This window comes from Fringilla coelebs (assembly GCF_963513975.1).
Source record: "Fringilla coelebs genome assembly, chromosome: 9".
Taxonomy (NCBI): domain Eukaryota; kingdom Metazoa; phylum Chordata; class Aves; order Passeriformes; family Fringillidae; genus Fringilla; species Fringilla coelebs.
In genome coordinates, this window is record NC_140067.1 from 15703567 (window position 1) to 15771934 (window position 68368).

General features: G+C 52.9%; 1 protein-coding gene across 5 annotated transcripts; it reads left to right on the top strand.

Annotated features, from left to right (window-relative positions):
* The first annotated feature begins 1039 nt into the window (after positions 1–1039).
* LRRC8C (leucine rich repeat containing 8 VRAC subunit C) lies at positions 1040–24015 on the top strand. 5 transcript variants are annotated; one of them, XM_084211866.1, is made up of 4 exons: positions 1040–1157; positions 13617–13753; positions 15420–15561; positions 17957–24015. In XM_084211866.1, the coding sequence occupies exons 3-4, from the start codon at positions 15424–15426 to the stop codon at positions 20246–20248; spliced, it is 2430 nt and encodes an 809-aa protein (XP_084067992.1). In that variant the 5' UTR covers positions 1040–1157; positions 13617–13753; positions 15420–15423; the 3' UTR covers positions 20249–24015. The 5 variants fall into 5 exon arrangements, with proteins under 5 accessions (XP_084067992.1, XP_084067990.1, XP_084067991.1 ...); XM_084211864.1 differs by lacking the exon at positions 13617–13753 and having other exon boundaries at positions 1075–1157; XM_084211865.1 differs by lacking the exon at positions 1040–1157 and having other exon boundaries at positions 12954–13753.
* Positions 24016–68368: the final 44353 nt, after the last annotated feature.

Sequence of the window (68368 nt, forward strand, 5' to 3'; positions counted from 1 at the left end):
CAGGCAAATGATGAACAGAACTCCCACAGCTATAAATCACATCCATGTTTCCCAAATGAGGAACCTGAGTCTGCTCTCAGCAGTCTCTGTAGCAGACGGTCACAAAATACACTAAGTCAAAATTCCCCACAGCTATCCCTGGCAGACCTTTGGTTCACATCCTAAAGTAGTTAATATTTTTGCAGCAAAACAGCTGTGCGGCATCATGTTGTGTTTGTTTTCATTAACTCCTCCCCAGTGGGCTTATATATTTGTATTTCCTTGTTTACATATTTGTAGCGTCCCTAGAAGGATACACACACTACCCCGAAGGTTAGGGGCAAGTTATTGGAGGGCAAGTACCTCCCTCTGATGCAGAATTTGTCCTGTCTCTTTGCTCTGCCAGAGATGTAAATCTTTCTGGAAATATTAGTCCCTTTAAACATGTGGTTTCTTTCAGCAGCAGTTTTCAGACTGCGCGTTTTGAATTGCTGGGCCAGAAGTTTGTGTTTCCAATTGTCACTCTCCGAGACACTTTTCCATTGTTAATGCAGTCCCAGGCGCTTTACAGCCTGGTTTCTTTAGAGTCGTTCCACGGCCCTGCGTGTTGAGGTCCAGATCTTTCCATCGCAATTTGTGCTGTCATTCTCCCGACGCGGCGCGAAGCCGCCCGCCCGCGCGGGGACGGCGACTCGCGGCTCCCCCCGCCCGTCGCTGCTTCCCACGGCACCGACCGCGCTCCGTGCGGGCCACGGAGCAGCCCCCGCCCAGCCCGTCCGTGCTGCGGCGGCTCCTCCAGCCCCTGCCTCGCCGCTCCTCCGGCCGGGGATGCCGCGGGCGCGCCCTGAGGTCGCGGTTCCCGGGTACCGTTACCGGCGGCTCCGGGGCAGCTGGCGGAGCGCGGCCGTGCCGCCCACCGCCGCCGCCGGGCCCGCGGGGGCTGCCTGGCACGGCCCGACCGGCGCCCCCCGGCACCCGCCGCGTGCGTCAGACCGGAGACGTGGCCCCGCGGCGGCGGGGGCGGAGCGGCGGCGGGCGGAGCGCGGCTGCGGGCGGCCTCCCGGCCCAGCCCGGCCCTGCCCGCCGCACTGAGCCCAGCACCGCGCCGCGGGATGTTCGCGGTGCCGCCCGGCCGCTGCCGCCCGTGACCCCGAGCCGCACGCCCGGCCGAGCACCAGGTAAGCGCTGCCACGCCCGGCTGCCTCTCCCGGGGCGCTCCGCTGTCCGCGCCGTGGACGGGGCATCGCCACGGGGAAGGGGCCCCGGGGGGCCGCGCGGGAACGGAGCCGCCCCGCAGGGCCCGGCGCTGCGCCCCCGCGGGGAGAACTGACGGGGCCCGGCCCGGCCCGGCCCGGCCCGGCCCGCGACCGCCGGGGCCCCCCTTTCCCCGTCGGCGGCACCAGCGGGGCCGCTTCCGAACCGGGGCAGTGCCGGGGGAGCCAAACTTTACCTGGGCTCGCCGCCGCCTCCTCTTCCGCGGGGGACCGCCGGGAAGCGGCCGCGACAGCCCCCAACGCCCCATCCGTCCCACCGCATCCCCTACCGGGCGGGGCAGCCCCGGGGGTTCCCGGCACGGCAACGGCCCGGAGCCAAGCGGGGCTTCCCGGGAGCGGGGCCGCCGAGGGGCCACTGGTGGGAAACAGTCGCCGTGGAAACGGGCGGCTTGGGAGAGCCTTTGGGGAAGAGGGCTTGGGGAAAGCCCATGGCCTTATTTTGCCCGATAATGAGCCACAGACCAGCCCGCATTACGGGGAGGATGCGAGCAGGACTGAGAGGCGGCGGTCCAGCCGCCCTGCCACCGCGCCCGCCGGTCCCTTCCCCGGGGGCTGCTCCGGCGTCCATATCTCGGTTTCTGAAGAGATTAAAAAAAAAAAAAAAAAGAGCCCGATTTTATATCGGTTTAAAACCAGCTCTGCCTTGTTACCTTGTCGCAGAGTGATGGGCAATTTTGCCGATTATTCACCAAGTGCAGTTTGTCCAGTTCATTAGAAAAAGTTGACCAAGCAAAATAAGACGCTTATGAAAGACCACCGAATGTATCCTACCAGAATTTCATGAGGGTTAAAGTGTTTAAAAGTAAGGACTTTTATTGCTCAGATAAATATGTCAGTTATGGTTTGGCTTTTTAATTATTTCTTTTTTTTTTTTTTTTTACTTTTGGAGTTAGTACTTCCTGTGACAAGAGATTCAGTATTATTAGCACCACTGTTTGAAGACAACAACGTAATGTTTGCTCACACAAAGCACTGTAGGTTTGAATGATGCTGGAAAAGATTGTACAGGCAGAAAAGTGCTTTGCAAGATAGTGGAGAAAAACATAACAACATTGGAAATAAATAATAATTTTAAAATCTCCCTTTCCAATTCAACCAATTACTCATCTTACCTTCTCCCCACCCATCACTCGGGTGTATTAGAGCTGCTTTTACTTTTCTTTTTGGTATGATGAAAGCAGTCAAGGGGGTAGCACTCCCCTGGGCTCACTCTTCTTCTGGAAAAACCTGTTTGCTCCTATTGTGCAGATCAGCGTGGAGAGCTGGGCCAAGCACAGTTCTGAGATGATCCCTAATTTTAACCTGGCCTTGTATTCCTGCTGTCTCACAAGTGCCTGTGTCCCAGGGCTTCCAGCAAGGCACAGCAGCCTGGTGCTGAGCACCTGTGGTTTCTGAATCATTTCCTTTTCCAGTTACTTTCTGAGTTTGCTAAATTTGTGGCATCCGTGCTGCTGTTTTCTTCCAGTCTGAATACTGACAGGCCCTACTAGAGGTTTTGCCATAGTATAACATTCTGTGTGTTTTATTTGTTATTATTTACTCTGGTAGGCTGTTTTAGAAATATGCTTTCTGATGGAAAGGCTAAAAATTATTTGCTTTGTATGCCCAGTATTGGAAAAGGCTAGTGGTGGATTTCAGTGAAAAATGAAATCAGAGACTGCTAAATTCTCCTTACAAGCACTCACTCGGTGCTTCGTGCTATCTTGCAATCAGTTCCTGTACCGGCTGAAGTCGATTTCCTGAGGCAGCCTCATCCCACCTCGGTATCTGCCTTTTGGGGCCCACAGCAAGGAACTCTGACGGGGTGGGGGGGGCAGCATCCGGGCTGGGCAGGCCGGAGCCATGAACAATACTCAGGTGGCCTCAGCACCCGAGGGACAGCGCTGGGAGACCCAGAATAATGGACTGGGTCAGAGTGCTGGGAGGAGCAGTTCCCCTGATTGTCCACTGACCTCAGCTGCAACTGGTTGAAGTGGGCCATATTCACTGCCAGAAAGGCACTTCCCAACCCGAGGCTTTTTGAGAGCTGTGGGAAGTAAAAAAAAAAACTGTTACCATCCAAACAATTCACAATAACAGGAGCTAGAGTTTAATTTTATAGTTTTTTCCTCTTTAAGGAAACTTGGTAGAAAGATGCTGTCCCCATTGTCAGAGTTGTGAAGGGCAGGAGAGGGCTGGCTGTATAGTAAAGAAAACACTGAAAATGAAACAATTGACCTCAGGAAAAAGAAACCTTCTAAATACTTTAAAGCCTTTCTTAATAAGTCAGAGAAGCCATTCTCCTTCCAAAATAATTTGTCAAAGCACTGTTAAGCAGTGTTGGATTTCACATGCTCAACATAATGGAAACTTTACTCTCTTCTTCATCCTTGATCTGTTCACCTAGGGATTTTGTGCAACAAAACTCTGTTGCAGATTAAAGCTATAGTGCAGTGACTTTTGTTGGGCTTGTGTTTCTAGGACCTCTTTCTGGTTAGGAAGATACTAGGTTTGATTCAGCCTCTTGGCCAGGTGTGATTATGTCATTTGTTCCATTGCTGTCATTCATAACACAGGGCAGGCCCCTCTGCCTTCCCATCCCCAGGCCGGCAAAGTGTGTTAGAGCTGTCTTTCAACCTGTCAGACCCTAGATGAACTTTCTGTCACTGTATTCATTTTACATCTTTGTGCCTGGCACATGCAGCAAATCAGACACAGCATAACCTTTACAACTGTATCATTCAGAGAGTCGTAGGTTTGAACCAGGATGAGGATTTATTTGGAATTTTTCCAGTACAGAGTTTCTGTACAGTATCCTTCTCCCTTGAAGGACTGATTTACAATCTGGTGCTTGATGTGGTCAGATTTCCCACTTGTTTGGGAGAATCCTGCCTTAAGATACAGTGCATGTTTTTTCTTGGTTTTAAAATAAAAGAAAGGCCTCCCCTGCAGCACAGGATGGCACCGTTCTGCAGGGCAATTGCTAACACCACTGTTACGACAAGCATATAAAGTTCCACTGAATTTCAACCAGAACATGTAAAAACATTTGGTTCTGTACCACAGTATTAAAAATCCATTTCTCTCTGTTAAAGTAAACCTCAACTTTTCCATTGACTTCCAGTAGAGCAGAATACAGCCTTTTATACCAACTTCTAATCCTGGGTTGACCTACCATCTGCTGAAAATGGAGATGCTCCCTCTCACCTCCCTTTGGTGGCAATAGTACATAGTCACTTTTTATTGATGAAATAACCTGAATTCCTAAATTCAACAACCCAGCAATAAGACTGCCAACATGCTGAGAACATTTCCAATTTTATTTACTTATTGCTGAAAGGAAGGTGGGAGTCTGGACTAATTGCTTGCTCTGGAGCATATGGTGAGGCAGAGCACAGGTCAAGCCCTGCCCTGAGCGTGCAGCAGTGTAAGATCCTGATACACGTGCAGTTTACAGCAGAATGCAACAGCTCAAAAGTGCAGGTTGCTGTCACAGGGTTTGGTACTCTGAGCAAGGACCATTACAGATCACATTTTCCATTGATGTGAATGTTTGATGAGCTGTCTCAGTGGTGGGTAGTTTTCAGCAGTGTTCACAGACAGTAATATTGGAAAAGCCCCTTTTTAAATGTAATGTGACTAAAAAGAGTATTTGCTCTTTGCAGTCATTTAACCATGATGACATAATTTCAAAGACTTGCACACCTGCTATAGTGTTGTCAGAATCCCCTCTAGCAACTGCTTTTATCTCACAGTTTAGGCTTGATGGAAACTGCATTTTTTTTCTGTTTTATGCAGCAGCAGACGTTTTGGTGGAATGAGGTTACAGCTAATCCCTCTTTGGTGGTCCTGAAAAAGTGCAGTAGAGAAGGTAGTCCTGGTTTTCCAGTTCATGATCTTTAAAAGTCATCCTATGTGAATACCAATTCTGATAGTTCTGAAATTTCTGATAATTCTGAAATACTAGTGTATCTCTTTGAGTGTGTATAGATCACGTGCAATTTACATGCTTTTATCTATTTTAGTCTTTCTTATTCTTTCAGGGATATGGATGGGACCATAAGTTTATTTTTATTGTCAGGGATTTTTGTAACAAAGGATGGTTTGGGGGAAGAAAATCCACCAACTGCTTCAGGTTAGAATACCTGTATGTTTATCAAGGTGTTTTGGGATCCGTGTTTTATGAGACTATCATGAAGTTTTATAAAGTTCTTTTGTGTTGCATGCAAGTAGGAGCAAAAAAGATTCTTTATATGAAAAAGTCTCCCAAATCATGAAAACAGGAATTCTTTAATGTTTTTGGCTCACTCTCTGCATAAAATGTTTTTAACTAACTTGTCAGATGACTGAGCTGCTTGGGACTCAGAATGGTCCTTTTGTGCTTCCTGTCCCAATTAGGAATTAATTTTTAATTATATCAGCTGAACATTTTTAAATATGAGCACTTGTATTAGCCTCAGGCACCTATTTCTTTGATGAGGAATGGCACTGATTTGTGTAATATTGTCTGTTCTGAGACATTTTAACAGCATTGTTTCTGTCTTCATTATCTGAGTACGTTAGGTAATGTGGAAAACCTGGTATAACTTTGATTAAAACTTGTTGTGATTTTATTGCTTAGATTGGTCTCAATTGTTTAGATTTATTGCAGAATACTAAAATATCACTTACTGGATTGTTACTTGCTTGGTGCTTTGGTTTGCTGTTAAAGGCTTTTACTCACATTAAAACCATTTTGCAGCTCTGGAAAGAGGGCAGGCATCTTGAGTGATAGCCCTGATAAACAAAGAATGTTACTCCCAGAGCTGAAAAATGGTAAGTATTGCCTTTGAAGTAGTCTTTGACATGGAAATGCATGGAGTGTACTTCTCTTTAGATTTGGAGAAATAGCTCAGCAAAGCCAAGGCTCCACACAGGCCCATGTGCTTGGTATGGAAAGAACTCCTATTGATTTCACTGAGACTTTATCTGGCAGAATCTTGCACTGAACATTTTTTTGTCTGTAGTCCAACCAAGCTGAAGTCAAAGAGCTGCTGACAATAGGAAGTCTTTTTGGTGTGTAATACATGAAAAAGTGCTATGACTCAGTTGGAACTAACAACAAGGTTATTGTCTGGGATTCATTGCCAAAGCAGCACTTACTGTATAAGTAGGTGGAAATTGCAACATATCTTTTGAGATGCAGTTTATTAAAGTCACTTCCTCTTTATGTCCTTCATGTTTTTTCTTTACAACCCTTCTGTCTCCTCTGAGTTCTGGGTTCAGGTCTTTGAGCTTCCACTGCCACAGCAGATGGTACCGAGAGCAGAGCAGGGGCATTCGCTGATGCTTCTGAATGCCCCACACGCTCTCTCCTGGCTGTTAGGCAGGTGGGCAGCTGAAACCTAACTGGATGGGCCTCAGGGGCTTGGAGGGAAAGGAGTGGATGAGGTATTCAGCATGTTTCTGGAAGTTACACCCTTTCCAGTTCTCTCCAGCACTAAATCCCCCGTTGGCGTCTTGCCCACGGTCGTGGTCCTGCAGAGCTGCAGCTCTGGGGAGGCTTGGTTCTGGCAGCTGACATAATGGAGCACAGCTTTCCAGCTGTTGGCTGGGACCTTGCTGGAGTTCAGGTGGCACAGCCTAGCTGTCCCCAGTCAGTGCACCTGAACATGAAATGCCTTCCCTACTCTGAACAGCTGTCACACAGGGGACATACGTTTTGTAGAACCGCCAAACTATGGTACTGGAATAATGTCTTCTGTGGGCTAATTGTATTTTGTCTGTTCTCCAGATTGGTAAGCTAATACCAACTGTGGCCTTTAATTTTGGTAATGTGTAGTATGAAATCAAATTCACTTCAGTGGCTTTTTAGGGGAGTTCCAACATGCTATCAGTTTGGATTTAGGCATTGCAGAAAACTGGAAAAAAGCTATGTTATGATTTTGTAGTACTATTCATTCATATTTCCCACCAAAGGTACTAAAGAAAGTGGATACCTTTCTGTTTTGCAGCTAGAGAAGTGGTGGCATGGGAGGTTGATCTGGCATGCATGGGCTGTCCATGTCCCATGGGGACTCCTGACTCACTCTCTGTTGTTCCTCCAGGTCCCATTTCCTCACCAGCTTCAGCCACAAGGACATTAATTTGTTTGAAAATACTGTAAACTCATGGACTGTTAAAAATAACTGTTTGGATGCAAATGGTTTGTTTTTAAATGGTTTGTCTTTCCAGTTCCTTTACATGGGATTTATGTTCAAGAAACGGCATCATTTGTTTGTATTTCTTACTTCAGAGTGATGGTATTTCTTCCTCTGAAAATCTCCATTGCAGTCAACGGAACAAAATGGGAGCCATCATGATTTAAACAGTGGCAACACAAGCCAGCATTCAAAGTAGTGTTTCCAGGCAAAAAGTTTGTGCCTTTTTAAAATTTTTTTTTTTAATTGAATTTTATATTACAGGAAACACCAATGGCAGTAAAACCTAGCAAGGAAACCAGTCTCCTGAAATGCTGCAAATACAATTAGTCAGTTGCAGGGGTTTTATCGTATGTTACATGGGAACTGACCAAGCACCTACACTTACCAAAATGCTGGATATTTTGGTCAGTGCAAACATGTAGCAAAATAATTACCAAAACTGAACGTCAGGGGAGTTCAGATATTATTTCACTACGTGTACAATGTGTGTGAGAATACACAGATAAGAATGGAACATAAGCCTCTTGGGAATTAGGAGTTACTAATTCCAGTTCTTATCATCATATTTCCCCCTTAATCTAATCTTAGTTTCCCTGGCTTGGTGTCTTGTCCCTGCATCTACTTTTAGTCCTTTCCTGGATAGGTGATGAAATTAAGCAGGTCCATAATCTGTCATCTGTGGTGCCAGCAAGGGCAGTGCCAGGAGCTGTGAGGGGTTTCTGGGCACATGCTGAAAATAAAGTGTTCATCTACTAACATCAAAGGACACAAACCAACAGTTTCCAAAGGTTTATAAATTAGCCAGCTGTAGGCAGCTGTTCACACTGCAGTAAAAAACTGTGTTCCCCATAGACAGGTCAAATTTTGGGGCGTGGGTGATCTGAAAAGTTTTAAATAAAAAGACCACCATTTTTGTAGGGTTCACATCCAATTTGTTTTCCTAAGCTTATTTCTAGAATGGTTTTAACAATTGCTGGCTAGATTTTTGTTCAGATTTTGTGTTAAATTACACAGGCTTTCCCTTATGGTTGTTTTGGGCACCCAGTCCCACTGAAAAATACAGATTTAGCAAAGTTATATTCGACAGAATATATGACTGATGATAGCACCAAGCCATTTTCATGCCAGGCTACCTGTCAGCTGTCTAGAGGAGATTGTTGCCCTAAGCCCTGGGGCTCTGCACAGCCAAGTGATTTTGTTTAAATATCCTCTTTGAGAATACATCACCATCAACCTGATGCAAAACTCCCTTACTTGTGCTTATTTAACTGTCTCAGTGTGCAGTTCCAAAGCAGGTAAAATAGGAGTGCAAAATTCTGCTTTTCAGTGCAGCCTCAGGCCCTGTGCTGAGAAACACTCCAACTTAACTTCACCTCCTGGCCCACGGCAACAGAGGCCAAACAGCACAGAACACTTGAAATGTGACTTTATGGTATTTGTGCAGAGTAACAAATGTTTACAATGAAGGATGATGGGGTTTGGAGTGTGCAATGCCTTGTCCTGTGTAAAAACTCTCCAGTGTGCAGCCCCTGCACACGTGGCCCACAGCCCTTGGGCTCTGCTGGGTCCCTGCTGCCAGGTCACAAGTTTGTTTTGTGTTAAATATGAGCTGTGCTCTGTTCCTCTGATGAAGATGGATGTGCAGTAAATCATGTATGGGAACCAACGCAGAGACCTTCTTGCAGCACTATTCCCAAAAGGCATTTCATCATTTACCCTAACATGAAGTATGTTTAAAATAGCCAGGAGAGCAGCGCTGGCCTAGCATTTTCTCCTTTCAGTTGATCTCTGATGTGAAAGACCGAGCAGTGCCAGTCTGAACTGGCTCTTGAGGACATCTGAGCTTTGACCCTTCTGTTATACTCAGCTGGGCTGCAGTTATGGTCCTGCAGCCTCCAGCCCAAGGCTCCTCATGCCAAGAAGAAAGCTCCTTCTCTAGTGGGGATGAGGACTGTTCCCCTACCATCTGGGGCTTGACTGAACTCTGTGCCACTCTTGGGAGGTGGTGATGCTGATCCTGCATCTGAGGATTGATGGGATGTCAGGGAAATGAGGTTAAATGTCAGCGGGCTAACCATTTAAACATCTTTTCTAATCAGCTTAAGAAATCTCACCAACTTTTTGTGCTTCCCAGCTGCCAATATCACTATTTCTTTCTCCTCCAGTTATGTTCCTTCTCCCTTTTCCCTCTGGTGTATAATTCATACCCTGCCCTTACCATACCAGCACTTTCTGGATGATAGTTGCCTGTCTGACATCCAGGGGCCCCAGTTCTGGTGCACAGCTTTGCTTGTTCCCCCAAAACAAGCAATGGATGACGCTGATTGCTTCAACACATGTGACATGATGGAGTAACCACTAGTGGAAAGACAAAATAGCCAAGGGCTTGACTTCTGGTGAGTAACACCTGTAGCAAGGCGAACACAACTCTGGCAAGTCCTGGTCTCCTGCTTGAGCACACGAGGCAGCAGTGACTCCACTTCTCTGTCACACGAGGGTCAGCAGGGCACAGAGACGGGCTCTTGGGCTTTGCTGGGCAGGGAGGCCATGGCCAGGGCATGGGGTGGCTGCTGTCTGTCCCCCAGAGGGTGACACGGAGGGAGGGGTGCGGAGCAGCTGGCAGCTCTGACAGCACGGTGCTGGCAGGCCGGAGCCTGTCATGGTGGGGAGCGGTGGCGGGAGCTGCTGGGGCTCTGCCTCAGTGAGGAACACATGCTGTCAGACCTGCCTGGCTGAGACAAAGGCAGAGCCTCCCAGTTACTCGCTTTGTTTTGCTCACTGTGCTGCTCTGAATTGCCGTGTCTCTGCAGGCTGTGCCTTGAGAGCCTGGGTGGGGCAGTGGGAGTGGCAGTCCTGGTGCCACGTCCTGGTGTCGCTGGTGGTGCGGCTCTCCTCAGCAGCGTGACCCTCGAATTCTCCTGAGGGCTGCTGCAAACCGCTCCGTGAAATCAATGGAGTGACTCTGTGAGAATCCGCTTAAAAATAGCAACTGTCACCTAGCGAGAGCTCGGGCCCGGGGCCTGCAAGGTGCTGCAAGCCAAAGGCAGCTTTGTTCAGGGTTGTCCCAGAGGGGCTGTTTTCCGTGCATTAATGTTTTTGCTTTTGAAGAGTCTCTCAAGACACAAGCTGAATGCAGCTTAATGAGGGGGCGTGTCAACTTCCATCTCCCCATGTGTTCGTCCTGGCCCTGACCGGGTCCCTTGAGTGCCGCTGCAAGGCTGGGCGCAGCACCTCGGTGCGCACGAAGCCGTGCCGAGCGGCTCACAGTGCCGACCTGAAGCGCTAAGCCAAGGCCAGGGCTTGTCCCCAGGGCTTGTCCCCCGTGCTGTGACCGCGAGCCGTGCCAGCCGGGGCACCGCGGTCCCTTGGGCTGCTGGGGCTGGTGGCAGTCGGGCCCACAGAGCCCCGGGCTGCCCGCCCGAGCCGGGCCTCGGTGGGCAGGAGGTTCGTGCATTGATTTCCTTTATTCTGCAGCGCACATCACGTGCATTGCCCGGTGCCCCGGTTTTCTCTTTAGCCGCGCTGGCAGGAGCCCTCCTCACTTCCAAACTGTCCTCGCTGCTTTCCTTTATTCCCTCTGATATAAACCAACTGCTGAGAGGCTGGTTTGCTCCGCGCTGCAGCGCTTCACAATCAGCCTTTGATTCAATCTGTTGATTTATTAAGTCTAATTTGGTTCCAATACTTTTGTCTCTGACTTGGATCTGTTTGTTCTCCTTGGCTCTTTTAGGTCACATTAATTTGTTGTGTCTTGCCCCCAATCTCTGCATTAGCTGATTCCTGTAGTTGGGTTTTCTGATAGAGTAGGTATCACACTAGTACCTGGATTCAAGTATTTAATCTTATTATGACATACTCATTTTCACACACCAAGTTTTCTACATTTCTTCGAAATTTTAAAATAAAAATCACTATTGATTTCCCTCCGCTCCCCTCCAGTGTTCTTGTGGGGTTTTTTTTGTTTGTTTTGGGATTTTTGTTACTTTTTTTTCTTGTTTAATTTTTTATTTTTATTTAATCTGGCAAACCCACAGGTCTGTTCTACAACACTGCTTAACAGCCAGTACAACTGTTTTTTAATCCAAGTTCCTTTTTAATTTCCTTCTGGTAGCTGAATAGCAGATGATTTATCTCATGTACCATTTTATTTTCTCTAGGGTCTGAGGATTATTTAAAATGCAAGAGAAAAAAAAGAACACTTTCTGGTTTTAATTGAAAAGAATTTCCAATATTTAGAGCTCTAGTATTTACTAAACTAGGTTAGAATAATACTTTATGATAAGTCAGATGCCACATTTCAGCTACAATGTACTGTGCAATTAAATAACATTCTGAATGTGAGTGAACACGAATTAGTAATGCAGTCTTGGTCTGAAATGTTCAACCAGCTGAAATGTTGAACTCCTTGTCTTTTATCTCCTTGTTACAAGGAGAGATGAGAAACTGCAGTGCATGGTGTGCAGTCCCAGAGTAAATGGTGTGCTGTGACTTAGGCTGCAGTGTGACTTTTTAGCATCCCTTGATTTCTTCAAATTGATGATTGATTAAATCCTTTTATTTTGTGCAGACCTGGTTTGTGTGTGATTATAAAGGAGTCTGGCAGTGGTGCACCTTTGGGTGTAACAGTGGGAAAGAGCTGGGCTTTGGACATGGCCAGGAGGGATTTTGCAGGATTGCTCTGAGCCACAGGGATCTGCTGTGTCTTTTCTGAGGTCTCAGTTGCTGCTGATAGTTGTCCTTTCCATCCCTGGAGAAGCCAGAATGGAAAAAAAAGCTAGAGGGAAGTGAGAGATAAATGAAAAGTGATTTAGTGTCATTTTGTTCTGCATGCAGATGTCAGCAGTGCTGGGTAGCCTAGGCTGCTTTGCAATTCTTTCCAGCATTTTCCTTGATTCTTAATACAGCAAGGGGAGAAGCAATGGGGTTCTTCCAGTGAGTGTTGGAAAATGGTTTTCCTACTTTGTCACATTCAATTGCCATTTAAAGTTTCTGCAAATATCTTTTTTCCCCAAAGCTAAAAAATCGTCTGTCAGTAGACGTTGTTGGTTTTTTACTGTTATTTTATGTGCAGTACTACTATCATCATTCAGTAATGTTTGTTTTCTTTTTTTAGCAATATAGGAAAACATGAGTGGCAGACAGGGTTTGATGGCTGGTCCTGGACAGCAAACCTTCCACCCCCAGAGACAGGTTTTCTAAGATGGCTCAGAGGGCCTTTCTGTGTGCAGCTCTGCCTGTGCTTGGCCCATTAATCGGGGTAACAGTATGTGCACTCTGCTAATGAGGAGTCATGCTATGCAAACAACAGCCTCTGAAGGGAACAAGGGATCAGGGCAGCATGTGCTTGTGGTATCAGAACCTGTCTGCCTTCATCTAAATTCCCCACACATCACTTAGGAGAAATAAAGCAAATATATGATACAACAAAGACTCCTAAAAATACATAGTGAAACCTGTAAAAAACAACAGCCAAAGGATTCTTTGGTCTGAAAGCTGTCCCTGCACAGTAATTTGAAAGATAGTTTCCAGTCCCATCTGCTGTCAGGCACTGCCCCTGATTCAGTGCTGCCACCTTTCATAACACAGTGGCTCAGACCCACAGTTGCTTGGGTGTCTAACCAGCGACTCCTGGGTCTCCCCACGTTTCTGTGCATGTGAGCACTTGTGTTTTGTCAAGAATCTCCACTGCAGGAAACAAATTTCTGTCTTTACCTGACACTCAAATTGTTTATAATTTTGAAAAAAAAAAGCCTTACAAATAGGATTTCTAGAGGCTGTGCCATCAGAATATGAAAAAGCACTCCTAAGCCATTATTGCAGGGGTGGGAAGAAAATGTGGTGATTTTAAAGCAATCTGTTGATAGGTATTCTTGGGTATACTGATGCCATTCCACTCAGTCAGCCAGCTGGCCTCAAAACCTGAGCCAACAGTACTATATGTGTTACAAAACTCTGAGCAGGACTGTTGCATGGCAACTGCTTCGCTAACATTTGTATTAGTGGATTCCTTTGAGAATTTTCTAAGTTTTTCAGTGTCTGATTGAAAAAAAAAAACCAACCAAAACAAACCAGCAGCTACTCAAGTCACCTGCATTTTATGTGTAAATGAAAAAGAGAGGGGTAATTCCTTGCCAATGGCAGTGAAATGAATATGGGAATGGAAGACAGATTAATTGTATGTGTATGGTGTTCTTCACTTCAGGTGCCACTGGGAGCTGGCAGCAGAGATTTAGCTGAAGGAGAGCTGGGCATGTACTTAAAGCTACATGGTGCACTTCTAACTGATGAGATCCACTTTTCCCACCAGTATTTTTAAAAGAAGAGTTAAAGACAACAAAGGTTTGTCCCACCCCAGCTTTTCTCTGCTGTAGAGGTATATCTTCCCTGATATGTCTGCTAAGATTTCAAGCACACAAAAACCAGAATTGTAGTCCCTGACTGCCTGCCATTTGATAACAAATGCTGCATTCCTCTTCCAGCACTGCAGCAATTCAGGCCTGTTGGCAAGGATGCTGTCAAGCCTCTGGCGTGACTGTGTGATGTCAGGCTTGCATTGCCATCATTTTCACTTCTGGTCTATTAATTTGAAAGTGGTATGGAGGACAGCCTGCCTTCATCTTGGGGATTGCCAGTTGTGCAAGAGGTCATCTGGCATTGGAGCCTGCGTCCTGGGGACAGACTTCAGAAGGACAGGAGGCTGAGAGAGGATTCTCCTGTCTGGCCAAGTAGTGCTTAAAGCAACATGGAAGGGTTGCAAGAGGAGAGCAGGGCAAGAAACAAAAGTTTTTATGCTACTCAGCTGTGCTACTACCACGGGTTCATTTACAGACTTCACCTTATGCCTTTGGGGACTGAAGTACTTTCTGAGGATCAGATGGGCAGGCAGAGACAGAGCAGTCCCTGAGAAGGTGCCAAGGGGAATATCCTTCCACACGTGTATGGCCAGTTAGTGGGGGTCAGTGCTTAATCCTTAGGATGGCTGTACACTTGCAATGAGTTGCAGCCATTAGGGCTTGAATCATTCCTGTCCTGTTCCCTGGCTCTGAATGAACTGAATCCCTAAGTTCCTGAGCAGCCTCTCAGCAAGTGTGTGCTTTTCACTAAGCCTGCACAGAAATGGATGTCACCAAACCCACATTAATGAGTCCCAGTGTGCATCTGAATCGGGATTATAGACTTCTAGTGTTGCTGTGATATGAACTGATTGTGATGAGTATTTATGATGTTAGTTAATGGACAAATTTCGTTAATTGCCCTTGGGAGTATTTTTGTTACATTCCCATCTGAATTTATCTTTTCACTGTAACTTACTAAGGGGTTTCAGTAGTGGTTTGATCTCAGGGATTCAGTTACACAGCCTTTAATATCAGTTGCTCTGCCTGTACATGCTCATGTGTTAGCTGATTTTTCAGAGGATATGATGATGTAAGCCTACACATCTGAGGTGAAGATAAAGCCCTTGATCTGGCTGTAGTTTTGGTTACCTAAACCACTTTAGGAATTTGCATTCAAAACATAGTAGATTTAAAATTGCAGTGAGTATGCACAAAAATATTTCAAAGCATTCCTGAAACCACTATGAATAAAATGGAAATGAACGAAACATGATAGCTAAAACGGTGTGTGAAGTTTGAATGCGGGACAAGCATTTCAGCCAGACCTTTGAGATCAAGGCTAATGTTTGTGATGCTGAACATCTCTATCTACAGAATGGGCTGATTTTCAAGGATGCAGGAGGCCTCACTGACCCATCAGAGATGGCAGGAGTCAACAGAAGGAGGGATTTGCCTGCCTGAATGGATAGCATTGCAGGCTCTTCCTTCCTCCCTTCCAGGAGCTGTGGAGTGACAGCACGAGCATCCCTCTTCTGAGGTGTGGTGTCAGTAGCTGGGAACTTCTCTGCCATGTCTGGGAGTTCCATTTACAGAGGAGGTTTTTTTCACTTGCTCGCACGGGGTGAGGGGTGGGAGCTGCAGGAGGCTGAGCTGGCCGTGCTGTTTTGCAGGAGGATGATTCCCGTGACCGAGTTCCGGCAGTTCTCGGAGCAGCAGCCAGCGTTCCGCGTGCTGAAGCCCTGGTGGGATGTGTTCACTGACTACCTGTCGGTGGCCATGCTGATGATCGGGGTGTTTGGATGCACCTTACAGGTAAATCACAGTGACAGAGCACTCCTGGGTGCTTCTGGTGCTGCTGAAAGAGCACCACGAATGAGGAAGGGCCTTGGAAGGATGCTGTCCTATCTTGTTTTATCTCTTGGCCTCACCATGAACAAAGCAAAAATGTGCTGGTCCCAGGATTAAAGCTGTTTAAGTAGCAACATCAAATAACACAGGCCAGACTTTTAGCAGCTGTGAATCAGCAGACTTGCATAGAGTCAATGGAACTGTGCCAACTAAGATAAGAGCTGTTGGTTTTGCTGGTGTCTGCATCACTGTTTTCACCTCAGTTTGGCATAACAAATTGGTTCTTTTTTGTTACCATTTTGCTCTTAGAAAGTTTAAAAAATGGAATTTTGTAATTCCTGTTTTTCTTTTTTTGGCAGATGTTAATACTATTTCTGTCATTATGCTTTTAAGAGATTTGAAATTAATGTGCTGATTTTATTAATGAAACCCACAGCTAATATTATGTCTCTTCCATTCCAAAATGTCTCTGAGGATGCTTACACATAAACAATTGACATTACTGTCAGTCACTGTTAGTTACATTTTGCTGAGGAGCCAAAAGCAGAAAAGAAATTAAAAATACTTTGGAATGACTCTACAAAAATATAAAGTTACAGTATGAGTTCAAACATGGATCTCACATTTCTTGGCATGACTTTGAAATAGAGCTAAAGGGACACATCGACAGAGCTCTTATTTCAGAGGAATTTGCTCATTTACATGGCCTAGGATTTAGGTATACTGTGTCTCAAATTTCACATGAAATCCACTGTAGTTTTGCCTGTGTTCTCCATTCTCAAGTATTTTCTGTTGATACAACATTCATGTTTAAAAATGTCTTTATATAGAGCTAAATTTTGCATTAGTAGCTGTTTGCTTAACCACACAAAGTAAATAATCTGTTATATCTGTTATCTGTTTTATGTTTACCTGCTGGATTGGGGAAAGCACACTGGAAAATAATGTGTGGAAAGACTGAAATAATAGACAAATTGTTTTTTATTCCAACTTATTTTGAGATACATAAATCCAGGACATAACTAAGGGTGTATATCACAGTAGCAGACACTTTACAGACCTAGATTAACTACAGAAGTTTTTGATGGGTCAACAGTTGTGGCACTGATACTGTTCAAAACACGTGTGGTCTTATCTCAGCATCTCCCTACACCAGGGTGGATCATCAAGGATCATCTGATTTTGGTAGCTCTTGTTGCATACCTTATATTTAGTGCTTTCAACAGCCATGATGTCAAAGAGTAAATCCACACTACACACATGTTCTTAGTTTGGGCTAATGACAGGTAGTCATTCAGGGCAAGTAAGAGAGCTCCTTGGTTTATCACATGGATTAGCATTTTAATTCAGACCTGAAGGGAGCCTTGCATTGAACTCAGAACTGTTATCCCAAATTAAACCAAAGGTGATTGGTCCCTAGAGGCACTTTGGTCTCAGTTTGACAACATGGGTGACCATCCCAGATTAAGAAAACTTCTTGTTTGTTTTTTTTTATAGACAGACTCAAGAACAGAGATAGATTATTTTTCCCAGGTGTGTAGTCCATCCTACAGAAGCCCCCCCATAGACAGGGGCTTTGGACAAGGGTATGTAGTGATAGGACAAGGAGTAAGGGCTTTTAACTGAAAGAGGGTAGGTTTAGATTAGCTATTAGGAAGAAATTCTTCACTGTGAGGATGTTGACGCAGTGAAACAGGTTGAAGTTCCAGAGAAATTGTGGATGCCCCATCCCTGGAATAGTATATGATCTTTAAGGTCCCTTCCAGCCCAGATAATTTTATGATTCTATGAGACTCTATGTATATGTGTGAGAAACTAAATAAAATTTATGTCTGTTCTCACACAAATGCCATCAAAGAACTTCCCTTATCTGTCTTAATAAAGACTGAAGATTATGTCCCTGCATAGATAAGCTCACATTAGCCCTTTGTCAGCAATTTTTGGCGTGATAAGACATCACAGTGTGAGAGTATAGCCACATGAACGCAGTTGTGCTGCTGTCAAGCCTAAGCTATCTCTGAACATCATGTAGCCAGGGTGAATATACCTGGCAGTAACAGTCTGTCTCTGGGGAGAGCAGAGCAGGAGATCCCTGGTCTTTTCTGGAAGCATTCTCCACATTTCTCCTTTTCCTGGATTGTGTCAATGCCCTCTTATTCAAATTATGGAAAGCTAGCCGTAGATAGAAAGGGGTGGCCTAGTTCTTGGCATACAGAACAAGTGTCTTGTTGAGAATAATAATAGAGCAGCCTGTGGGGACAAGTAGCAGGCTGTGTGGAGGAATGACTGGCAGCTGGAGGTACTCCAAGGACAGCTACCCATTGGTGCTGCCACCATTGTTTGTACATCAGTTCAAAAGATATCTTTTTGTGTGTTCCAGGTCATGCAAGACAAGATAATATGCCTTCCAAAGCGCATCCAGCCTTGCCAGAACCAATCTAATAGTTCAAATGTGTTTAACACAATGCCAGATACCACCCCCCTTCCCCCACCGAAGCCATCCACCCCTCCAGCTACAGTTGAAATGAAAGGACTCAAGACTGACTTGGACCTTCAGCAGTACAGCTTTATAAATCAGGTGTGCTATGAACGGGCTCTGCACTGGTATGCCAAGTACTTCCCTTACCTTGTCCTTATACACACACTGGTCTTCATGCTGTGTAGTAACTTTTGGTTCAAATTCCCTGGATCAAGCTCCAAAATTGAACACTTCATTTCAATACTTGGGAAATGTTTTGATTCTCCCTGGACAACAAGAGCTTTATCCGAAGTGTCAGGGGAAGACTCTGAAGAGAAGGATAACAGGAAGAACAACATTAACAAGTCTAATACTACTCAGCCAAGCACTGAAGGCACTTTGGTCAAGACACAGTCTTTAAAATCAATCCCTGAGAAGTTAGTTGTGGATAAGGGAACACCTGGGGCATTAGATAAAAAAGAAGGTGAACAGGCCAAAGCACTGTTTGAGAAGGTGAAGAAATTTCGACTGCATGTTGAGGAGGGTGATATACTCTATGTCATGTACGTTCGCCAGACTGTACTTAAGGTAATTAAATTCCTTATTATTATTGCTTACAACACAGCACTTGTCTCAGAAGTGAATTTTACAGTAGTCTGTAATGTTGATATTGAAGACATGACAGGATACAAGAACTTTTGCTGTAATCACACGATGGCACATCTGTTCTCTAAACTTTCTTACTGCTACCTGTGCTTTGTAAGCATCTATGGCCTGACATGCCTTTATACCCTGTACTGGTTGTTCTACCGTTCACTGAAGGAATATTCTTTTGAGTATGTTCGGCAGGAGACAGGAATCGATGATATCCCAGATGTCAAGAATGACTTTGCTTTTATGCTTCATATGATCGATCAGTATGATCCTCTCTACTCCAAGCGCTTTGCTGTCTTCCTGTCTGAAGTCAGTGAAAATAAGCTGAAACAGCTGAACCTAAACAATGAGTGGACTGCAGATAAACTGCGACAGAGGCTGCAGACAAACTCCCACAGCCATTTGGAGCTACAGCTTTTCATGCTTTCTGGACTACCAGACACAGTGTTTGAAATTACTGAGCTGCAGTCTTTAAAACTTGAAATAATTAATAATGTAATGATACCAGCAACCATTGCACAGTTGGACAATCTCCAGGAACTCTCACTGCACCAGTGCTCTGTGAAGATCCACAGTGCCGCCTTGGCTTTTCTGAAGGAGAATCTCAAGATCTTGAGCGTCAAGTTTGATGACATCAGAGAACTTCCACATTGGATGTATGGCCTCAGAAATTTGGAAGAGCTCTATTTAATTGGCTCCCTAAGTCATGATATTTCTAAAAACATTACACTGGAGTCTTTTCGGGAGCTTAAAAGCCTAAAAGTTCTACACATAAAAAGTAATTTGTCCAAAATCCCACAATCTGCCGTTGATGTTTCAAGTCACCTGCAGAAATTGTGTATCCATAATGATGGCACTAAGTTAGTGATGCTCAACAACCTGAAGAAAATGGTCAACCTGACACAGCTGGAATTGGTTCATTGTGATTTAGAGCGCATACCTCATGCAGTCTTCAGCCTTCTCAGTCTTCAGGAGTTGGATCTAAAGGAAAACAACCTCAAATCCATTGAAGAAATAGTAAGTTTTCAACATCTGCGAAAGCTGACAATTCTAAAGCTGTGGTATAACAGTATAACCTACATCCCAGAGCATATAAAGAAACTCACAAGTCTAGAGCGGCTTTCCTTCAGCCATAACAAAATAGAGGTTCTTCCGTCCCACCTATTCCTATGCAACAAAATCAGATACTTGGATTTGTCTTACAATGACATTCGCTTTATCCCACCTGAAATAGGAGTTCTTCAGAGTTTACAGTACTTTTCCATTACTTGCAACAAAGTGGAGAGTGTGCCAGATGAACTGTACTTTTGCAAAAAACTTAAGACTCTGAAAATTGGGAAAAATAACTTGTCAGTCCTTTCACCTAAAATTGGTAATTTGACATTGCTTTCCTACTTGGATATAAAAGGCAATCACTTTGAAATCCTCCCGCCTGAGCTCGGTGAGTGCAGAGCTCTGAAGAGGACTGGTTTCACTGTAGAGGACAACTTGTTTGAAACTTTGCCTTCTGATGTCAGGGAGCAAATGAAAGCTGAATAACTTCTTCTTGCTCAGTTTTACAGAAATAACACTTCTACCAAAAACGCTCTAGAGAATGCATACTGTGATTATGCATTTAATTTGTTGTTATTTTTTTCTTTTTCAAATCCTTTCTGTACAAACAAATTTGGAGTAAGGAGTACATATATTTTTAAATAAAATTTTCTCATATTTTTTCACTGTTTTAAGATATTTTTAGTTTGTTTTGCCCTGAGAACAAGGGCATTTGTAACTTAATTTTTACTGGTAAAAGTAAATGATTTTGTCTGTTAGTTTTTATTTCCATTTCCTAATCCCACCAGGGAAACTGTGCTTAAGATGTATGCTTTGGGTTGCATAGTTTGTAAGAGATTATTATTGTCTTCCTAGCTATTGTTAATCCCTTAGGACATGGTCTTCAACAGGTGGTGCTGCAGGTGTTGAATGCCTTTATTTCCTCTTTTCTTCAGTGGCAGTTGAAGGTGTTCAACATCGAACAAGATCAAACCTAGGCTGACAATCCTCTACTTACAACAGGGTTTTCTCAGATGGTCAAAGCAAGTAGAAAAGGTTCTTTATGTATTTTAACAGGTGAGAGGGAGCATGCAGAACTCCTTCAGGGCCTGTTGGCCATTCACACAGTGGACTGAGCAGGAGGCACTCACTGTGATTTCCTCTCTGGTGCAGGAAGAGTAAGGTCACAGTTCACAGTGGAATCAGGACCAAAGTGACTCAAGTAAAGGTTTTCTTAACAGTGCAAAGGGATGTGGCTGTCCATTTCCTACTAAGATAAGTGGAAGGGGTGCAATGAACTCACTGTATTGGAAATGTCAACTCAGCAAGATGAAATGCTGTCTTGAAAAACCCCATCCTCCCTTAAACACCAGTGCTGCAAGAGAAAAAGAGCCCTCTGCCCCCTCAGCCCACTTCCCACAAAATTGCTTGGCACCTTCTAGGAATGGGATCCAGAAAAAGTGCAATCATATTTAGTTTGTAAAGCTTCTGACAGAGAAATAGCCTCTAATATGCTCCTTGATTTAGCCTGGGTAGGATAAAACCAAGCTCAGCGCAGGAACATTTGCAGATTTGCAAAAATGAGGTTAAATGAATACATTAATTTCTCACAAGTCTCAGCCTACCCAGCATGCCCAAGGACAGTGATGAAGGCTGTGTTTTCATCTCCCTGAGAGTAATTAAATTGGAAATCCTGCAGTTGGATGTTTGCTTTGTAAAATTAAGTAATCTCTGATGATTGTGCATCAGGTTGGGAACTTTATCCTCTGAAGCCATGTTCAGCTGTTTATTTAATCCAGCCATTTGATTTCTTTTAGTCAGGCTTTAAAGAGATGTGCTGCTCACAAGCTAATTTAAGCTAATCGAAAGTAGTAAAATATTTTGCTGGGAGGAGATCTCTTCGTCATATCCAACAACACATATTTGAGTCAGATGCAGGCATTCGATAGATGTTTTGCAAGAATATCTAGGAACATGTCCTTATTTCTCTAGGAGGCAATGCTGTTCATAAATTGCAGAGGTTAAATTGCTGTTTGCTCAAATTTATGTAAAATATTTGACAGTTGTCAGATTCGTTGCTCTTAAATGTTTTCTGACTGCCATTGTGTGTCTTGAGCTACAGTTAATCTGAGTTCTTGAGCTTGGTACAAGAGCATACAGCTGGTTTAAGAGCATGACTTACAAAGGTGGGGAGACAAACTACAGTGAGAACTTCCTTGTTAAATCCAGGGTGTGCTATGCAATTTGGTGTGTGAGCTTGCCACAGAACCAGGTCAGACTTATTTTTTGCGCTTGGCTATGTTCTGGAGAAGATCCAGATTAATCAAAAATGGGTCAGGCATGAAGGAATCAAATCAAACTTTTTTAAAGGAGTTTGATTTAGTTCTATTTAAGACCTGTAATTGATGTACCTATTGTAAGAGCTACCCTTACTTTTGTGTGGAATGCACTTACTGGAACAGCTTGGCAGTATATATATTCTAAATGTATTTCACTTTGATGTTATGTGAGGAAGAGAAACATTTCCTTGGTCATATTAACCAAAGTGCTGTTGTCCCTGATGAATGTAAACTGTTTGAAATGTCCAGGTAATTGGTGGAGCTGTATAGTTCTCTTACTTAGATTTTAAATACGGGATTACATTTAAAGTTTTTTTAAAAGTCTTTATATTCCTAGATGTAGCATTTTAAACCCCTAATTTATTTTGTGTGTAATATTGTTTCATGTGTAGTTTGTGGTCTTGTTTCTGAATGGAAGTTATGCACATCTCATAACTGAAGGTTGGAGACATGTTTTATGCCATTTTTGTAAATACATCACTTAGGGGATGTGGGGTTTTGTTTGTAACTGATTATACCGGTGCAACCCCACATGCGGACACAGTTACACGAGTATAAAGTGCCTTGTGCTGGCATATCTTTATTCACTGTGCTAGGAATAAATTATACCAGTCTAAGCACTTTCACACTAATAACTGTATCTTCTCCAAGGGTTTGGTGAGCTGAGACAGCATCCTCAGTCTGACAGCTCACTGTCACCAAAAAGGGGCAGCTTCCTCCTCCTTCCATGCTCCTTATTCCTGCCAACACGTTCCAGCTGCTTCTCATGTACCTTTACAGGTCTGGTGCTGGTCTGATCCCTCCACAGGATAAATGAGCTTTTTAAGCCAGTAGAAAACTATGCTAGTCTAAAAAAGGGACTTATTTTCTGCTGGATCAGCTCTCTAAAGGACTGGATGAACACTAGGATGGGAGTAACAAGGGAACAGGACTCTTAGGTGGGCTCTGTGCAAGAAGAAGGCAGGGCAAGTCCCTTTGGAGATGCTAGGCCAGTTCATCATCTTGCCGAGCCATGTGCTTGGAGAACTGTGCTGTTGTATGTATAGCAGGGTGAGGCAGCTTGGCTTTTGGGAGTAGACAACCCTCAGGCTCACAGTGGATGATAAAATATCACATTACTGTTAATTTCATAATGAAACAAACTCAGGTAGCTGCACTGTTGACTTTTCTAAACCTCTTACTGTCTATTCTGGGGTGTATTTTCCAAACCCATGTAACAGTAACTTAGGAATGAGTCACGTGAGGGAAGATTGTTTCCTAATTGTCTATAACATCCAGGAAAATATGTAAAAGTGCCATATTTACTCAGTGAATCATGTACTGCTCATATGTATATTCACATGCAATTCATACTAAACTTTTCTGTGACCAATAGTATTTGACTTAGAGTGGATGGACATTTTGTGGACAGTACTTTAGCATGGTTTGTATATATACAAAGAGTTTCTATAACTACTTATATTAATCAGGTGCCTAACAAGTATGACAGTTCCAGAATTTAACCAAGGCATTCTTTCATTATTGTTCCAAAATAATAAAAATATTCCTTGGTAACAGAATTAGAGATGACAAAGATTGCATCAAAAGTAAGAAGACAACCCTCTTAGCACATTGAGCCTGACAAGCAAATCTACTTTGTGATCAAAATTTGCAGATGTTCATCTCCCCCTTTGTCAAAATTAGAATGGATATTTGTGCTGACCTCGTGCATCCAGCCAGCTGAACAACTTTTACAAATTCTGGTTTGAAAACGCCTGCTCCAAGTCTTATATCACTTTTCTGGCACGTCAGTAATTCATGTGCTTAAGTGGTGACAAGTCCTGCAGGAATGCCAAGAAAAATCTTTGAAATTTGACCAAATGGAGAAACTTAATTCTGTAGCAAGAATCTTAATGTCATAATAGACCTGCATAGTGTTACATTGCAATATAGTACACCCAGAAAAAACAGAAATAAAATGCTTTTTTGTAATAATGACCATTGTCAGACTGCAATGTGATTATTTGTTTGGGAAATACTTTGTTTCTGGGTTACCTAAAGATCAAACCATCTTTTGGGTTTGGTCCCTTGGGAACGAAATCAAGAAAATGTGCTTAAAAAACCATCGTTATACTTGACAGGATTTACAGCTGCATGGTCTCCATTCCTGTGCACCTCCTTCCATTGCCTGACTCCAGCAGCCAGCAAAATGGTCAGGAAAAAAGCCATTCCCACTGGAGCAACTCCTCCACTCTGGTTTCTGTGCTCTCTCAGGGCTTGGGGGGTATTTTGGGAGCCCTGCCAGCCCGCAGCCAGGGGTGTGAGGGCTGCTTCCTCCCCCCTGTCATGTGCCTCTGCTGCCAGGGAAATGGTGCTGTTAGTCCTTGCATCTACACACTCCCCTATAAATCTGAAGAGGTTTGGAGATTGGTCCAAAGGCAATTGAGCTGCCTGCATTTGGTATAGGATGTTTTCCTAATTTCTGGTTTTTTAAGTTGTAAGGAGTAATGTGTTTCAGTTTTGGGGTTTCATACCAAGACACCACTGTCCTGCCAGGATGGAGCAGGAATTACTTCTCTCCAGTGCTTGTGGTCCCAGTGGAGGGAGGAGAGTGGTAAACACAGCAGCCTGAGTCGGCTTTGCCTTTGGGTAAGCCCTGGCAGGGAGCTGGCATGGGGCCATGCTGCCGCTGGGGCATGGTGGGCCTCACTGAAGAGTCAAAGGAGACTTCCTGACAGTGCTTTTACTTCCATGCTGTTCCTTTTGAAAATGTGGAGGGCTGGGAAAGCTGGTCCACTCCTCGCAGCATTGCTTCTTCCCACCAACCTGGAGATACCATCTCAGGGCCACATCCAATGGGATGGGAGCCATGGCACAGATGTAACTGCCAAGGGGATCCTGTGGCAGTCAGCTGCTGGTGAAGATGTCACCCTGTTTATGGAGTGTGATGGTAGTAGGAGATGTTCATGGCCTGAGATAGCTGAGCCCTGAAAATCTCTTCTTGCACTTCCCTGATATGTGTGCTTGGGAGTGGGCTTTAATTGGAGCAGATACTGTGCCCAGGGCACTGCGAGAACACAGCCCCACCAGCAGCTATGTCCTCTCCTTGCCAGCAAGCAGCAGTGCTAGGGGCAGTGTGTTGTACACTTCATGCCAAACAGCTACTGGAGATTCCCTGTAGCCACGAGTCTGTTTGTACACCTTCATATATTACATTTGAGAAATGCACTATATGCTTTGGTAAAAAAATGGCATGTCTGTCTTTTTTTTTTCCCTTTGGGTTGTACATGAAGCCCTGGAGATTCAGAGGAAAAACAGTTTCTGGTGTTCTTATTTTCCCTCTGTGATTGCCTCAGAAATGCCCCTCCTACAAAGGGTACAGGTCTCCCCCACTGCTGCCTCCATCCCCATGAGGAGCAGGTGCTTGGAAGCAGTGGCACAGACAAAGGCGGGGAACACTGCAGGAGTATGGAAACAGGAGAGCGTCGGACAAGAGGGTGAGGACATGCCCCTCAATGGCTTCCCTGCTGGGAACCCTAACCCTAGGCAGGAAAAGGAGGCCTGGCCTAGGGTTGCTCCCAAGGAAAAAGCAGTGGAGGCAGGCATGTTGTGGCAGTTTTGCGCTCCCCTTGGGTGTGGAGAGATGGAGTGTAAGAAAATAGTGTAGAAAGTAATCTTATTCCCCAATGAGCTGCAGCTGAATCAATTACTAAAGATTAGAAGCAGGCCCGGATCTTAACAAGCCACACCTGTATCCAATAAGAGTAAGTGCCACAAAAGAGTGGGTTAGCTAGCTGAGGAGAGAGCTGGCATTTGTTGGCTGTCTTGTGAAGAGAGAGGGATTTGTGGGCTGTGAAGAAGAGGAGTCAGATGACTGCTGCAAGGACCAGGGAAAGGCAGTGCATAGAGCAGCTGCATTATGAATAAGCTTCAAGGAGGTATGAGGCCCAGGAGATATGAAATCCCTCGCATTCTAATGATGCTAGAATTGGTGTTAGGAAAACACTTGGGATGCCTTTCGCAGCTGCAGTGTGCCTGGAGCTGGGGGCTTTGTGGTTTCCGAGATGCTAACCCTAGGCGTAACCCTAACCCTAACCCTAGGAAGGAAAAGCAGGCCTGGCCTAGGGCTGCTGCCAAGGAAAAAGCCGTGGAGGCAGGGATGTTGTGGCAGTTTTGCGCTCCCCTTGGGATGCCTTTCGCAGCTGCAGTGTGCCTGGAGCTGGGGGCTTTGTGGTTTCCGAGATGCTAACCCTAGGCGTAACCCTAACCCTAACCCTAGGCAGGAAAAGCAGGCCTGGCCTAGGGCTGCTGCCAAGGAAAAAGCCGTGGAGGCAGGGATGTTGTGGCAGTTTTGCGCTCCCCTTGGGATGCCTTTCGCAGCTGCAGTGTGCCTGGAGCTGGGGGCTTTGTGGTTTCCGAGATGCTAACCCTAGGCGTAACCCTAACCCTAACCCTAGGCAGGAAAAGCAGGCCTGGCCTAGGGCTTTTGCCAAGGAAAAAGCCGTGGAGGCAGGGATGTTGTGGCAGTTTTGCGCTCCCCTTGGGATGCCTTTCGCAGCTGCAGTGTGCCTGGAGCTGGGGGCTTTGTGGTTTCCGAGATGCTAACCCTAGGCGTAACCCTAACCCTAAACCTAGGCAGGAAAAGCAGGCCTGGCCTAGGGCATTTGCCAAGGAAAAAGCCGTGGAGGCAGGGATGTTGTGGCAGTTTTGCGCTCCCCTTGGGATGCCCTTCGCAGCTGCAGTGTGCCTGGAGCTGGGGGCTTTGTGGTTTCCGAGATGCTAACCCTAGGCGTAACCCTAACCCTAAACCTAGGCAGGAAAAGCAGGCCTGGCCTAGGGCATTTGCCAAGGAAAAAGCCGTGGAGGCAGGGATGTTGTGGCAGTTTTGCGCTCCCCTTGGGATGCCTTTCGCAGCTGCAGTGTGCCTGGAGCTGGGGGCTTTGTGGTTTCCGAGATGCTAACCCTAGGCGTAACCCTAACCCTAACCCTAGGCAGGAAAAGCCGGCCTGGCCTAGGGCTTTTGCCAAGGAAAAAGCCGTGGAGGCAGGGATGTTGTGGCAGTTTTGCGCTCCCCTTGGGATGCCTTTCGCAGCTGCAGTGTGCCTGGAGCTGGGGGCTTTGTGGTTTCCGAGATGCTAACCCTAGGCGTAACCCTAACCCTAAACCTAGGCAGGAAAAGCAGGCCTGGCCTAGGGCTGCTGCCAAGGAAAAAGCCGTGGAGGCAGGGATGTTGTGGCAGTTTTGCGCTCCCCTTGGGATGCCTTTCGCAGCTGCAGTGTGCCTGGAGCTGGGGGCTTTGTGGTTTCCGAGATGCTAACCCTAGGCGTAACCCTAACCCTAACCCTAGGCAGGAAAAGCAGGCCTGGCCTAGGGCTGCTGCCAAGGAAAAAGCCATGGAGGCAGGGATGTTGTGGCAGTTTTGCGCTCCCCTTGGGATGCCTTTCGCAGCTGCAGTGTGCCTGGAGCTGGGGGCTTTGTGGTTTCCGAGATGCTAACCCTAGGCGTAACCCTAACCCTAACCCTAGGCAGGAAAAGCAGGCCTGGCCTAGGGCTGCTGCCAAGGAAAAAGCCGTGGAGGCAGGGATGTTGTGGCAGTTTTGCGCTCCCCTTGGGATGCCTTTCGCAGCTGCAGTGTGCCTGGAGCTGGGGGCTTTGTGGTTTCCGAGATGCTAACCCTAGGCGTAACCCTAACCCTAACCCTAGGCAGGAAAAGCAGGCCTGGCCTAGGGCTTTTGCCAAGGAAAAAGCCGTGGAGGCAGGGATGTTGTGGCAGTTTTGCGCTCCCCTTGGGATGCCTTTCGCAGCTGCAGTGTGCCTGGAGCTGGGGGCTTTGTGGTTTCCGAGATGCTAACCCTAGGCGTAACCCTAACCCTAACCCTAGGCAGGAAAAGCAGGCCTGGCCTAGGGCATTTGCCAAGGAAAAAGCCGTGGAGGCAGGGATGTTGTGGCAGTTTTGCGCTCCACTTGGGATGCCTTTCGCAGCTGCAGTGTGCCTGGAGCTGGGGGCTTTGTGGTTTCCGAGATGCTAACCCTAGGCGTAACCCTAACCCTAACCCTAGGCAGGAAAAGCAGGCCTGGCCTAGGGCTGCTGCCAAGGAAAAAGCCGTGGAGGCAGGGATGTTGTGGCAGTTTTGCGCTCCCCTTGGGATGCCTTTCGCAGCTGCAGTGTGCCTAGAGCTGGGGGCTTTGTGGTTTCTGAGATGCTAACCCTAGGCGTAACCCTAACCCTAACCCTAGGCAGGAAAAGCAGGCCTGGCCTAGGGCTGCTGCCAAGGAAAAAGCCGTGGAGGCAGGGATGTTGTGGCAGTTTTGCGCTCCCCTTGGGATGCCTTTCGCAGCTGCAGTGTGCCTGGAGCTGGGGGCTTTGTGGTTTCCGAGATGCTAACCCTAGGCGTAACCCTAACCCTAACCCTAGGCAGGAAAAGCAGGCCTGGCCTAGGGCTTTTGCCAAGGAAAAAGCCATGGAGGCAGGGATGTTGTGGCAGTTTTGCGATCCCCTTGGGATGCCTTTCGCAGCTGCAGTGTGCCTGGAGCTGGGGGCTTTGTGGTTTCCGAGATGCTAACCCTAGGCGTAACCCTAACCCTAACCCTAGGCAGGAAAAGCAGGCCTGGCCTAGGGCTTTTGCCAAGGAAAAAGCCGTGGAGGCAGGGATGTTGTGGCAGTTTTGCGCTCCCCTTGGGATGCCTTTCGCAGCTGCAGTGTGCCTGGAGCTGGGGGCTTTGTGGTTTCCGAGATGCTAACCCTAGGCATAACCCTAACCCTAACCCTAGGCAGGAAAAGCAGGCCTGGCCTAGGGCTGCTGCCAAGGAAAAAGCCGTGGAGGCAGGGATGTTGTGGCAGTTTTGCGCTCCCCTTGGGATGCCTTTCGCAGGTGCAGTGTGCCTGGAGCTGGGGACTTTGTGGTTTCCGAGATGCTAACCCTAGGCGTAACCCTAACCCTAACCCTAGGCAGAAAAAGCAGGCCTGGCCTAGGGCTTTTGCCAAGGAAAAAGCCGTGGAGGCAGGGATGTTGTGGCAGTTTTGCGCTCCCCTTGGGATGCCTTTCGCAGCTGCAGTGTGCCTGGAGCTGGGGGCTTTGTGGTTTCCGAGATGCTAACCCTAGGCGTAACCCTAACCCTAACCCTAGGAAGGAAAAGCAGGCCTGGCCTAGGGCTGCTGCCAAGGAAAAAGCCGTGGAGGCAGGGATGTTGTGGCAGTTTTGCGCTCCCCTTGGGATGCCTTTCGCAGCTGCAGTGTGCCTGGAGCTGGGGGCTTTGTGGTTTCCGAGATGCTAACCCTAGGCATAACCCTAACCCTAACCCTAGGCAGGAAAAGCAGGCCTGGCCTAGGGCTGCTGCCAAGGAAAAAGCCGTGGAGGCAGGGATGTTGTGGCAGTTTTGCGCTCCCCTTGGGATGCCTTTCGCAGCTGCAGTGTGCCTGGAGCTGGGGGCTTTGTGGTTTCCGAGATGCTAACCCTAGGCGTAACCCTAACCCTAACCCTAGGCAGGAAAAGCAGGCCTGGCCTAGGGCTTTTGCCAAGGAAAAAGCCGTGGAGGCAGGGATGTTGTGGCAGTTTTGCGCTCCCCTTGGGATGCCTTTCGCAGCTGCAGTGTGCCTGGAGCTGGGGGCTTTGTGGTTTCCGAGATGCTAACCCTAGGCGTAACCCTAACCCTAAACCTAGGCAGGAAAAGCAGGCCTGGCCTAGGGCATTTGCCAAGGAAAAAGCCGTGGAGGCAGGGATGTTGTGGCAGTTTTGCGCTCCCCTTGGGATGCCCTTCGCAGCTGCAGTGTGCCTGGAGCTGGGGGCTTTGTGGTTTCCGAGATGCTAACCCTAGGCGTAACCCTAACCCTAAACCTAGGCAGGAAAAGCAGGCCTGGCCTAGGGCATTTGCCAAGGAAAAAGCCGTGGAGGCAGGGATGTTGTGGCAGTTTTGCGCTCCCCTTGGGATGCCTTTCGCAGCTGCAGTGTGCCTGGAGCTGGGGGCTTTGTGGTTTCCGAGATGCTAACCCTAGGCGTAACCCTAACCCTAACCCTAGGCAGGAAAAGCCGGCCTGGCCTAGGGCTTTTGCCAAGGAAAAAGCCGTGGAGGCAGGGATGTTGTGGCAGTTTTGCGCTCCCCTTGGGATGCCTTTCGCAGCTGCAGTGTGCCTGGAGCTGGGGGCTTTGTGGTTTCCGAGATGCTAACCCTAGGCGTAACCCTAACCCTAAACCTAGGCAGGAAAAGCAGGCCTGGCCTAGGGCTGCTGCCAAGGAAAAAGCCGTGGAGGCAGGGATGTTGTGGCAGTTTTGCGCTCCCCTTGGGATGCCTTTCGCAGCTGCAGTGTGCCTGGAGCTGGGGGCTTTGTGGTTTCCGAGATGCTAACCCTAGGCGTAACCCTAACCCTAACCCTAGGCAGGAAAAGCAGGCCTGGCCTAGGGCTGCTGCCAAGGAAAAAGCCATGGAGGCAGGGATGTTGTGGCAGTTTTGCGCTCCCCTTGGGATGCCTTTCGCAGCTGCAGTGTGCCTGGAGCTGGGGGCTTTGTGGTTTCCGAGATGCTAACCCTAGGCGTAACCCTAACCCTAACCCTAGGCAGGAAAAGCAGGCCTGGCCTAGGGCTGCTGCCAAGGAAAAAGCCGTGGAGGCAGGGATGTTGTGGCAGTTTTGCGCTCCCCTTGGGATGCCTTTCGCAGCTGCAGTGTGCCTGGAGCTGGGGGCTTTGTGGTTTCCGAGATGCTAACCCTAGGCGTAACCCTAACCCTAACCCTAGGCAGGAAAAGCAGGCCTGGCCTAGGGCTGCTGCCAAGGAAAAAGCCGTGGAGGCAGGGATGTTGTGGCAGTTTTGCGCTCCCCTTGGGATGCCTTTCGCAGCTGCAGTGTGCCTGGAGCTGGGGGCTTTGTGGTTTCCGAGATGCTAACCCTAGGCGTAACCCTAACCCTAACCCTAGGCAGGAAAAGCAGGCCTGGCCTAGGGCTTTTGCCAAGGAAAAAGCCGTGGAGGCAGGGATGTTGTGGCAGTTTTGCGCTCCCCTTGGGATGCCTTTCGCAGCTGCAGTGTGCCTGGAGCTGGGGGCTTTGTGGTTTCCGAGATGCTAACCCTAGGCGTAACCCTAACCCTAACCCTAGGCAGGAAAAGCAGGCCTGGCCTAGGGCATTTGCCAAGGAAAAAGCCGTGGAGGCAGGGATGTTGTGGCAGTTTTGCGCTCCACTTGGGATGCCTTTCGCAGCTGCAGTGTGCCTGGAGCTGGGGGCTTTGTGGTTTCCGAGATGCTAACCCTAGGCGTAACCCTAACCCTAACCCTAGGCAGGAAAAGCAGGCCTGGCCTAGGGCTGCTGCCAAGGAAAAAGCCGTGGAGGCAGGGATGTTGTGGCAGTTTTGCGCTCCCCTTGGGATGCCTTTCGCAGCTGCAGTGTGCCTAGAGCTGGGGGCTTTGTGGTTTCTGAGATGCTAACCCTAGGCGTAACCCTAACCCTAACCCTAGGCAGGAAAAGCAGGCCTGGCCTAGGGCTGCTGCCAAGGAAAAAGCCGTGGAGGCAGGGATGTTGTGGCAGTTTTGCGCTCCCCTTGGGATGCCTTTCGCAGCTGCAGTGTGCCTGGAGCTGGGGGCTTTGTGGTTTCCGAGATGCTAACCCTAGGCGTAACCCTAACCCTAACCCTAGGCAGGAAAAGCAGGCCTGGCCTAGGGCTTTTGCCAAGGAAAAAGCCATGGAGGCAGGGATGTTGTGGCAGTTTTGCGATCCCCTTGGGATGCCTTTCGCAGCTGCAGTGTGCCTGGAGCTGGGGGCTTTGTGGTTTCCGAGATGCTAACCCTAGGCGTAACCCTAACCCTAACCCTAGGCAGGAAAAGCAGGCCTGGCCTAGGGCTTTTGCCAAGGAAAAAGCCGTGGAGGCAGGGATGTTGTGGCAGTTTTGCGCTCCCCTTGGGATGCCTTTCGCAGCTGCAGTGTGCCTGGAGCTGGGGGCTTTGTGGTTTCCGAGATGCTAACCCTAGGCGTAACCCTAACCCTAACCCTAGGCAGGAAAAGCCGGCCTGGCCTAGGGCTGCTGCCAAGGAAAAAGCCGTGGAGGCAGGGATGTTGTGGCAGTTTTGCGCTCCCCTTGGGATGCCTTTCGCAGCTGCAGTGTGCCTGGAGCTGGGGGCTTTGTGGTTTCCGAGATGCTAACCCTAGGCGTAACCCTAACCCTAACCCTAGGCAGGAAAAGCCGGCCTGGCCTAGGGCTGCTGCCAAGGAAAAAGCCATGGAGGCAGGGATGTTGTGGCAGTTTTGCGCTCCCCTTGGGATGCCTTTCGCAGCTGCAGTGTGCCTGGAGCTGGGGACTTTGTGTTTTCCGAGATGCTAACCCTAGGCGTAACCCTAACCCTAAACCTAACCCTAGGCAGGAAAAGCAGGCCTGGCCTAGGGCTGCTGCCAAGGAAAAAGCCGTGGAGGCAGGGATGTTGTGGCAGTTTTGCGCTCCCCTTGGGATGCCTTTCGCAGGTGCAGTGTGCCTGGAGCTGGGGGCTTTGTGGTTTCCGAGATGCTAACCCTAGGCGTAACCCTAACCCTAACCCTAGGCAGGAAAAGCCGGCCTGGCCTAGGGCTGCTGCCAAGGAAAAAGCCGTGGAGGCAGGGATGTTGTGGCAGTTTTGCGCTCCCCTTGGGATGCCTTTCGCAGCTGCAGTGTGCCTGGAGCTGGGGGCTTTGTGGTTTCCGAGATGCTAACCCTAGGCGTAACCCTAACCCTAACCCTAGGCAGGAAAAGCAGGCCTGGCCTAGGGCTTTTGCCAAGGAAAAAGCCGTGGAGGCAGGGATGTTGTGGCAGTTTTGCGCTCCCCTTGGGATGCCTTTCGCAGCTGCAGTGTGCCTGGAGCTGGGGGCTTTGTGGTTTCCGAGATGCTAACCCTAGGTGTAACCCTAACCCTAACCCTAGGCAGGAAAAGCAGGCCTGGCCTAGGGCATTTGCCAAGGAAAAAGCCGTGGAGGCAGGGATGTTGTGGCAGTTTTGCGCTCCACTTAGGATGCCTTTCGCAGCTGCAGTGTGCCTGGAGCTGGGGGCTTTGTGGTTTCCGAGATGCTAACCCTAGGCGTAACCCTAACCCTAACCCTAGGCAGGAAAAGCCGGCCTGGCCTAGGGCTGCTGCCAAGGAAAAAGCTGTGGAGGCAGGGATGTTGTGGCAGTTTTGCGCTCCCCTTGGGATGCCTTTCGCAGCTGCAGTGTGCCTGGAGCTGGGGGCTTTGTGGTTTCCGAGATGCTAACCCTAGGCGTAACCCTAACCCTAACCCTAACCCTAGGCAGGAAAAGCAGGCCTGGCCTAGGGCTGCTGCCAAGGAAAAAGCCGTGGAGGCAGGGATGTTGTGGCAGTTTTGCGCTCCCCTTGGGATGCCTTTCGCAGCTGCAGTGTGCCTGGAGCTGGGGACTTTGTGGTTTTTGAGATGCTAACCCTAGGCGTAACCCTAACCCTAACCCTAACCCTAGGCAGGAAAAGCAGGCCTGGCCTAGGGCTGCTGCCAAGGAAAAAGCCGTGGAGGCAGGGATGTTGTGGCAGTTTTGCGCTCCCCTTGGGATGCCTTTCGCAGCTGCAGTGTGCCTGGAGCTGGGGGCTTTGTGGTTTCCGAGATGCTAACCCTAGGCGTAACCCTAACCCTAACCCTAGGCAGGAAAAGCAGGCCTGGCCTAGGGCTGCTGCCAAGGAAAAAGCCATGGAGGCAGGGATGTTGTGGCAGTTTTGCGCTCCCCTTGGGATGCCTTTCGCAGCTGCAGTGTGCCTGGAGCTGGGGGCTTTGTGGTTTCCGAGATGCTAACCCTAGGCGTAACCCTAACCCTAACCCTAGGCAGGAAAAGCAGGCCTGGCCTAGGGCTGCTGCCAAGGAAAAAGCCGTGGAGGCAGGGATGTTGTGGCAGTTTTGCGCTCCCCTTGGGATGCCTTTCGCAGCTGCAGAGTGCCTGGAGCTGGGGGCTTTGTGGTTTCCGAGATGCTAACCCTAGGCGTAACCCTAACCCTAACCCTAGGCAGGAAAAGCAGGCCTGGCCTAGGGCATTTGCCAAGGAAAAAGCCGTGGAGGCAGGGATGTTGTGGCAGTTTTGCGCTCCCCTTGGGATGCCTTTCGCAGCTGCAGTGTGCCTGGAGCTGGGGGCTTTGTGGTTTCCGAGATGCTAACCCTAGGCGTAACCCTAACCCTAACCCTAGGCAGGAAAAGCCGGCCTGGCCTAGGGCTGCTGCCAAGGAAAAAGCCGTGGAGGCAGGGATGTTGTGGCAGTTTTGCGCTCCCCTTGGGATGCCTTTCGCAGCTGCAGTGTGCCTGGAGCTGGGGGCTTTGTGGTTTCCGAGATGCTAACCCTAGGCAGGAAACCCTAACCCTAACCCTAGGCAGGAAAAGCAGGCCTGGCCTAGGGCTGCTGCCAAGGAAAAAGCCGTGGAGGCAGGGATGTTGTGGCAGTTTTGCGCTCCCCTTGGGATGCCTTTCGCAGCTGCAGTGTGCTTGGAGCTGGGGGCTTTGTGGTTTCCGAGATGCTAACCCTAGGCGTAACCCTAACCCTAGGCAGGAAAAGCAGGCCTGGCCTAGGGCTGCTGCCAAGGAAAAAGCCGTGGAGGCAGGGATGTTGTGGCAGTTTTGCGCTCCCCTTGGGATGCCTTTCGCAGCTGCAGAGTGCCTGGAGCTGGGGGCTTTGTGGTTTCCGAGATGCTAACCCTAGGCGTAACCCTAACCCTAAACCTAGGCAGGAAAAGCAGGCCTGGCCTAGGGCTGCTGCCAAGGAAAAAGCCGTGGAGGCAGGGATGTTGTGGCAGTTTTGCGCTCCCCTTGGGATGCCTTTCGCAGCTGCAGTGTGCCTGGAGCTGGGGGCTTTGTGGTTTCCGAGATGCTAACCCTAGGCGTAACCCTAACCCTAACCCTAGGCAGGAAAAGCAGGCCTGGCCTAGGGCTGCTGCCAAGGAAAAAGCCGTGGAGGCAGGGATGTTGTGGCAGTTTTGCGCTCCCCTTGGGATGCCTTTCGCAGCTGCAGTGTGCCTGGAGCTGGGGACTTTGTGGTTTCCGAGATGCTAACCCTAGGCGTAACCCTAACCCTAACCCTAGGCAGGAAAAGCCGGCCTGGCCTAGGGCTTTTGCCAAGGAAAAAGCCGTGGAGGCAGGGATGTTGTGGCAGTTTTGCGCTCCCCTTGGGATGCCTTTCGCAGCTGCAGTGTGCCTGGAGCTGGGGGCTTTGTGGTTTCCGAGATGCTAACCCTAGGCGTAACCCTAACCCTAACCCTAGGCAGGAAAAGCAGGCCTGGCCTAGGGCTGCTGCCAAGGAAAAAGCCGTGGAGGCAGGGATGTTGTGGCAGTTTTGCGCTCCCCTTGGGATGCCTTTCGCAGCTGCAGTGTGCCTGGAGCTGGGGGCTTTGTGGTTTCCGAGATGCTAACCCTAGGCGTAACCCTAACCCTAACCCTAGGCAGGAAAAGCCGGCCTGGCCTAGGGCTTTTGCCAAGGAAAAAGCCGTGGAGGCAGGGATGTTGTGGCAGTTTTGCGCTCCCCTTGGGATGCCTTTCGCAGCTGCAGTGTGCCTGGAGCTGGGGGCTTTGTGGTTTCCGAGATGCTAACCCTAGGCGTAACCCTAACCCTAAACCTAGGCAGGAAAAGCCGGCCTGGCCTACGGCTGCTGCCAAGGAAAAAGCTGTGGAGGCAGGGATGTTGTGGCAGTTTTGCGCTCCCCTTGGGATGCCTTTCGCAGCTGCAGTGTGCCTGGAGCTGGGGGCTTTGTGGTTTCCGAGATGCTAACCCTAGGCGTAACCCTAACCCTAACCCTAACCCTAGGCAGGAAAAGCAGGCCTGGCCTAGGGCTGCTGCCAAGGAAAAAGCCGTGGAGGCAGGGATGTTGTGGCAGTTTTGCGCTCCCCTTGGGATGCCTTTCGCAGCTGCAGTGTGCCTGTAGCTGGGGGCTTTGTGGTTTCCGAGATGCTAACCCTAGGCGTAACCCTAACCCTAACCCTAACCCTAGGCAGGAAAAGCAGGCCTGGCCTAGGGCTGCTGCCAAGGAAAAAGCCGTGGAGGCAGGGATGTTGTGGCAGTTTTGCGCTCCCCTTGGGATGCCTTTCGCAGCTTCAGTGTGCCTGGAGCTGGGGACTTTGTGTTTTTGAGATGCTAACCCTAGGCGTAACCCTAACCCTAACCCTAGGCAGGAAAAGCAGGCCTGGCCTAGGGCTGCTGCCAAGGAAAAAGCCATGGAGGCAGGGATGTTGTGGCAGTTTTGCGCTCCCCTTGGGATGCCTTTCGCAGCTGCAGTGTGCCTGGAGCTGGGGGCTTTGTGGTTTCCGAGATGCTAACCCTAGGCGTAACCCTAACCCTAACCCTAGGCAGGAAAAGCAGGCCTGGCCTAGGGCTGCTGCCAAGGAAAAAGCCGTGGAGGCAGGGATGTTGTGGCAGTTTTGCGCTCCCCTTGGGATGCCTTTCGCAGCTGCAGTGTGCCTGGAGCTGGGGGCTTTGTGGTTTCCGAGATGCTAACCCTAGGCGTAACCCTAACCCTAACCCTAGGCAGGAAAAGCAGGCCTGGCCTAGGGCATTTGCCAAGGAAAAAGCCGTGGAGGCAGGGATGTTGTGGCAGTTTTGCGCTCCCCTTGGGATGCCTTTCGCAGCTGCAGTGTGCCTGGAGCTGGGGGCTTTGTGGTTTCCGAGATGCTAACCCTAGGCGTAACCCTAACCCTAACCCTAGGCAGGAGAAGCCGGCCTGGCCTAGGGCTTTTGCCAAGGAAAAAGCCGTGGAGTCAGGGATGTTGTGGCAGTTTTGCGCTCCCCTTGGGATGCCTTTCGCAGCTGCAGTGTGCCTGGAGCTGGGGACTTTGTGGTTTCCGAGATGCTAACCCTAGGCGTAACCCTAACCCTAAACCTAACCCTAGGCAGGAAAAGCAGGCCTGGCCTAGGGCTGCTGCCAAGGAAAAAGCCGTGGAGGCAGGGATGTTGTGGCAGTTTTGCGCTCCCCTTGGGATGCCTTTCGCAGCTGCAGTGTGCCTGGAGCTGGGGGCTTTGTGGTTTCCGAGATGCTAACCCTAGGCAGGAAACCCTAACCCTAACCCTAACCCTAGGCAGGAAAAGCAGGCCTGGCCTAGGGCTTTTGCCAAGGAAAAAGCCGTGGAGGCAGGGATGTTGTGGCAGTTTTGCGCTCCCCTTGGGATGCCTTTCGCAGCTGCAGTGTGCCTGGAGCTGGGGGCTTTGTGGTTTCCGAGATGCTAACCCTAGGCGTAACCCTAACCCTAACCCTAGGCAGGAAAAGCAGGCCTGGCCTAGGGCTGCTGCCAAGGAAAAAGCCGTGGAGGCAGGGATGTTGTGGCAGTTTTGCGCTCCCCTTGGGATGCCTTTCGCAGCTGCAGAGTGCCTGGAGCTGGGGGCTTTGTGGTTTCCGAGATGCTAACCCTAGGCGTAACCCTAACCCTAAACCTAGGCAGGAAAAGCAGGCCTGGCCTAGGGCTGCTGCCAAGGAAAAAGCCGTGGAGGCAGGGATGTTGTGGCAGTTTTGTGCTCCCCTTGGGATGCCTTTCGCAGCTGCAGTGTGCCTGGAGCTGGGGGCTTTGTGGTTTCCGAGATGCTAACCCTAGGCGTAACCCTAACCCTAACCCTAGGCAGGAAAAGCAGGCCTGGCCTAGGGCTGCTGCCAAGGAAAAAGCCATGGAGGCAGGGATGTTGTGGCAGTTTTGCGCTCCCCTTGGGATGCCTTTCGCAGCTGCAGTGTGCCTGGAGCTGGGGGCTTTGTGGTTTCCGAGATGCTAACCCTAGGCGTAACCCTAACCCTAAACCTAGGCAGGAAAAGCAGGCCTGGCCTAGGGCTGCTGCCAAGGAAAAAGCCGTGGAGGCAGGGATGTTGTGGCAGTTTTGCGCTCCCCTTGGGATGCCTTTCGCAGCTGCAGTGTGCCTGGAGCTGGGGGCTTTGTGGTTTCCGAGATGCTAACCCTAGGCGTAACCCTAACCCTAACCCTAGGCAGGAAAAGCAGGCCTGGCCTAGGGCTGCTGCCAAGGAAAAAGCCGTGGAGGCAGGGATGTTGTGGCAGTTTTGCGCTCCCCTTGGGATGCCTTTCGCAGCTGCAGTGTGCCTGGAGCTGGGGGCTTTGTGGTTTCCGAGATGCTAACCCTAGGCGTAACCCTAACCCTAACCCTAGGCAGGAAAAGCAGGCCTGGCCTAGGGCTGCTGCCAAGGAAAAAGCCGTGGAGGCAGGGATGTTGTGGCAGTTTTGCGCTCCCCTTGGGATGCCTTTCGCAGCTGCAGTGTGCCTGGAGCTGGGGGCTTTGTGGTTTCCGAGATGCTAACCCTTGGCGTAACCCTAACCCTAACCCTAACCCTAGGCAGGAATAGCAGGCCTGGCCTAGGGCTGCTGCCAAGGAAAAAGCCGTGGAGGCAGGGATGTTGTGGCAGTTTTGCGCTCCCCTTGGGATGCCTTTCGCAGCTGCAGTGTGCCTGGAGCTGGGGGCTTTGTGGTTTCCGAGATGCTAACCCTAGGCGTAACCCTAACCCTAACCCTAGGCAGGAAAAGCAGGCCTGGCCTCGGGCTTTTGCCAAGGAAAAAGCCGTGGAGGCAGGGATGTTGTGGCAGTTTTGCGATCCCCTTGGGATGCCTTTCGCAGGTGCAGTGTGCCTGGAGCTGGGGGCTTTGTGGTTTCCGAGATGCTAACCCTAGGCGTAACCCTAACCCTAACCCTAGGCAGGAAAAGCCGGCCTGGCCTAGGGCTGCTGCCAAGGAAAAAGCCGTGGAGGCAGGGATGTTGTGGCAGTTTTGCGCTCCCCTTGGGATGCCTTTTGCAGCTGCAGTGTGCCTGGAGCTGGGGGCTTTGTGGTTTCCGAGATGCTAACCCTAGGCGTAACCCTAACCCTAACCCTAACCCTAGGCAGGAAAAGCAGGCCTGGCCTAGGGCTGCTGCCAAGGAAAAAGCCGTGGAGGCAGGGATGTTGTGGCAGTTTTGCGCTCCCCTTGGGATGCCTTTCGCAGCTGCAGTGTGCCTGGAGCTGGGGGCTTTGTGGTTTCCGAGATGCTAACCCTAGGCGTAACCCTAACCCTAACCCTAGGCAGGAAAAGCAGGCCTGGCCTAGGGCTTTTGCCAAGGAAAAAGCCGTGGAGGCAGGGATGTTGTGGCAGTTTTGCGCTCCCCTTGGGATGCCTTTCGCAGCTGCAGTGTGCCTGGAGCTGGGGGCTTTGTGGTTTCTGAGATGCTAACCCTAGGCGTAACCCTAACCCTAACCCTAGGCAGGAAAAGCAGGCCTGGCCTAGGGCTTTTGCCAAGGAAAAAGCCGTGGAGGCAGGGATGTTGTGGCAGTTTTGCGCTCCCCTTGGGATGCCTTTCGCAGCTGCAGTGTGCCTGGAGCTGGGGGCTTTGTGGTTTCCGAGATGCTAACCCTAGGCGTAACCCTAACCCTAACCCTAACCCTAGGCAGGAAAAGCAGGCCTGGCCTAGGGCTGCTGCCAAGGAAAAAGCCGTGGAGGCAGGGATGTTGTGGCAGTTTTGCGCTCCCCTTGGGATGCCTTTCGCAGCTGCAGTGTGCCTGGAGCTGGGGGCTTTGTGGTTTCTGAGATGCTAACCCTAGGCGTAACCCTAACCCTAACCCTAGGCAGGAAAAGCAGGCCTGGCCTAGGGCTTTTGCCAAGGAAAAAGCCGTGGAGGCAGGGATGTTGTGGCAGTTTTGCGCTCCCCTTGGGATGCCTTTCGCAGCTGCAGTGTGCCTGGAGCTGGGGGCTTTGTGGTTTCCGAGATGCTAACCCTAGGCGTAACCCTAACCCTAACCCTAGGCAGGAAAAGCCGGCCTGGCCTAGGGCTGCTGCCAAGGAAAAAGCTGTGGAGGCAGGGATGTTGTGGCAGTTTTGTGCTCCCCTTGGGATGCCTTTCGCAGCTGCAGTGTGCCTGGAGCTGGGGGCTTTGTGGTTTCCGAGATGCTAACCCTAGGCGTAACCCTAACCCTAACCCTAGGCAGGAAAAGCAGGCCTGGCCTAGGGCTTTTGCCAAGGAAAAAGCCGTGGAGGCAGGGATGTTGTGGCAGTTTTGCGCTCCCCTTGGGATGCCTTTCGCAGCTGCAGTGTGCCTGGAGCTGGGGGCTTTGTGGTTTCCGAGATGCTAACCCTAGGCGTAACCCTAACCCTAACCCTAGGCAGGAAAAGCAGGCCTGGCCTAGGGCTGCTGCCAAGGAAAAAGCCGTGGAGGCAGGGATGTTGTGGCAGTTTTGCGCTCCCCTTGGGGTGCCTTTCGCAGCTGCAGTGTGCCTGGAGCTGGGGACTTTGTGGTTTCTGAGATGCTAACCCTAGGCATAACCCTAACCCTAACCCTAGGCAGGAAAAGCAGGCCTGGCCTAGGGCTGCTGCCAAGGAAAAAGCCGTGGAGGCAGGGATGTTGTGGCAGTTTTGCGCTCCCCTTGGGATGCCTTTCGCAGCTGCAGTGTGCCTGGAGCTGGGGGCTTTGTGGTTTCCGAGATGCTAACCCTAGGCGTAACCCTAACCCTAACCCTAGGCAGGAAAAGCCGGCCTGGCCTAGGGCTGCTGCCAAGGAAAAAGCCGTGGAGGCAGGGATGTTGTGGCAGTTTTGCGCTCCCCTTGGGATGCCTTTCGCAGCTGCAGTGTGCCTGGAGCTGGGGGCTTTGTGGTTTCCGAGATGCTAACCCTAGGCAGGAAACCCTAACCCTAACCCTAACCCTAGGCAGGAAAAGCAGGCCTGGCCTAGGGCTGCTGCCAAGGAAAAAGCCGTGGAGGCAGGGATGTTGTGGCAGTTTTGCGCTCCCCTTGGGATGCCTTTCGCAGCTGCAGTGTGCTTGGAGCTGGGGGCTTTGTGGTTTCCGAGATGCTAACCCTAGGCGTAACCCTAACCCTAGGCAGGAAAAGCAGGCCTGGCCTAGGGCTGCTGCCAAGGAAAAAGCCGTGGAGGCAGGGATGTTGTGGCAGTTTTGCGCTCCCCTTGGGATGCCTTTCGCAGCTGCAGAGTGCCTGGAGCTGGGGGCTTTGTGGTTTCCGAGATGCTAACCCTAGGCGTAACCCTAACCCTAAACCTAGGCAGGAAAAGCAGGCCTGGCCTAGGGCTGCTGCCAAGGAAAAAGCCGTGGAGGCAGGGATGTTGTGGCAGTTTTGCGCTCCCCTTGGGATGCCTTTCGCAGCTGCAGTGTGCCTGGAGCTGGGGGCTTTGTGGTTTCCGAGATGCTAACCCTAGGCGTAACCCTAACCCTAACCCTAGGCAGGAAAAGCAGGCCTGGCCTAGGGCATTTGCCAAGGAAAAAGCCGTGGAGGCAGGGATGTTGTGGCAGTTTTGCGCTCCCCTTGGGATGCCTTTCGCAGCTGCAGTGTGCCTGGAGCTGGGGACTTTGTGGTTTCCGAGATGCTAACCCTAGGCGTAACCCTAACCCTAACCCTAGGCAGGAAAAGCCGGCCTGGCCTAGGGCTTTTGCCAAGGAAAAAGCCGTGGAGGCAGGGATGTTGTGGCAGTTTTGCGCTCCCCTTGGGATGCCTTTCGCAGGTGCAGTGTGCCTGGAGCTGGGGGCTTTGTGGTTTCCGAGATGCTAACCCTAGGCGTAACCCTAACCCTAACCCTAGGCAGGAAAAGCAGGCCTGGCCTAGGGCTGCTGCCAAGGAAAAAGCCGTGGAGGCAGGGATGTTGTGGCAGTTTTGCGCTCCCCTTGGGATGCCTTTCGCAGCTGCAGTGTGCCTGGAGCTGGGGGCTTTGTGGTTTCCGAGATGCTAACCCTAGGCGTAACCCTAACCCTAACCCTAGGCAGGAAAAGCCGGCCTGGCCTAGGGCTTTTGCCAAGGAAAAAGCCGTGGAGGCAGGGATGTTGTGGCAGTTTTGCGCTCCCCTTGGGATGCCTTTCGCAGCTGCAGTGTGCCTGGAGCTGGGGGCTTTGTGGTTTCCGAGATGCTAACCCTAGGCGTAACCCTAACCCTAAACCTAGGCAGGAAAAGCCGGCCTGGCCTAGGGCTGCTGCCAAGGAAAAAGCTGTGGAGGCAGGGATGTTGTGGCAGTTTTGCGCTCCCCTTGGGATGCCTTTCGCAGCTGCAGTGTGCCTGGAGCTGGGGGCTTTGTGGTTTCCGAGATGCTAACCCTAGGCGTAACCCTAACCCTAACCCTAACCCTAGGCAGGAAAAGCAGGCCTGGCCTAGGGCTGCTGCCAAGGAAAAAGCCGTGGAGGCAGGGATGTTGTGGCAGTTTTGCGCTCCCCTTGGGATGCCTTTCGCAGCTGCAGTGTGCCTGTAGCTGGGGGCTTTGTGGTTTCCGAGATGCTAACCCTAGGCGTAACCCTAACCCTAACCCTAACCCTAGGCAGGAAAAGCAGGCCTGGCCTAGGGCTGCTGCCAAGGAAAAAGCCGTGGAGGCAGGGATGTTGTGGCAGTTTTGCGCTCCCCTTGGGATGCCTTTCGCAGCTTCAGTGTGCCTGGAGCTGGGGACTTTGTGTTTTTGAGATGCTAACCCTAGGCGTAACCCTAACCCTAACCCTAGGCAGGAAAAGCAGGCCTGGCCTAGGGCTGCTGCCAAGGAAAAAGCCATGGAGGCAGGGATGTTGTGGCAGTTTTGCGCTCCCCTTGGGATGCCTTTCGCAGCTGCAGTGTGCCTGGAGCTGGGGGCTTTGTGGTTTCCGAGATGCTAACCCTAGGCGTAACCCTAACCCTAACCCTAGGCAGGAAAAGCAGGCCTGGCCTAGGGCTGCTGCCAAGGAAAAAGCCGTGGAGGCAGGGATGTTGTGGCAGTTTTGCGCTCCCCTTGGGATGCCTTTCGCAGCTGCAGTGTGCCTGGAGCTGGGGGCTTTGTGGTTTCCGAGATGCTAACCCTAGGCGTAACCCTAACCCTAACCCTAGGCAGGAAAAGCAGGCCTGGCCTAGGGCATTTGCCAAGGAAAAAGCCGTGGAGGCAGGGATGTTGTGGCAGTTTTGCGCTCCCCTTGGGATGCCTTTCGCAGCTGCAGTGTGCCTGGAGCTGGGGGCTTTGTGGTTTCCGAGATGCTAACCCTAGGCGTAACCCTAACCCTAACCCTAGGCAGGAGAAGCCGGCCTGGCCTAGGGCTTTTGCCAAGGAAAAAGCCGTGGAGTCAGGGATGTTGTGGCAGTTTTGCGCTCCCCTTGGGATGCCTTTCGCAGCTGCAGTGTGCCTGGAGCTGGGGACTTTGTGGTTTCCGAGATGCTAACCCTAGGCGTAACCCTAACCCTAAACCTAACCCTAGGCAGGAAAAGCAGGCCTGGCCTAGGGCTGCTGCCAAGGAAAAAGCCGTGGAGGCAGGGATGTTGTGGCAGTTTTGCGCTCCCCTTGGGATGCCTTTCGCAGCTGCAGTGTGCCTGGAGCTGGGGGCTTTGTGGTTTCCGAGATGCTAACCCTAGGCGTAACCCTAACCCTAACCCTAGGCAGGAAAAGCCGGCCTGGCCTAGGGCTGCTGCCAAGGAAAAAGCCGTGGAGGCAGGGATGTTGTGGCAGTTTTGCGCTCCCCTTGGGATGCCTTTCGCAGCTGCAGTGTGCCTGGAGCTGGGGGCTTTGTGGTTTCCGAGATGCTAACCCTAGGCAGGAAACCCTAACCCTAACCCTAACCCTAGGCAGGAAAAGCAGGCCTGGCCTAGGGCTTTTGCCAAGGAAAAAGCCGTGGAGGCAGGGATGTTGTGGCAGTTTTGCGCTCCCCTTGGGATGCCTTTCGCAGCTGCAGTGTGCTTGGAGCTGGGGGCTTTGTGGTTTCCGAGATGCTAACCCTAGGCGTAACCCTAACCCTAACCCTAGGCAGGAAAAGCCGGCCTGGCCTAGAGCTGCTGCCAAGGAAAAAGCCGTGGAGGCAGGGATGTTGTGGCAGTTTTGCGCTCCCCTTGGGATGCCTTTCGCAGCTGCAGTGTGCCTGGAGCTGGGGGCTTTGTGGTTTCCGAGATGCTAACCCTAGGCGTAACCCTAACCCTAACCCTAGGCAGGAAAAGCAGGCCTGGCCTAGGGCTGCTGCCAAGGAAAAAGCCGTGGAGGCAGGGATGTTGTGGCAGTTTTGCGCTCCCCTTGGGATGCCTTTCGCAGCTGCAGAGTGCCTGGAGCTGGGGGCTTTGTGGTTTCCGAGATGCTAACCCTAGGCGTAACCCTAACCCTAACCCTAGGCAGGAAAAGCAGGCCTGGCCTAGGGCTGCTGCCAAGGAAAAAGCCGTGGAGGCAGGGATGTTGTGGCAGTTTTGCGCTCCCCTTGGGATGCCTTTCGCAGCTGCAGAGTGCCTGGAGCTGGGGGCTTTGTGGTTTCCGAGATGCTAACCCTAGGCGTAACCCTAACCCTAAACCTAGGCAGGAAAAGCAGGCCTGGCCTAGGGCTGCTGCCAAGGAAAAAGCCGTGGAGGCAGGGATGTTGTGGCAGTTTTGTGCTCCCCTTGGGATGCCTTTCGCAGCTGCAGTGTGCCTGGAGCTGGGGGCTTTGTGGTTTCCGAGATGCTAACCCTAGGCGTAACCCTAACCCTAACCCTAGGCAGGAAAAGCAGGCCTGGCCTAGGGCTGCTGCCAAGGAAAAAGCCATGGAGGCAGGGATGTTGTGGCAGTTTTGCGCTCCCCTTGGGATGCCTTTCGCAGCTGCAGTGTGCCTGGAGCTGGGGGCTTTGTGGTTTCCGAGATGCTAACCCTAGGCGTAACCCTAACCCTAACCCTAGGCAGGAAAAGCAGGCCTGGCCTAGGGCTGCTGCCAAGGAAAAAGCCGTGGAGGCAGGGATGTTGTGGCAGTTTTGCGCTCCCCTTGGGATGCCTTTCGCAGCTGCAGTGTGCCTGGAGCTGGGGGCTTTGTGGTTTCCGAGATGCTAACCCTAGGCGTAACCCTAACCCTAACCCTAGGCAGGAAAAGCAGGCCTGGCCTAGGGCTGCTGCCAAGGAAAAAGCCGTGGAGGCAGGGATGTTGTGGCAGTTTTGCGCTCCCCTTGGGATGCCTTTCGCAGCTGCAGTGTGCCTGGAGCTGGGGGCTTTGTGGTTTCCGAGATGCTAACCCTAGGCGTAACCCTAACCCTAACCCTAGGCAGGAAAAGCCGGCCTGGCCTAGGGCTTTTGCCAAGGAAAAAGCCGTGGAGGCAGGGATGTTGTGGCAGTTTTGCGCTCCCCTTGGGATGCCTTTCGCAGCTGCAGTGTGCCTGGAGCTGGGGACTTTGTGGTTTCCGAGATGCTAACCCTAGGCGTAACCCTAACCCTAAACCTAACCCTAGGCAGGAAAAGCAGGCCTGGCCTAGGGCTGCTGCCAAGGAAAAAGCCGTGGAGGCAGGGATGTTGTGGCAGTTTTGCGCTCCCCTTGGGATGCCTTTCGCAGCTGCAGTGTGCCTGGAGCTGGGGGCTTTGTGGTTTCCGAGATGCTAACCCTAGGCGTAACCCTAACCCTAACCCTAGGCAGGAAAAGCAGGCCTGGCCTAGGGCTGCTGCCAAGGAAAAAGCCGTGGAGGCAGGGATGTTGTGGCAGTTTTGCGCTCCCCTTGGGATGCCTTTCGCAGCTGCAGTGTGCCTGGAGCTGGGGGCTTTGTGGTTTCCGAGATGCTAACCCTTGGCGTAACCCTAACCCTAACCCTAACCCTAGGCAGGAATAGCAGGCCTGGCCTAGGGCTGCTGCCAAGGAAAAAGCCGTGGAGGCAGGGATGTTGTGGCAGTTTTGCGCTCCCCTTGGGATGCCTTTCGCAGCTGCAGTGTGCCTGGAGCTGGGGGCTTTGTGGTTTCCGAGATGCTAACCCTAGGCGTAACCCTAACCCTAACCCTAGGCAGGAAAAGCAGGCCTGGCCTCGGGCTTTTGCCAAGGAAAAAGCCGTGGAGGCAGGGATGTTGTGGCAGTTTTGCGCTCCCCTTGGGATGCCTTTCGCAGGTGCAGTGTGCCTGGAGCTGGGGGCTTTGTGGTTTCCGAGATGCTAACCCTAGGCGTAACCCTAACCCTAACCCTAGGCAGGAAAAGCCGGCCTGGCCTAGGGCTGCTGCCAAGGAAAAAGCCGTGGAGGCAGGGATGTTGTGGCAGTTTTGCGCTCCCCTTGGGATGCCTTTCGCAGCTGCAGTGTGCCTGGAGCTGGGGGCTTTGTGGTTTCTGAGATGCTAACCCTAGGCGTAACCCTAACCCTAACCCTAGGCAGGAAAAGCAGGCCTGGCCTAGGGCTTTTGCCAAGGAAAAAGCCGTGGAGGCAGGGATGTTGTGGCAGTTTTGCGCTCCCCTTGGGATGCCTTTCGCAGCTGCAGTGTGCCTGGAGCTGGGGGCTTTGTGGTTTCCGAGATGCTAACCCTAGGCGTAACCCTAACCCTAACCCTAGGCAGGAAAAGCCGGCCTGGCCTAGGGCTGCTGCCAAGGAAAAAGCTGTGGAGGCAGGGATGTTGTGGCAGTTTTGTGCTCCCCTTGGGATGCCTTTCGCAGCTGCAGTGTGCCTGGAGCTGGGGGCTTTGTGGTTTCCGAGATGCTAACCCTAGGCGTAACCCTAACCCTAACCCTAGGCAGGAAAAGCAGGCCTGGCCTAGGGCTTTTGCCAAGGAAAAAGCCGTGGAGGCAGGGATGTTGTGGCAGTTTTGCGCTCCCCTTGGGATGCCTTTCGCAGCTGCAGTGTGCCTGGAGCTGGGGGCTTTGTGGTTTCCGAGATGCTAACCCTAGGCGTAACCCTAACCCTAACCCTAGGCAGGAAAAGCAGGCCTGGCCTAGGGCTGCTGCCAAGGAAAAAGCCGTGGAGGCAGGGATGTTGTGGCAGTTTTGCGCTCCCCTTGGGATGCCTTTCGCAGCTGCAGAGTGCCTGGAGCTGGGGGCTTTGTGGTTTCCGAGATGCTAACCCTAGGCGTAACCCTAACCCTAAACCTAGGCAGGAAAAGCAGGCCTGGCCTAGGGCTGCTGCCAAGGAAAAAGCCGTGGAGGCAGGGATGTTGTGGCAGTTTTGTGCTCCCCTTGGGATGCCTTTCGCAGCTGCAGTGTGCCTGGAGCTGGGGGCTTTGTGGTTTCCGAGATGCTAACCCTAGGCGTAACCCTAACCCTAACCCTAGGCAGGAAAAGCAGGCCTGGCCTAGGGCTGCTGCCAAGGAAAAAGCCATGGAGGCAGGGATGTTGTGGCAGTTTTGCGCTCCCCTTGGGATGCCTTTCGCAGCTGCAGTGTGCCTGGAGCTGGGGGCTTTGTGGTTTCCGAGATGCTAACCCTAGGCGTAACCCTAACCCTAAACCTAGGCAGGAAAAGCAGGCCTGGCCTAGGGCTGCTGCCAAGGAAAAAGCCGTGGAGGCAGGGATGTTGTGGCAGTTTTGCGCTCCCCTTGGGATGCCTTTCGCAGCTGCAGTGTGCCTGGAGCTGGGGGCTTTGTGGTTTCCGAGATGCTAACCCTAGGCGTAACCCTAACCCTAACCCTAGGCAGGAAAAGCAGGCCTGGCCTAGGGCTGCTGCCAAGGAAAAAGCCGTGGAGGCAGGGATGTTGTGGCAGTTTTGCGCTCCCCTTGGGATGCCTTTCGCAGCTGCAGTGTGCCTGGAGCTGGGGGCTTTGTGGTTTCCGAGATGCTAACCCTTGGCGTAACCCTAACCCTAACCCTAACCCTAGGCAGGAATAGCAGGCCTGGCCTAGGGCTGCTGCCAAGGAAAAAGCCGTGGAGGCAGGGATGTTGTGGCAGTTTTGCGCTCCCCTTGGGATGCCTTTCGCAGCTGCAGTGTGCCTGGAGCTGGGGGCTTTGTGGTTTCCGAGATGCTAACCCTAGGCGTAACCCTAACCCTAACCCTAGGCAGGAAAAGCAGGCCTGGCCTCGGGCTTTTGCCAAGGAAAAAGCCGTGGAGGCAGGGATGTTGTGGCAGTTTTGCGCTCCCCTTGGGATGCCTTTCGCAGGTGCAGTGTGCCTGGAGCTGGGGGCTTTGTGGTTTCCGAGATGCTAACCCTAGGCGTAACCCTAACCCTAACCCTAGGCAGGAAAAGCCGGCCTGGCCTAGGGCTGCTGCCAAGGAAAAAGCCGTGGAGGCAGGGATGTTGTGGCAGTTTTGCGCTCCCCTTGGGATGCCTTTCGCAGCTGCAGTGTGCCTGGAGCTGGGGGCTTTGTGGTTTCTGAGATGCTAACCCTAGGCGTAACCCTAACCCTAACCCTAGGCAGGAAAAGCAGGCCTGGCCTAGGGCTTTTGCCAAGGAAAAAGCCGTGGAGGCAGGGATGTTGTGGCAGTTTTGCGCTCCCCTTGGGATGCCTTTCGCAGCTGCAGTGTGCCTGGAGCTGGGGGCTTTGTGGTTTCCGAGATGCTAACCCTAGGCGTAACCCTAACCCTAACCCTAGGCAGGAAAAGCCGGCCTGGCCTAGGGCTGCTGCCAAGGAAAAAGCTGTGGACGCAGGGATGTTGTGGCAGTTTTGTGCTCCCCTTGGGATGCCTTTCGCAGCTGCAGTGTGCCTGGAGCTGGGGGCTTTGTGGTTTCCGAGATGCTAACCCTAGGCGTAACCCTAACCCTAACCCTAGGCAGGAAAAGCAGGCCTGGCCTAGGGCTTTTGCCAAGGAAAAAGCCGTGGAGGCAGGGATGTTGTGGCAGTTTTGCGCTCCCCTTGGGATGCCTTTCGCAGCTGCAGTGTGCCTGGAGCTGGGGGCTTTGTGGTTTCCGAGATGCTAACCCTAGGCGTAACCCTAACCCTAACCCTAGGCAGGAAAAGCAGGCCTGGCCTAGGGCTGCTGCCAAGGAAAAAGCCGTGGAGGCAGGGATGTTGTGGCAGTTTTGCGCTCCCCTTGGGGTGCCTTTCGCAGCTGCAGTGTGCCTGGAGCTGGGGACTTTCTGGTTTCTGAGATGCTAACCCTAGGTGTAACCCTAACCCTAACCCTAACCCTAGGCAGGAAAAGCAGGCCTGGCCTAGGGCTTTTGCCAAGGAAAAAGCCGTGGAGGCAGGGATGTTGTGGCAGTTTTGCGCTCCCCTTGGGATGCCTTTCGCAGCTGCAGTGTGCCTGGAGCTGGGGGCTTTGTGGTTTCCGAGATGCTAACCCTAGGCGTAACCCTAACCCTAACCCTAGGCAGGAAAAGCCGGCCTGGCCTAGGGCTGCTGCCAAGGAAAAAGCCGTGGAGGCAGGGATGTTGTGGCACTTTTGCGCTCCCCTTGGGATGCCTTTCGCAGCTGCAGTGTGCCTGGAGCTGGGGGCTTTGTGGTTTCCGAGATGCTAACCCTAGGCGTAACCCTAACCCTAGGCAGGAAAAGCAGGCCTGGCCTAGGGCTTTTGCCAAGGAAAAAGCCGTGGAGGCAGGGATGTTGTGGCAGTTTTGCGCTCCCCTTGGGATGCCTTTCGCAGCTGCAGTGTGCCTGGAGCTGGGGGCTTTGTGGTTTCCGAGATGCTAACCCTAGGCGTAACCCTAACCCTAACCCTAACCCTAGGCAGGAAAAGCAGGCCTGGCCTAGGGCTGCTGCCAAGGAAAAAGCCGTGGAGGCAGGGATGTTGTGGCAGTTTTGCGCTCCCCTTGGGATGCCTTTCGCAGCTGCAGTGTGCCTGGAGCTGGGGGCTTTGTGGTTTCCGAGATGCTAACCCTAGGCGTAACCCTAACCCTAACCCTAGGCAGGAAAAGCCGGCCTGGCCTAGGGCTGCTGCCAAGGAAAAAGCTGTGGAGGCAGGGATGTTGTGGCAGTTTTGCGCTCCCCTTGGGATGCCTTTCGCAGCTGCAGTGTGCCTGGAGCTGGGGGCTTTGTGGTTTCTGAGATGCTAACCCTAGGTGTAACCCTAACCCTAACCCTAGGCAGGAAAAGCAGGCCTGGCCTAGGGCTGCTGCCAAGGAAAAAGCCGTGGAGGCAGGGATGTTGTGGCAGTTTTGCGCTCCCCTTGGGATGCCTTTCGCAGCTGCAGTGTGCCTGGAGCTGGGGGCTTTGTGGTTTCCGAGATGCTAACCCTAGGCGTAACCCTAACCCTTACCCTAGGCAGGAAAAGCCGGCCTGGCCTAGGGCTGCTGCCAAGGAAAAAGCTGTGGAGGCAGGGATGTTGTGGCAGTTTTGTGCTCCCCTTGGGATGCCTTTCGCAGCTGCAGTGTGCCTGGAGCTGGGGGCTTTGTGGTTTCCGAGATGCTAACCCTAGGCGTAACCCTAACCCTAACCCTAGGCAGGAAAAGCCGGCCTGGCCTAGGGCTTTTGCCAAGGAAAAAGCCGTGGAGGCAGGGATGTTGTGGCAGTTTTGCGCTCCCCTTGGGATGCCTTTCGCAGCTGCAGTGTGCCTGGAGCTGGGGGCTTTGTGGTTTCCGAGATGCTAACCCTAGGCGTAACCCTAACCCTAACCCTAACCCTAGGCAGGAAAAGCAGGCCTGGCCTAGGGCTGCTGCCAAGGAAAAAGCCGTGGAGGCAGGGATGTTGTGGCACTTTTGTGCTCCCCTTGGGATGCCTTTCGCAGCTGCAGTGTGCCTGGAGCTGGGGGCTTTGTGTTTTCCGAGATGCTAACCCTAGGCGTAACCCTAACCCTAACCCTAGGCAGGAAAAGCAGGCCTGGCCTCGGGCTGCTGCCAAGGAAAAAGCTGTGGAGGCAGGGATGTTGTGGCAGTTTTGCGCTCCCCTTGGGATGCTTTTCGCAGCCGCAGTGTGCCTGGAGCTGGGGGCTTTGTGGTTTCCGAGATGCTAACCCTAGGCGTAACCCTAACCCTAACCCTAACCCTAGGCAGGAAAAGCAGGCCTGGCCTATGGCTTTTGCCAAGGAAAATGCCGTGGAGGCAGGGATGTTGTGGCAGTTTTGCGCTCCCCTTGGGATGCCTTTCGCAGCTGCAGTGTGCCTGGAGCTGGGGGCTTTGTGGTTTCCGAGATGCTAACCCTAGGCGTAACCCTAACCCTAACCCTAGGCAGGAAAAGCAGGCCTGGCCTAGGGCTTTTGCCAAAGAAAAAGCCGGTGAGGCAGGGATGTTGTGGCAGTTTTGCGCTCCCCTTGGGATGCCTTTCGCAGCTGCAGTGTGCCTGGAGCTGGGGGCTTTGTGGTTTCCGAGATGCTAACCCTAGGCATAACCCTAACCCTAACCCTAACCCTAGGCAGGAAAAGCAGGCCTGGCCTAGGGCTGCTGCCAAGGAAAAAGCCGTGGAGGCAGGGATGTTGTGGCAGTTTTGCGCTCCCCTTGGGATGCCTTTCGCAGCTGCAGTGTGCCTGGAGCTGGGGGCTTTGTGGTTTCCGAGATGCTAACCCTAGGCGTAACCCTAACCCTAACCCTAGGCAGGAAAAGCCGGCCTGGCCTAGGGCTGCTGCCAAGGAAAAAGCCGTGGAGGCAGGGATGTTGTGGCAGTTTTGCGCTCCCCTTGGGATGCCTTTCGCAGCTGCAGTGTGCCTGGAGCTGAGGACTTTGTGGTTTCCGAGATGCTAACCCTAAGCGTAACCCTAACCCTAGGCAGGAAAAGCAGGCCTGGCCTAGGGCTGCTGCCAAGGAAAAAGCCGTGGAGGCAGGGATGTTGTGGCAGTTTTGCGCTCCCCTTGGGATGCCTTTCGCAGCTGCAGTGTGCCTGGAGCTGGGGGCTTTGTGGTTTCCGAGATGCTAACCCTAGGCGTAACCCTAACCCTAACCCTAGGCAGGAAAAGCCGGCCTGGCCTAGGGCTTTTGCCAAGGAAAAAGCCGTGGAGGCAGGGATGTTGTGGCAGTTTTGCGCTCCCCTTGGGGTGCCTTTCGCAGCTGCAGTGTGCCTGGAGCTGGGGGCTTTGTGGTTTCCGAGATGCTAACCCTAGGCGTAACCCTAACCCTAACCCTAGGCAGGAAAAGCCGGCCTGGCCTAGGGCTGCTGCCAAGGAAAAAGCTGTGGAGGCAGGGATGTTGTGGCAGTTTTGTGCTCCCCTTGGGATGCCTTTCGCAGCTGCAGTGTGCCTGGAGCTGGGGGCTTTGTGGTTTCCGAGATGCTAACCCTAGGCGTAACCCTAACCCTAACCCTAGGCAGGAAAAGCCGGCCTGGCCTAGGGCTTTTGCCAAGGAAAAAGCCGTGGAGGCAGGGATGTTGTGGCAGTTTTGCGCTCCCCTTGGGATGCCTTTCGCAGCTGCAGTGTGCCTGGAGCTGGGGGCTTTGTGGTTTCTGAGATGCTAACCCTAGGCGTAACCCTAACCCTAACCCTAACCCTAGGCAGGAAAAGCAGGCCTGGCCTAGGGCTGCTGCCAAGGAAAAAGCCGTGGAGGCAGGGATGTTGTGGCAGTTTTGCGCTCCCCTTGGGATGCCTTTCGCAGCTGCAGTGTGCCTGGAGCTGGGGGCTTTGTGGTTTCTGAGATGCTAACCCTAGGCGTAACCCTAACCCTAACCCTAACCCTAGGCAGGAAAAGCAGGCCTGGCCTAGGGCTGCTGCCAAGGAAAAAGCCGTGGAGGCAGGGATGTTGTGGCAGTTTTGCGCTCCCCTTGGGATGCCTTTCGCAGCTGCAGTGTGCCTGGAGCTGGGGACTTTGTGGTTTCTTAGATGCTAACCCTAGGTGTAACCCTAACCCTAACCCTAGGCAGGAAAAGCAGGCCTGGCCTAGGGCTTTTGCCAAGGAAAAAGCCGTGGAGGCAGGGATGTTGTGGCAGTTTTGCGCTCCCCTTGGGATGCCTTTCGCAGCTGCAGTGTGCCTGGAGCTGGGGGCTTTGTGGTTTCCGAGATGCTAACCCTAGGCGTAACCCTAACCCTAACCCTAGGCAGGAAAAGCCGGCCTGGCCTAGGGCTGCTGCCAAGGAAAAAGCCGTGGAGGCAGGGATGTTGTGGCAGTTTTGCGCTCCCCTTGGGATGCCTTTCGCAGCTGCAGTGTGCCTGGAGCTGGGGGCTTTGTGGTTTCCGAGATGCTAACCCTAGGCGTAACCCTAACCCTAACCCTAGGCAGGAAAAGCCGGCCTGGCCTAGGGCTGCTGCCAAGGAAAAAGCTGTGGAGGCAGGGATGTTGTGGCAGTTTTGTGCTCCCCTTGGGATGCCTTTCGCAGCTGCAGTGTGCCTGGAGCTGGGGGCTTTGTGGTTTCTGAGATGCTAACCCTAGGCGTAACCCTAACCCTAACCCTAACCCTAGGCAGGAAAAGCAGGCCTGGCCTAGGGCTGCTGCCAAGGAAAAAGCCGTGGAGGCAGGGATGTTGTGGCAGTTTTGCGCTCCCCTTGGGATGCCTTTCGCAGCTGCAGTGTGCCTGGAGCTGGGGACTTTGTGGTTTCTTAGATGCTAACCCTAGGTGTAACCCTAACCCTAACCCTAGGCAGGAAAAGCAGGCCTGGCCTAGGGCTTTTGCCAAGGAAAAAGCCGTGGAGGCAGGGATGTTGTGGCAGTTTTGCGCTCCCCTTGGGATGCCTTTCGCAGCTGCAGTGTGCCTGGAGCTGGGGGCTTTGTGGTTTCCGAGATGCTAACCCTAGGCATAACCCTAACCCTAACCCTAACCCTAACCCTAGGCAGGAAAAGCAGGCCTGGCCTAGGGCTGCTGCCAAGGAAAAAGCCGTGGAGGCAGGGATGTTGTGGCAGTTTTGCGCTCCCCTTGGGATGCCTTTCGCAGCTGCAGTGTGCCTGGAGCTGGGGACTTTGTGGTTTCTTAGATGCTAACCCTAGGTGTAACCCTAACCCTAACCCTAGGCAGGAAAAGCAGGCCTGGCCTAGGGCTTTTGCCAAGGAAAAAGCCGTGGAGGCAGGGATGTTGTGGCAGTTTTGCGCTCCCCTTGGGATGCCTTTCGCAGCTGCAGTGTGCCTGGAGCTGGGGGCTTTGTGGTTTCCGAGATGCTAACCCTAGGCATAACCCTAACCCTAACCCTAACCCTAACCCTAGGCAGGAAAAGCAGGCCTGGCCTAGGGCTGCTGCCAAGGAAAAAGCCGTGGAGGCAGGGATGTTGTGGCAGTTTTGCGCTCCCCTTGGGATGCCTTTCGCAGCTGCAGTGTGCCTGGAGCTGGGGACTTTATGGTTTCTTAGATGCTAACCCTAGGTGTAACCCTAACCCTAACCCTAGGCAGGAAAAGCAGGCCTGGCCTAGGGCTTTTGCCAAGGAAAAAGCCGTGGAGGCAGGGATGTTGTGGCAGTTTTGCGCTCCCCTTGGGATGCCTTTCGCAGCTGCAGTGTGCCTGGAGCTGGGGGCTTTGTGGTTTCCGAGATGCTAACCCTAGGCGTAACCCTAACCCTAACCCTAGGCAGGAAAAGCCGGCCTGGCCTAGGGCTGCTGCCAAGGAAAAAGCCGTGGAGGCAGGGATGTTGTGGCAGTTTTGCGCTCCCCTTGGGATGCCTTTCGCAGCTGCAGTGTGCCTGGAGCTGGGGGCTTTGTGGTTTCCGAGATGCTAACCCTAGGCGTAACCCTAACCCTAACCCTAGGCAGGAAAAGCCGGCCTGGCCTAGGGCTGCTGCCAAGGAAAAAGCTGTGGAGGCAGGGATGTTGTGGCAGTTTTGTGCTCCCCTTGGGATGCCTTTCGCAGCTGCAGTGTGCCTGGAGCTGGGGGCTTTGTGGTTTCCGAGATGCTAACCCTAGGCGTAACCCTAACCCTAACCCTAGGCAGGAAAAGCAGGCCTGGCCTAGGGCTGCTGCCAAGGAAAAAGCCGTGGAGGCAGGGATGTTGTGGCAGTTTTGCGCTCCCCTTGGGATGCCTTTCGCAGCTGCAGTGTGCCTGGAGCTGGGGATTTTGTGGTTTCTTAGATGCTAACCCTAGGTGTAACCCTAACCCTAACGCTAGGCAGGAAAAGCAGGCCTGGCCTAGGGCTTTTGCCAAGGAAAAAGCCGTGGAGGCAGGGATGTTGTGGCAGTTTTGCGCTCCCCTTGGGATGCCTTTCGCAGCTGCAGTGTGCCTGGAGCTGGGGGCTTTGTGGTTTCTGAGATGCTAACCCTAGGCGTAACCCTAACCCTAACCCTAACCCTAGGCAGGAAAAGCAGGCCTGGCCTAGGGCTGCTGCCAAGGAAAAAGCCGTGGAGGCAGGGATGTTGTGGCAGTTTTGCGCTCCCCTTGGGATGCCTTTCGCAGCTGCAGTGTGCCTGGAGCTGGGGACTTTGTGGTTTCTTAGATGCTAACCCTAGGTGTAACCCTAACCCTAACCCTAGGCAGGAAAAGCAGGCCTGGCCTAGGGCTTTTGCCAAGGAAAAAGCCGTGGAGGCAGGGATGTTGTGGCAGTTTTGCGCTCCCCTTGGGATGCCTTTCGCAGCTGCAGTGTGCCTGGAGCTGGGGGCTTTGTGGTTTCCGAGATGCTAACCCTAGGCATAACCCTAACCCTAACCCTAACCCTAACCCTAGGCAGGAAAAGCAGGCCTGGCCTAGGGCTGCTGCCAAGGAAAAAGCCGTGGAGGCAGGGATGTTGTGGCAGTTTTGCGCTCCCCTTGGGATGCCTTTCGCAGCTGCAGTGTGCCTGGAGCTGGGGACTTTGTGGTTTCTTAGATGCTAACCCTAGGTGTAACCCTAACCCTAACCCTAGGCAGGAAAAGCAGGCCTGGCCTAGGGCTTTTGCCAAGGAAAAAGCCGTGGAGGCAGGGATGTTGTGGCAGTTTTGCGCTCCCCTTGGGATGCCTTTCGCAGCTGCAGTGTGCCTGGAGCTGGGGGCTTTGTGGTTTCCGAGATGCTAACCCTAGGCATAACCCTAACCCTAACCCTAACCCTAACCCTAGGCAGGAAAAGCAGGCCTGGCCTAGGGCTGCTGCCAAGGAAAAAGCCGTGGAGGCAGGGATGTTGTGGCAGTTTTGCGCTCCCCTTGGGATGCCTTTCGCAGCTGCAGTGTGCCTGGAGCTGGGGACTTTATGGTTTCTTAGATGCTAACCCTAGGTGTAACCCTAACCCTAACCCTAGGCAGGAAAAGCAGGCCTGGCCTAGGGCTTTTGCCAAGGAAAAAGCCGTGGAGGCAGGGATGTTGTGGCAGTTTTGCGCTCCCCTTGGGATGCCTTTCGCAGCTGCAGTGTGCCTGGAGCTGGGGGCTTTGTGGTTTCCGAGATGCTAACCCTAGGCGTAACCCTAACCCTAACCCTAGGCAGGAAAAGCCGGCCTGGCCTAGGGCTGCTGCCAAGGAAAAAGCCGTGGAGGCAGGGATGTTGTGGCAGTTTTGCGCTCCCCTTGGGATGCCTTTCGCAGCTGCAGTGTGCCTGGAGCTGGGGGCTTTGTGGTTTCCGAGATGCTAACCCTAGGCGTAACCCTAACCCTAACCCTAGGCAGGAAAAGCCGGCCTGGCCTAGGGCTGCTGCCAAGGAAAAAGCTGTGGAGGCAGGGATGTTGTGGCAGTTTTGTGCTCCCCTTGGGATGCCTTTCGCAGCTGCAGTGTGCCTGGAGCTGGGGGCTTTGTGGTTTCCGAGATGCTAACCCTAGGCGTAACCCTAACCCTAACCCTAGGCAGGAAAAGCAGGCCTGGCCTAGGGCTGCTGCCAAGGAAAAAGCCGTGGAGGCAGGGATGTTGTGGCAGTTTTGCGCTCCCCTTGGGATGCCTTTCGCAGCTGCAGTGTGCCTGGAGCTGGGGATTTTGTGGTTTCTTAGATGCTAACCCTAGGTGTAACCCTAACCCTAACGCTAGGCAGGAAAAGCAGGCCTGGCCTAGGGCTTTTGCCAAGGAAAAAGCCGTGGAGGCAGGGATGTTGTGGCAGTTTTGCGCTCCCCTTGGGATGCCTTTCGCAGCTGCAGTGTGCCTGGAGCTGGGGGCTTTGTGGTTTCTGAGATGCTAACCCTAGGCGTAACCCTAACCCTAACCCTAACCCTAGGCAGGAAAAGCAGGCCTGGCCTAGGGCTGCTGCCAAGGAAAAAGCCGTGGAGGCAGGGATGTTGTGGCAGTTTTGCGCTCCCCTTGGGATGCCTTTCGCAGCTGCAGTGTGCCTGGAGCTGGGGACTTTGTGGTTTCTTAGATGCTAACCCTAGGTGTAACCCTAACCCTAACCCTAGGCAGGAAAAGCAGGCCTGGCCTAGGGCTTTTGCCAAGGAAAAAGCCGTGGAGGCAGGGATGTTGTGGCAGTTTTGCGCTCCCCTTGGGATGCCTTTCGCAGCTGCAGTGTGCCTGGAGCTGGGGGCTTTGTGGTTTCCGAGATGCTAACCCTAGGCGTAACCCTAACCCTAACCCTAGGCAGGAAAAGCCGGCCTGGCCTCGGGCTGCTGCCAAGGAAAAAGCCGTGGAGGCAGGGATGTTGTGGCACTTTTGTGCTCCCCTTGGGATGCCTTTCGCAGCTGCAGTGTGCCTGGAGCTGGGGGCTTTGTGTTTTCCGAGATGCTAACCCTAGGCGTAACCCTAACCCTAACCCTAGGCAGGAAAAGCAGGCCTGGCCTCGGGCTGCTGCCAAGGAAAAAGCTGTGGAGGCAGGGATGTTGTGGCAGTTTTGCGCTCCCCTTGGGATGCTTTTCGCAGCCGCAGTGTGCCTGGAGCTGGGGGCTTTGTGGTTTCCGAGATGCTAACCCTAGGCGTAACCCTAACCCTAACCCTAGGCAGGAAAAGCAGGCCTGGCCTAGGGCTTTTGCCAAGGAAAATGCCGTGGAGGCAGGGATGTTGTGGCAGTTTTGCGCTCCCCTTGGGATGCCTTTCGCAGCTGCAGTGTGCCTGGAGCTGGGGGCTTTGTGGTTTCCGAGATGCTAACCCTAGGCGTAACCCTAACCCTAACCCTAGGCAGGAAAAGCAGGCCTGGCCTAGGGCTTTTGCCAAAGAAAAAGCCGGTGAGGCAGGGATGTTGTGGCAGTTTTGCGCTCCCCTTGGGATGCCTTTCGCAGCTGCAGTGTGCCTGGAGCTGGGGGCTTTGTTGTTTCCGAGATGCTAACCCTAAGCGTAACCCTAACCCTAGGCAGGAAAAGCAGGCCTGGCCTAGGGCTTTTGCCAAGGAAAAAGCCGTGGAGGCAGGGATGTTGTGGCAGTTTTGCGCTCCCCTTGGGATGCCTTTCGCAGCTGCAGTGTGCCTGGAGCTGGGGGCTTTGTGGTTTCCGAGATGCTAACCCTAGGCGTAACCCTAACCCTAACCCTAGGCAGGAAAAGCCGGCCTGGCCTAGGGCTGCTGCCAAGGAAAAAGCCGTGGAGGCAGGGATGTTGTGGCAGTTTTGCGCTCCCCTTGGGGTGACTTTCGCAGCTGCAGTGTGCCTGGAGCTGGGGGCTTTGTGGTTTCCGAGATGCTAACCCTAGGCGTAACCCTAACCCTAACCCTAGGCAGGAAAAGCCGGCCTGGCCTAGGGCTGCTGCCAAGGAAAAAGCCGTGGAGGCAGGGATGTTGTGGCAGTTTTGCGCTCCCCTTGGGATGCCTTTCGCAGCTGCAGTGTGCCTGGAGCTGGGGGCTTTGTGGTTTCCGAGATGCTAACCCTAGGCGTAACCCTAACCCTAACCCTAGGCAGGAAAAGCCGGCCTGGCCTAGGGCTTTTGCCAAGGAAAAAGCCGTGGAGGCAGGGATGTTGTGGCAGTTTTGCGCTCCTCTTGGGATGCCTTTCACAGCTGCAGTGTGCCTGGAGCTGGGGGCTTTGTGGTTTCCGAGATGCTAACCCTAGGCGTAACCCTAACCCTAACCCTAGGCAGGAAAAGCAGGCCTGGCCTAGGGCTTTTGCCAAGGAAAAAGCCGTGGAGGCAGGGATGTTGTGGCAGTTTTGCACTCCCCTTGGGATGCCTTTCGCAGCTGCAGTGTGCCTGGAGCTGGGGACTTTGTGGTTTCCGAGATGCTAACCCTAGGTGTTACCCTAACCCTAACCCTAACCCTAGGCAGGAAAAGCCGGCCTGGCCTAGGGCTTTTGCCAAGGAAAAAGCCGTGGAGGCAGGGATGTTGTGGCAGTTTTGCGCTCCCCTTGGGATGCCTTTCGCAGCTGCAGTGTGCCTGGAGCTGGGGGCTTTGTGGTTTCCGAGATGCTAACCCTAGGCGTAACCCTAACCCTAACCCTAGGCAGGAAAAGCCGGCCTGGCCTAGGGCTGCTGCCAAGGAAAAAGCCGTGGAGGCAGGGATGTTGTGGCAGTTTTGCGCTCCCCTTGGGATGCCTTTCGCAGCTGCAGTGTGCCTGGAGCTGGGGGCTTTGTGGTTTCCGAGATGCTAACCCTAGGCGTAACCCTAACCCTAACCCTAGGCAGGAAAAGCCGGCCTGGCCTAGGGCTGCTGCCAAGGAAAAAGCCGTGGAGGCAGGGATGTTGTGGCAGTTTTGTGCTCCCCTTGGGATGCCTTTCGCAGCTGCAGTGTGCCTGGAGCTGGGGGCTTTGTGGTTTCCGAGATGCTAACCCTAGGCGTAACCCTAACCCTAACCCTAGGCAGGAAAAGCCGGCCTGGCCTAGGGCTTTTGCCAAGGAAAAAGCCGTGGAGGCAGGGATGTTGTGGCAGTTTTGCGCTCCCCTTGGGATGCCTTTCGCAGCTGCAGTGTGCCTGGAGCTGGGGGCTTTGTGGTTTCCGAGATGCTAACCCTAGGCGTAACCCTAACCCTAACCCTAGGCAGGAAAAGCCGGCCTGGCCTAGGGCTGCTGCCAAGGAAAAAGCTGTGGAGGCAGGGATGTTGTGGCAGTTTTGTGCTCCCCTTGGGATGCCTTTCGCAGCTGCAGTGTGCCTGGAGCTGGGGGCTTTGTGGTTTCCGAGATGCTAACCCTAGGCGTAACCCTAACCCTAACCCTAGGCAGGAAAAGCCGGCCTGGCCTAGGGCTTTTGCCAAGGAAAAAGCCGTGGAGGCAGGGATGTTGTGGCAGTTTTGCGCTCCCCTTGGGATGCCTTTCGCAGCTGCAGTGTGCCTGGAGCTGGGGGCTTTGTGGTTTCTGAGATGCTAACCCTAGGCGTAACCCTAACCCTAACCCTAACCCTAGGCAGGAAAAGCAGGCCTGGCCTAGGGCTGCTGCCAAGGAAAAAGCCGTGGAGGCAGGGATGTTGTGGCAGTTTTGCACTCCCCTTGGGATGCCTTTCGCAGCTGCAGTGTGCCTGGAGCTGGGGACTTTGTGGTTTCTGAGATGCTAACCATAGGTGTAACCCTAACCCTAACCCTAACCCTAGGCAGGAAAAGCAGGCCTGGCCTCGGGCTGCTGCCAAGGAAAAAGCTGTGGAGGCAGGGATGTTGTGGCAGTTTTGCGCTCCCCTTGGGATGCCTTTCGCAGCCGCAGTGTGCCTGGAGCTGGGGGCTTTGTGGTTTCCGAGATGCTAACCCTAGGCGTAACCCTAACCCTAACCCTAACCCTAGGCAGGAAAAGCAGGCCTGGCCTAGGGCTGCTGCCAAGGAAAAAGCCGTGGAGGCAGGGATGTTGTGGCAGTTTTGCGCTCCCCTTGGGATGCCTTTCGCAGCTGCAGTGTGCCTGGAGCTGGGGGCTTTGTGGTTTCCGAGATGCTAACCCTAGGCGTAACCCTAACCCTAACCCTAGGCAGGAAAAGCAGGCCTGGCCTAGGGCTGCTGCCAAGGAAAAAGCCGTGGAGGCAGGGATGTTGTGGCAGTTTTGCGCTCCCCTTGGGATGCCTTTCGCAGCTGCAGTGTGCCTGGAGCTGGGGATTTTGTGGTTTCTTAGATGCTAACCCTAGGTGTAACCCTAACCCTAACGCTAGGCAGGAAAAGCAGGCCTGGCCTAGGGCTTTTGCCAAGGAAAAAGCCGTGGAGGCAGGGATGTTGTGGCAGTTTTGCGCTCCCCTTGGGATGCCTTTCGCAGCTGCAGTGTGCCTGGAGCTGGGGGCTTTGTGGTTTCTGAGATGCTAACCCTAGGCGTAACCCTAACCCTAACCCTAACCCTAGGCAGGAAAAGCAGGCCTGGCCTAGGGCTGCTGCCAAGGAAAAAGCCGTGGAGGCAGGGATGTTGTGGCAGTTTTGCGCTCCCCTTGGGATGCCTTTCGCAGCTGCAGTGTGCCTGGAGCTGGGGACTTTGTGGTTTCTTAGATGCTAACCCTAGGTGTAACCCTAACCCTAACCCTAGGCAGGAAAAGCAGGCCTGGCCTAGGGCTTTTGCCAAGGAAAAAGCCGTGGAGGCAGGGATGTTGTGGCAGTTTTGCGCTCCCCTTGGGATGCCTTTCGCAGCTGCAGTGTGCCTGGAGCTGGGGGCTTTGTGGTTTCCGAGATGCTAACCCTAGGCGTAACCCTAACCCTAACCCTAGGCAGGAAAAGCCGGCCTGGCCTCGGGCTGCTGCCAAGGAAAAAGCCGTGGAGGCAGGGATGTTGTGGCACTTTTGTGCTCCCCTTGGGATGCCTTTCGCAGCTGCAGTGTGCCTGGAGCTGGGGGCTTTGTGTTTTCCGAGATGCTAACCCTAGGCGTAACCCTAACCCTAACCCTAGGCAGGAAAAGCAGGCCTGGCCTCGGGCTGCTGCCAAGGAAAAAGCTGTGGAGGCAGGGATGTTGTGGCAGTTTTGCGCTCCCCTTGGGATGCTTTTCGCAGCCGCAGTGTGCCTGGAGCTGGGGGCTTTGTGGTTTCCGAGATGCTAACCCTAGGCGTAACCCTAACCCTAACCCTAGGCAGGAAAAGCAGGCCTGGCCTAGGGCTTTTGCCAAGGAAAATGCCGTGGAGGCAGGGATGTTGTGGCAGTTTTGCGCTCCCCTTGGGATGCCTTTCGCAGCTGCAGTGTGCCTGGAGCTGGGGGCTTTGTGGTTTCCGAGATGCTAACCCTAGGCGTAACCCTAACCCTAACCCTAGGCAGGAAAAGCAGGCCTGGCCTAGGGCTTTTGCCAAAGAAAAAGCCGGTGAGGCAGGGATGTTGTGGCAGTTTTGCGCTCCCCTTGGGATGCCTTTCGCAGCTGCAGTGTGCCTGGAGCTGGGGGCTTTGTTGTTTCCGAGATGCTAACCCTAAGCGTAACCCTAACCCTAGGCAGGAAAAGCAGGCCTGGCCTAGGGCTTTTGCCAAGGAAAAAGCCGTGGAGGCAGGGATGTTGTGGCAGTTTTGCGCTCCCCTTGGGATGCCTTTCGCAGCTGCAGTGTGCCTGGAGCTGGGGGCTTTGTGGTTTCCGAGATGCTAACCCTAGGCGTAACCCTAACCCTAACCCTAGGCAGGAAAAGCCGGCCTGGCCTAGGGCTGCTGCCAAGGAAAAAGCCGTGGAGGCAGGGATGTTGTGGCAGTTTTGCGCTCCCCTTGGGGTGACTTTCGCAGCTGCAGTGTGCCTGGAGCTGGGGGCTTTGTGGTTTCCGAGATGCTAACCCTAGGCGTAACCCTAACCCTAACCCTAGGCAGGAAAAGCCGGCCTGGCCTAGGGCTGCTGCCAAGGAAAAAGCCGTGGAGGCAGGGATGTTGTGGCAGTTTTGCGCTCCCCTTGGGATGCCTTTCGCAGCTGCAGTGTGCCTGGAGCTGGGGGCTTTGTGGTTTCCGAGATGCTAACCCTAGGCGTAACCCTAACCCTAACCCTAGGCAGGAAAAGCCGGCCTGGCCTAGGGCTTTTGCCAAGGAAAAAGCCGTGGAGGCAGGGATGTTGTGGCAGTTTTGCGCTCCTCTTGGGATGCCTTTCACAGCTGCAGTGTGCCTGGAGCTGGGGGCTTTGTGGTTTCCGAGATGCTAACCCTAGGCGTAACCCTAACCCTAACCCTAGGCAGGAAAAGCAGGCCTGGCCTAGGGCTTTTGCCAAGGAAAAAGCCGTGGAGGCAGGGATGTTGTGGCAGTTTTGCACTCCCCTTGGGATGCCTTTCGCAGCTGCAGTGTGCCTGGAGCTGGGGACTTTGTGGTTTCCGAGATGCTAACCCTAGGTGTTACCCTAACCCTAACCCTAACCCTAGGCAGGAAAAGCCGGCCTGGCCTAGGGCTTTTGCCAAGGAAAAAGCCGTGGAGGCAGGGATGTTGTGGCAGTTTTGCGCTCCCCTTGGGATGCCTTTCGCAGCTGCAGTGTGCCTGGAGCTGGGGGCTTTGTGGTTTCCGAGATGCTAACCCTAGGCGTAACCCTAACCCTAACCCTAGGCAGGAAAAGCCGGCCTGGCCTAGGGCTGCTGCCAAGGAAAAAGCCGTGGAGGCAGGGATGTTGTGGCAGTTTTGCGCTCCCCTTGGGATGCCTTTCGCAGCTGCAGTGTGCCTGGAGCTGGGGGCTTTGTGGTTTCCGAGATGCTAACCCTAGGCGTAACCCTAACCCTAACCCTAGGCAGGAAAAGCCGGCCTGGCCTAGGGCTGCTGCCAAGGAAAAAGCCGTGGAGGCAGGGATGTTGTGGCAGTTTTGTGCTCCCCTTGGGATGCCTTTCGCAGCTGCAGTGTGCCTGGAGCTGGGGGCTTTGTGGTTTCCGAGATGCTAACCCTAGGCGTAACCCTAACCCTAACCCTAGGCAGGAAAAGCCGGCCTGGCCTAGGGCTTTTGCCAAGGAAAAAGCCGTGGAGGCAGGGATGTTGTGGCAGTTTTGCGCTCCCCTTGGGATGCCTTTCGCAGCTGCAGTGTGCCTGGAGCTGGGGGCTTTGTGGTTTCCGAGATGCTAACCCTAGGCGTAACCCTAACCCTAACCCTAGGCAGGAAAAGCCGGCCTGGCCTAGGGCTGCTGCCAAGGAAAAAGCTGTGGAGGCAGGGATGTTGTGGCAGTTTTGTGCTCCCCTTGGGATGCCTTTCGCAGCTGCAGTGTGCCTGGAGCTGGGGGCTTTGTGGTTTCCGAGATGCTAACCCTAGGCGTAACCCTAACCCTAACCCTAGGCAGGAAAAGCCGGCCTGGCCTAGGGCTTTTGCCAAGGAAAAAGCCGTGGAGGCAGGGATGTTGTGGCAGTTTTGCGCTCCCCTTGGGATGCCTTTCGCAGCTGCAGTGTGCCTGGAGCTGGGGGCTTTGTGGTTTCTGAGATGCTAACCCTAGGCGTAACCCTAACCCTAACCCTAACCCTAGGCAGGAAAAGCAGGCCTGGCCTAGGGCTGCTGCCAAGGAAAAAGCCGTGGAGGCAGGGATGTTGTGGCAGTTTTGCACTCCCCTTGGGATGCCTTTCGCAGCTGCAGTGTGCCTGGAGCTGGGGACTTTGTGGTTTCTGAGATGCTAACCATAGGTGTAACCCTAACCCTAACCCTAACCCTAGGCAGGAAAAGCAGGCCTGGCCTCGGGCTGCTGCCAAGGAAAAAGCTGTGGAGGCAGGGATGTTGTGGCAGTTTTGCGCTCCCCTTGGGATGCCTTTCGCAGCCGCAGTGTGCCTGGAGCTGGGGGCTTTGTGGTTTCCGAGATGCTAACCCTAGGCGTAACCCTAACCCTAACCCTAACCCTAGGCAGGAAAAGCCGGCCTGGCCTAGGGCTGCTGCCAAGGAAAAAGCCGTGGAGGCAGGGATGTTGTGGCAGTTTTGCGCTCCCCTTGGGATGCCTTTCGCAGCTGCAGTGTGCCTGGAGCTGGGGGCTTTGTGGTTTCCGAGATGCTAACCCTAGGCGTAACCCTAACCCTAACCCTAGGCAGGAAAAGCCGGCCTGGCCTAGGGCTGCTGCCAAGGAAAAAGCTGTGGAGGCAGGGATGTTGTGGCAGTTTTGTGCTCCCCTTGGGATGCCTTTCGCAGCTGCAGTGTGCCTGGAGCTGGGGGCTTTGTGGTTTCCGAGATGCTAACCCTAGGCGTAACCCTAACCCTAACCCTAGGCAGGAAAAGCCGGCCTGGCCTAGGGCTTTTGCCAAGGAAAAAGCCGTGGAGGCAGGGATGTTGTGGCAGTTTTGCGCTCCCCTTGGGATGCCTTTCGCAGCTGCAGTGTGCCTGGAGCTGGGGGCTTTGTGGTTTCTGAGATGCTAACCCTAGGCGTAACCCTAACCCTAACCCTAACCCTAGGCAGGAAAAGCAGGCCTGGCCTAGGGCTGCTGCCAAGGAAAAAGCCGTGGAGGCAGGGATGTTGTGGCAGTTTTGCACTCCCCTTGGGATGCCTTTCGCAGCTGCAGTGTGCCTGGAGCTGGGGACTTTGTGGTTTCTGAGATGCTAACCATAGGTGTAACCCTAACCCTAACCCTAACCCTAGGCAGGAAAAGCAGGCCTGGCCTCGGGCTGCTGCCAAGGAAAAAGCTGTGGAGGCAGGGATGTTGTGGCAGTTTTGCGCTCCCCTTGGGATGCCTTTCGCAGCCGCAGTGTGCCTGGAGCTGGGGGCTTTGTGGTTTCCGAGATGCTAACCCTAGGCGTAACCCTAACCCTAACCCTAACCCTAGGCAGGAAAAGCAGGCCTGGCCTAGGGCTGCTGCCAAGGAAAAAGCCGTGGAGGCAGGGATGTTGTGGCAGTTTTGCGCTCCCCTTGGGATGCCTTTCGCAGCTGCAGTGTGCCTGGAGCTGGGGGCTTTGTGGTTTCCGAGATGCTAACCCTAGGTGTAACCCTAACCCTAACCCTAGGCAGGAAAAGCCGGCCTGGCCTAGGGCTGCTGCCAAGGAAAAAGCCGTGGAGGCAGGGATGTTGTGGCAGTTTTGTGCTCCCCTTGGGATGCCTTTCGCAGCTGCAGTGTGCCTGGAGCTGGGGGCTTTGTGGTTTCCGAGATGCTAACCCTAGGCGTAACCCTAACCCTAACCCTAACCCTAGGCAGGAAAAGCAGGCCTGGCCTAGGGCTTTTGCCAAGGAAAAAGCCGTGGAGGCAGGGATGTTGTGGCAGTTTTGCGCTCCCCTTGGGATGCCTTTCGCAGCTGCAGTGTGCCTGGAGCTGGGGACTTTGTGGTTTCTTAGATGCTAACCCTAGGTGTAACCCTAACCCTAGGCAGGAAAAGCAGGCCTGGCCTAGGGCTTTTGCCAAGGAAAAAGCCGTGGAGGCAGGGATGTTGTGGCAGTTTTGCGCTCCCCTTGGGATGCCTTTCGCAGCTGCAGTGTGCCTGGAGCTGGGGGCTTTGTGGTTTCTGAGATGCTAACCCTAGGCGTAACCCTAACCCTAACCCTAGGCAGGAAAAGCCGGCCTGGCCTAGGGCTTTTGCCAAGGAAAAAGCCGTGGAGGCAGGGATGTTGTGGCAGTTTTGCGCTCCCCTTGGGATGCCTTTCGCAGCTGCAGTGTGCCTGGAGCTGGGGGCTTTGTGGTTTCCGAGATGCTAACCCTAGGCGTAACCCTAACCGTAACCCTAACCCTAACCCAAGGCAGGAAAAGCAGGCCTGGCCTAGGGCTGCTGCCAAGGAAAAAGCCGTGGAGGCAGGGATGTTGTGGCAGTTTTGCGCTCCCCTTGGGATGCCTTTCGCAGCTGCAGTGTGCCTGGAGCTGGGGACTTTGTGGTTTCTTAGATGCTAACCCTAGGTGTAACCCTAACCCTAACCCTAGGCAGGAAAAGCAGGCCTGGCCTAGGGCTTTTGCCAAGGAAAAAGCCGTGGAGGCAGGGATGTTGTGGCAGTTTTGCGCTCCCCTTGGGATGCCTTTCGCAGCTGCAGTGTGCCTGGAGCTGGGGGCTTTGTGGTTTCCGAGATGCTAACCCTAGGCGTAACCCTAACCCAAACCCTAACCCTAACCCTAGGCAGGAAAAGCAGGCCTGGCCTAGGGCTGCTGCCAAGGAAAAAGCCGTGGAGGCAGGGATGTTGTGGCAGTTTTGCGCTCCCCTTGGGATGCCTTTCGCAGCTGCAGTGTGCCTGGAGCTGGGGACTTTGTGGTTTCTTAGATGCTAACCCTAGGTGTAACCCTAACCCTAACCCTAGGCAGGAAAAGCAGGCCTGGCCTAGGGCTTTTGCCAAGGAAAAAGCCGTGGAGGCAGGGATGTTGTGGCAGTTTTGCGCTCCCCTTGGGATGCCTTTCGCAGCTGCAGTGTGCCTGGAGCTGGGGGCTTTGTGGTTTCCGAGATGCTAACCCTAGGCGTAACCCTAACCCTAACCCTAGGCAGGAAAAGCAGGCCTGGCCTAGGGCTGCTGCCAAGGAAAAAGCCGTGGAGGCAGGGATGTTGTGGCAGTTTTGCGCTCCCCTTGGGATGCCTTTCGCAGCTGCAGTGTGCCTGGAGCTGGGGATTTTGTGGTTTCTTAGATGCTAACCCTAGGTGTAACCCTAACCCTAACGCTAGGCAGGAAAAGCAGGCCTGGCCTAGGGCTTTTGCCAAGGAAAAAGCCGTGGAGGCAGGGATGTTGTGGCAGTTTTGCGCTCCCCTTGGGATGCCTTTCGCAGCTGCAGTGTGCCTGGAGCTGGGGGCTTTGTGGTTTCTGAGATGCTAACACTAGGCGTAACCCTAACCCTAACCCTAACCCTAGGCAGGAAAAGCAGGCCTGGCCTAGGGCTGCTGCCAAGGAAAAAGCCGTGGAGGCAGGGATGTTGTGGCAGTTTTGCGCTCCCCTTGGGATGCCTTTCGCAGCTGCAGTGTGCCTGGAGCTGGGGACTTTGTGGTTTCTTAGATGCTAACCCTAGGTGTAACCCTAACCCTAACCCTAGGCAGGAAAAGCAGGCCTGGCCTAGGGCTTTTGCCAAGGAAAAAGCCGTGGAGGCAGGGATGTTGTGGCAGTTTTGCGCTCCCCTTGGGATGCCTTTCGCAGCTGCAGTGTGCCTGGAGCTGGGGGCTTTGTGGTTTCCGAGATGCTAACCCTAGGCGTAACCCTAACCCTAACCCTAGGCAGGAAAAGCCGGCCTGGCCTCGGGCTGCTGCCAAGGAAAAAGCCGTGGAGGCAGGGATGTTGTGGCACTTTTGTGCTCCCCTTGGGATGCCTTTCGCAGCTGCAGTGTGCCTGGAGCTGGGGGCTTTGTGTTTTCCGAGATGCTAACCCTAGGCGTAACCCTAACCCTAACCCTAGGCAGGAAAAGCAGGCCTGGCCACGGGCTGCTGCCAAGGAAAAAGCTGTGGAGGCAGGGATGTTGTGGCAGTTTTGCGCTCCCCTTGGGATGCTTTTCGCAGCCGCAGTGTGCCTGGAGCTGGGGGCTTTGTGGTTTCCGAGATGCTAACCCTAGGCGTAACCCTAACCCTAACCCTAGGCAGGAAAAGCAGGCCTGGCCTAGGGCTTTTGCCAAGGAAAATGCCGTGGAGGCAGGGATGTTGTGGCAGTTTTGCGCTCCCCTTGGGATGCCTTTCGCAGCTGCAGTGTGCCTGGAGCTGGGGGCTTTGTGGTTTCCGAGATGCTAACCCTAGGCGTAACCCTAACCCTAACCCTAGGCAGGAAAAGCAGGCCTGGCCTAGGGCTTTTGCCAAAGAAAAAGCCGGTGAGGCAGGGATGTTGTGGCAGTTTTGCGCTCCCCTTGGGATGCCTTTCGCAGCTGCAGTGTGCCTGGAGCTGGGGGCTTTGTTGTTTCCGAGATGCTAACCCTAAGCGTAACCCTAACCCTAGGCAGGAAAAGCAGGCCTGGCCTAGGGCTTTTGCCAAGGAAAAAGCCGTGGAGGCAGGGATGTTGTGGCAGTTTTGCGCTCCCCTTGGGATGCCTTTCGCAGCTGCAGTGTGCCTGGTGCTGGGGGCTTTGTGGTTTCCGAGATGCTAACCCTAGGCGTAACCCTAACCCTAACCCTAGGCAGGAAAAGCCGGCCTGGCCTAGGGCTGCTGCCAAGGAAAAAGCCGTGGAGGCAGGGATGTTGTGGCAGTTTTGCGCTCCCCTTGGGGTGACTTTCGCAGCTGCAGTGTGCCTGGAGCTGGGGGCTTTGTGGTTTCCGAGATGCTAACCCTAGGCGTAACCCTAACCCTAACCCTAGGCAGGAAAAGCCGGCCTGGCCTAGGGCTGCTGCCAAGGAAAAAGCCGTGGAGGCAGGGATGTTGTGGCAGTTTTGCGCTCCCCTTGGGATGCCTTTCGCAGCTGCAGTGTGCCTGGAGCTGGGGGCTTTGTGGTTTCCGAGATGCTAACCCTAGGCGTAACCCTAACCCTAACCCTAGGCAGGAAAAGCCGGCCTGGCCTAGGGCTTTTGCCAAGGAAAAAGCCGTGGAGGCAGGGATGTTGTGGCAGTTTTGCGCTCCTCTTGGGATGCCTTT

Coding starts and splice junctions, on each gene's coding strand:
- LRRC8C (XM_084211863.1), top strand. CDS start 15,319: ATGTCTGGGAGTTCCATTTACAGAGGAGGTTTTTTTCACTTGCTCGCA. Junction 15,562..17,956: donor TGTTTGGATGCACCTTACAG/GTAAATCACAGT, acceptor TCAGTTCAAAAG/ATATCTTTTTGTGTGTTCCA.